This window comes from Aegilops tauschii, chromosome 3 (genome assembly GCF_002575655.3).
Source record: "Aegilops tauschii subsp. strangulata cultivar AL8/78 chromosome 3, Aet v6.0, whole genome shotgun sequence".
In the NCBI taxonomy this organism is placed as follows: Eukaryota; Viridiplantae; Streptophyta; class Magnoliopsida; order Poales; family Poaceae; genus Aegilops; species Aegilops tauschii.
In genome coordinates this window covers 565,604,307-565,675,806 of record NC_053037.3, presented here as the reverse complement: position 1 = coordinate 565,675,806, position 71,500 = coordinate 565,604,307, and the positions used below count along the sequence as shown (strand labels likewise).

General features: G+C 48.0%; 4 protein-coding genes across 4 annotated transcripts; 2 read left to right on the top strand and 2 right to left on the bottom strand.

Moving 5' to 3' along the window:
- Positions 1-16,341: 16,341 nt before the first annotated feature.
- Positions 16,342-18,018, bottom strand: LOC141020675 (uncharacterized). The gene has a single exon (XM_073495603.1). It carries the CDS (start codon positions 18,016-18,018, stop codon positions 16,342-16,344), a length of 1,677 nt encoding a protein of 558 aa, XP_073351704.1.
- A 13,941-nt stretch (positions 18,019-31,959) lies between these two features.
- LOC109764844 (probable esterase PIR7A) lies at positions 31,960-32,954 on the top strand. Its single transcript, XM_020323627.4, has 2 exons — positions 31,960-32,441; positions 32,544-32,954. Exons 1-2 carry the CDS (start codon positions 32,064-32,066, stop codon positions 32,952-32,954), a joined length of 789 nt encoding a protein of 262 aa, XP_020179216.1. The 5' UTR covers positions 31,960-32,063.
- On the top strand, positions 32,544-34,271 carry LOC109764842 (probable esterase PIR7A). Its single transcript, XM_020323626.4, has 2 exons — positions 32,544-33,605; positions 33,687-34,271. The coding sequence occupies exons 1-2, from the start codon at positions 33,216-33,218 to the stop codon at positions 34,116-34,118; spliced, it is 822 nt and encodes a 273-aa protein (XP_020179215.1). The 5' UTR covers positions 32,544-33,215; the 3' UTR covers positions 34,119-34,271.
- On the bottom strand, positions 34,270-37,049 carry LOC109764841 (psbP domain-containing protein 7, chloroplastic). Its single transcript, XM_020323625.4, has 3 exons — positions 36,534-37,049; positions 34,878-35,100; positions 34,270-34,716 (listed from the first exon to the last, which is right to left on the bottom strand). Exons 1-3 carry the CDS (start codon positions 36,841-36,843, stop codon positions 34,398-34,400), a joined length of 852 nt encoding a protein of 283 aa, XP_020179214.1. The 5' UTR covers positions 36,844-37,049; the 3' UTR covers positions 34,270-34,397.
- Between the last annotated feature and the right edge of the window lie 34,451 nt (positions 37,050-71,500).

Sequence of the window (71,500 nt, the reverse complement as noted above, 5' to 3'; positions counted from 1 at the left end):
CAATGTACAGTATGCAGTCCAATGATATTTGGCAACGTATTTTCCTGCTTCTGTCATCTAAGAGCTCATTACTAAGTGTTAGAAACAACAAAGATGATCAAATGTGCTCTAAGTCGTTTAATAAGTGTTCGAAACAGCCGCCCTTCCCTTCCACACCGATAACGTTTGACTAACTTCTCAACAAATTTCAATCAAAAGTATTGAAAATTTAACGAGTTTCAAGGCACACCTTTGATTTATTTTATTTTAGTATTTCTAAATCATCACTAACTGCTTGCAATGATGGGTCAACAACCTGCAACCAATTTACACAAGATTTCAGAGGATAGAGAAAAAACGAGATTTACAATTTTACAACATGCAACACACATGTTTATTGAACACCAACTTGAAGCAGGCTAAGTGGTTCCCAGATATTATCAAGTAGCATTGAAGTTGCAGCATCGTCACATAAAAATAGCAAAGTCACTTCTCTTACTGGGAGCTATTTGTACTTTATCTAAGAATGATATGTAAAACCATGTAGGTGGATTAGCTATTGGGGGCTCTAGTTAATGAATGGAGCAGCACTACCATCATTCATTTCATTGAGATAAAATGAACATATTTTTTTTTTCCCGAAACATGAACATATTTGACTGAACTTGATTCCAGCAAGAAGAAATAAAGAGCATATAGTAGAGTTTGTCAATGCGTAGTCATCATTTATGCCTTTTTTAGATTATACCTACAGCTCCATTTCCTTACACATGCCTTCATGCAGACGTTGAGTTGTTACTTTAAGCATTAAATGACAACGTTTGTTCTTGGATTCAAACATCAATGGAATTTGCATCAGCAATAATAGGACGACAAAGAAGAAAATATACTTATGTACAGGAAAAACTAAAGAAAGAAATAAGCACCTTGGTATACTCACACAAATAAGCATCTTTCATTTTTTAGACTCACAAACCGGTATTTTCCAAGGTCTTGATTTCACAATAACATAACTCAAATTAGCAAGATATTAGCCTCAAATGTAAAAGAGTTTGTCTTTACCAATAAATCTCTTCTGTTTAAAAGGGGATACAACGTAACTATATAAATATTAGACAACAAGATAAGAAAAGGCAAAACACATCATAAATTATTGTACCTGTCAATGAAGGTTGTTAAGTTTGACATCATAACCTTAACAGTCCCCAAGACCCCTAGCAGGTTAAAGAAAAAAACAATACAACTAGAAGTTGAATTAACCTGCCTAAAGTGAAATGTACAGGTTCATAACAGCCTAAATGCTTCACATGATGAAACTGCAAAACAATCAAGTGTACATCTCACAAAACGTTAACACTCGACAAGCTGATATATACAATGCCACCAGCTAGCCCAATCCTCTGGAATTGACCAGCTCCGGTCGGATGATTAACATTGGCTCTGAACAGAGAAAGGGAGGTGAATTTGCATTACCTGATTGTGGTTGCGTGGAGGTTGCTACCCCGGTGGCATCAGTCCAGGATGATGCTTCCATGCAAAGTCGTTCGTCGGCGCGCTGGCGCCGTATGTCGTTCAGCACGGTTGCCAGCGAGGATTGGGGTGTAGACGTCGATTGCCGCCTCCAGGCTGTCTCGTCCGTCAACAATGGTGCGGCGTCGGCCCTGGCAGCCATAAACACAACTTCTACATGCTTGCAAAACGATTTTTCTTATCGAAAAATGGCAAAAGCCTGAAAATCACACCATACTGAAATGATTCTTATTATTGTTGTTATTATTATTATTATTTATCATAACAGAGTAATTGTCCAAAGTAAGAACAAGTCCAACAAACATATTACCTCATCAAAGACATCCAGGAATCCAGTTGCTGCAACATTTCCATATAAGCGTGAAGGTATTTCTGAAATTGATAGCAAATGGGTTGTAACATGAAAGATGATGTCGTAACAAAGAAATGGCTACCAAGAGAAAAAATCAAGTGATGAACCTCCAAGATGCTCAAAATCTAGAAATAAAAAAGAAACATACTTCCATATCAATGAGATCCTGGAGCGCATGAAGCATACATCTTAGTGACTCTGTACATAATAACTTACCTTTACCAGATAAACATAGAAGTCTTCGCAAATAAGAAGCAGTTCTTCGTCCGCATTACCAGTTGTACTTGGCCTCGATTGGTGTATTAGGCAGTGGCGGAGGACAGAGGAAAATCAAGGTGGGGCTGATGTCCTTCCTGTAGAAGACATGAGTACAGGCTCCGGCATGTAGGCTGGAGCAGAGCCGTCTTGTTGCGTGGTTGATGCCTACCATCACACTATTTGCTGGGATACATGTCTGCCGGAGTACCAGTTGATGCTAACGATCACTTCCTCAGCCAACGCACGATGATTCAGCAACCAAACGACCGACCAAGCCACACCTACAACGCGCCCTAGTGCCTCGACCCACACTAAAACGGACATGTTTCGCTACAGCACGCCGGCCAAGACCATGATAGTTTCTTGTCCAATCCCCCTTCTTGCTCTCAGCAATGAATAACGCAGCTGCAGCCGCCACGAACTCACTATGGCCAGCGATTGATGCGAGGTAGGGCGGCCACCCCACCTTGCCCTACGGGCGGGGTCCTCCGTCACTGGTATTTGGAACTGGCCGGGTAGCACAATGGATCAGATTGTCTACACATAGAATTAGACACGGGAGTAGATCATCTACTATCCAAAGTCAAGGCAGGCAACAGCGAAACTGAAGAGCAATATTTACCTTTGAATGGCACGCATCCTCTCTTGAAAAAGCTGATCCAAGTTCAGGTGGCCCAGGAATCCACAGGCGCCGGGTTGAATCGAAGGTAGACTGGCAGCCCCATCTCCTTGGGCACGTGCACTGCGGATCCCATGGCACCGTCGGCGACAAGCCGACAACACGGATCACCGCCGGGACTCCCTTCGTCCTCAACGGGAACAGCGCCGGATCTGGGGGATTGGCGTCCTCCTGAAGGGGACCGTCGCCGGATCCCTCGTGCGAGGGCGGCGGCTCTGACGTGCGAGGGCGGCGGATCCTCAACGCGATCGGCTCCGTCTCCTGAAGTGGAGGGCGGCGGCGAAGGGATGGAGCGGCGGCGGCGCCGAACGAGTAGGAGGCCTCGCTGGTACGTGCGAGCGATCGCTGGTTTTTTTCGTAGGTTTTTTTTTCGTCCCTTTTTCTCTCGTGCGACGGGAGGTCTGTCCTTGGATCGACAGACGTGGAGGGATGGCCGGTTTTTTTTTTTGTCGACGTGTCTACCTGCGAGGCGGGAGGAAGGACGAAAATAAACCAAGAGAGGTGGGATGAAAATTAACCGACGAAGACTACCAACTGAAACACATTAGGAGTAGAGATTCGGTAGTGTCATTCGGCCTGGGGATTAATCCGCAGATTAATCATCTGACAAACGATTAACCGCTGCAGACCGATTAATCGCCGAACTCACAGGGGGCATTCTGTAAAAAATTACCCTCCCTCATCTCTCTCCTCAATCCTCGCCCGTGGCCCGTGGGTTAGGTTTGGCAGAGGCAAAGCTCAACCCACCCCGCGCCACCGCCATTCCCCCGCCGCCCGATTACACTACCCACCCCACGCCGCCGTTGTTCCCCCGCTGCCGGCCAACGACGGCCCTCCCTCTCACGCCTCTCCTCGCCGCCTCGCCCTCCTCCTGCATCTACCCCGTCCCCCTCCGCACCGTGGCCGTGTCTGCGTTTTGATTTTCAGCCGAAAAAAACAATTTTCGGCCGAATTTCGGCCGTCTCGCCTAGGCCCGACATATGGGCCTTTCGGCCGAACAATTCAGCCCAATTTGAATTTATCTGGCCCGACCCAGCTTCCAGAGCCTTCCTGTTATGCTTCTGCTCACATAAAACAACGAAACCAATCGCCCTAACCCTAGTTCGCGATTTCCTCTGGCTCCTCCCGTGTGCGGCGCCGCCGCTGCACATCGAGCAGACACATCTCACTCCAGCGCTGCTTCTCCCGCGTCCTCCGCATCTCGCCGGCGCTCACTAGCCTCCTGCCGCCCTCCACGACTCCTCGCATCCACCCCATCCACTCCCTGTCCATTGCTTCTTCAAGACGGCGGCATGGTGCTCGGCGGCTGCGGCAACGGAGGTGATGGTGCGCGAGCCGACCAGTTCAACGGAGGCAGGAGCACGGGGCAGCGGCAGCAGTATGGAGGGCGTCCTCTTGGTTGGGAAGGTACAGATGTTCTTGATGCCTTTATATCTTCCTACTTCACTACCAGAAAAACTTCGTTTGCCGACGGCCAAATCTATGCCGACGGCACCCGTCGGCATAAATGCCGCTATGCCGACGGCCAAGGGCAGGCCGTAGGCGTAGAAAAGCCGTCAGCATAAATACATATATGCCGACGGGGCCGTCGGCATATACGAGGCCGTCGGGACCGCTTTGTTTGTCAGAAATTTAATGTTAGGTCATGTTGATACACATAATGATGTTGATAAAATAACTGAAGACAAAATTGTTCATAATGATTTTTTTGACTAAGTTGTTCTTTCGGTGGAATTTGCAGGCTTTGTGGTGTTGCATTTCACCAAAGTGACCGTCGTCCGACGCGTTGGTCTGTGAGCATCCCTCTGTTGTTCGACTCCTTCCCCTACAGCCGAGGGTGAGCTACAAGTCCATCTCCTCCATGTTTTCATGTCACTAGATTTCATTCTCAAGTCAAGTGGCGTAACTTAGGCGTCTCCCGTCTGAAAGGGTTGCATCGATAAATATGCATTCAATTGCATATTTATCACCGCAGCTCTTTCGGATTGTCCAGCGTTTTCCACGGACAGCCCGAGGATGTGTAGATTGGGTATGTTCTCCATGTTCTACCCCATTCCGAGACAGGATTTCGGCGGCGCCTCCCCATTGTTCTCCGGAGCACATTCTCTCGGCTATTTGCCGAGACGTGTATCTGGAGAACAGCGGGGAGGTGCTGCCAAAATTTTGTCTCGGAACGGGGTAGAATGGAGAACGTACTCAATCTACACATCCTCGGGTGGGATTAGGACCCATCTTTACCTATTAGAGATGTAGGTGGATTAAACGCGGTAGAAACTGAAAATTTGATGTGATTAATTTAAATGAATCCTTAATTATGTTGTGTGGCTTGCAAAAAAGCAGAGGATGGCAGATAATCAGTGGATGTACAGTGGTTTTATCCGTCGGAATCGAGTAACATCAGAGTGGATCGCGAAAACCGATGTCTATTTGAAGGAGATATTCCGTCGTCCAATGAGAATTATCCCACCATGCCCCTGTGCGAGATGTGCCAGACGTCACCGTAGAAATCAGACGGACATGAGTGAGCACCTTCGCACGCACGGATATATGCCAAACTTTGACATGCCGCCGATAAACATAGCCGAGCAGGACCGTGGTAGAGAGGAGGTGATGCGACAACGCATCGATGGATATGAGGACGACGGGGTCAGGGACATGCTAGATGATGTCATTGTTGCAGAAACAGGAAATGCGACACCTTCAGAGAATGAACCGGAGGAGCCGGAGGCAACCGCAAAGGCCTTCTTGGAGGTCTTGGCCTCGTCGAAGAAACCTCTTTATGCGGGGGCGAAAATATCTCAGCTGGATGCCATCTCGCAACTGATTGCAGTCAAGGCTGAGTACGGCTATAGCCAGAAATGCTTCGAAGCATTCTTGGGAGTATGGGCTAACAGCCTCCCTGAGGGTCATGAACTGCCGAAAAGCATGTACGATACAAAGAAAATCATGAAGGCACTCTCTATGGATTATGAGAAAATAGATGTTTGCCTGAAGAATTGCCTTTTGTTTAGGCACGAGTATGCGGATGACAAGTACTGTAGGCAGTGCGGTTCGTCTCGGTACATTGAGGTGGTCGGTGAGGATGGTGAGAAAAAGCAGCTAACCATCCCCGTTAAGGTTCTTCGGTATCTTGATTTTATAAAAAGATTGCAGCGCCTTTTCATCACGAAGGAGTCTGCCAAAATGATGAAGTGGCACAAGGAAGGTATAAGGTACAATCCAAAAAAAATCGTACATCCATCGGAAGGGGAAGCATGGAAGTCGTTCGATGAAGAATACCCCGAGGAAGCAGCCGAGGCTGGGAATGTCAGAATAGCCATATCAGGTGATGGGTTGAATCCATATGGTATGTCGTCCAATCCATACAGCCGCTGGCCCGTGTTTGTAATTCCGCTCAATCTTCCTCCCGGTGCCCTAATGCAACGCAAGACCATATTCTTGTCGCTCATCATTCCGGGGCCTGATTATCCGGGGAAGCAATTGGGTGTGTTTATGCAGCCGCTGGTGGATGCTTTGCACCATTCTTGGTACTTTCCGACGTTGACATACGACCGGGATCTGCAGAGAAATTTCTTGATGAAAGTTTGGTTGCACTATTGCATGCATGACTTTCCCGGCTATGCTCTATTCTGCGGATGGTGTACAAGTGGGAAGATGCCATGCCCAGTGTGCATGCAGGCTCTGCGAATGATTTGGCTGAGTAAGGGTGGCAAGTATGTAGCCTTTGACCTGCATCGACAGTTCCTCCCTCCAGACCATCCAGACAGGGAAGACAAGAAGAACTTCACGAAAGGCCGGGTTGTTCATGAAGTAACCGATATTCCAACATTTTTGGGGGCAGATGTTCTTGCTCAGCTAAAAGCTCTCCAGCCTAAAGTCAAAGGCAAAGGCAAAGCCAAAGCCAAAGGCTTCGAGGAATATGGTGAGACACACAACTGGACTCACATTACCCCCTTCTCACAGCTTCCCTATTTCAAGGACCTCAAACTTCCTTACAATATCGATGTGATGCACACCGAAAAGAATGTGGCGGAGTCCCTTTTCCACACGATCCTCAGTATTCCTGATAAGACGAAGGATAACGTTAAAGCTAGAGCCGATCAACAGAGAATTTGTGATAGACCACGTCTGAACATGAAGCCTCCCACAGGCGGTCGAAAAAACTGGTTCAAGCCAGATGCTGACTTTGTCCTTAAACCGCCAGAAAAAAGGAAGTACTTATCTGGCTGAAACACATTTTGAAGTTCACCGATGGTTATGCATCGAATATAAGTAAGGGAGTCAATCTTTCAACGGGCAAAGTGACCGGCCTGAAGAGTCATGACTACCATGTATGGATTGAGCGGATAATGCCGGTGATGGTTCGAGGCTATGTCCCCGAGCATGTCTGGCGAGTGCTTGCCGAGGTAAGCCATTTCTTCCGCACGCTCTGTGCTAAAGAAGTAAGTAAAGACGTGATTGAAAAATTGCATAAGAAGGCACCGGAGTTGATAGTCAAGCTAGAGAAGATCTTTCCGCCAGGCTTCTTTACACCGACGACACATCTCATTCTGCACCTCGCGAACGAGGTATTGTTGGGGGGGCCTGTGCAGAATCGCTGGCAGTACGGCCCTGAGAGACAGAACAAGCATCTCCGACAGAAATGTGGAAACAAAGCTAAGATTGAAGCTTCCATAGCTGAGGCAGTTATCCTAGAGGAGGTGTCAGACCTCAGGACATCATACTATCCAGACCACGTTCCCCATCTGCATAACAAGGTGCCTCGATACAATATAGAAGAGCCGAATTATCAACCCAAGCTCTATCTATTCAACGCGCAAGGTGGGAGGGCTGGGGCCTCGAAACCTTATAACATGCCACGACAAGAGTGGGAGGACCTCATGTTCTATATCTTGCACAACATCAGGGAAGTTGAGGAAGTGTGGATGAGGTAATACCACTACACCATTCCTTTATGTCTTCCACATCATCATGTTTTATGTTCACTTAGTCCCGGTTTAACACCGGTTTTCTTTTTTTTAGTGATTTTGTTCAAGAGGAATGGACGGGAATGAATCCTCCTACTGAGGCGGAGGCACTTACTCTTCTCCGTCATGGAAACCCTGGACGTAAAAAATTTGTTGCTTGGTTCATGGAGAAAGTAATTGTCCACACTCCCCTATTAAATACCTAGTTCAACATTTATTAGTTAACTAATGCACGCAACAATTTCAATTATACTTGTAGGGAAAAGATCTGAACATATCTATGGATGATGAATTGAGATGGGTTTCCATGGGTTTTGACCCTGCCGTCATGACATGTAAAAAGTATGATGTGAATGGGTATCGTTTCCATACAGAGGATCACCAGAACAGCCGGCCTGATCCCAAAACTATAAATACCGGAGTGTACACCCCCGGTCAAAATTCAGTAGACTACTACGGAAGGGTACAAAATATATACGAGATTAAATTCCACCAGGGGCGCGAGACCCTAAGTCTGCCTATGTTCAAATGTCGATGGTTCGATCCGCGGGAGGGGGTAAAACATACGCCTTCCATTGGTTTGGTCGAAGTTAAACCATCAACCGTCTATGCCGGAGCCGATCTCTTCATTGCGGCTACCCAAGCTACACAAGTATATTATCTGCCTTACCCATGCCAGAAAGAGTACCTAAAGGGTTGGGAAGTTGTGTTCAAGGTGTCGCCACATGGTAAGCTACCGAACCCGAATGAAGACGATTACTACAACATTAACCCTATGACATACGAGGGAGTGTTCTATCAAGAGCAACCTGATGATGATGATGTGGTTAGAAACGATGACGCTAGACCATTGGGTGATGATGATGTGGATCCAAACGACGACGAAGCACGGAATGATGGTGAGACCATTGTCAATGAAAATGACATACTTATGCTAGAAAAGTTAAACTTAGACGCTGACGACGAGGAAGAGCCTCCACCTCCGTCAGACAACGAAGATGATATGATTGATAGTGATGATGAGACGGACCGAGAAAGAGGTTACAACAGTGATGATTCATATGGTTTCTAGCAGATGTACGTGTCAAGTCTTTTTTTCTATAGTTTAGGAATATGCCTTTTATGCCTTTTTATTAATGTGTTTATTTTCATGCCTTTTCCTTCATTTCATTAATTTACTAATTGCTTATTCTCTTTTCAATGCAGGTTCGTGGAACATGGGCAAGGGGAAGGCCGACGGCGTGGGTTTCCTACGCAAGGTCGTTGGCCTGCCTAGTCGGAGTGGTCGAGCACGTAATCCTCCCCCCCCGGCTACTTGACGATGACTCCTCACAGGGAGGTCGAGGGAGAGGTGCCCCTAGAGGAGGAGGCGGCGGGGGGAGAGCCCCTAGAGGGCGAGGTGGGGGAGAGCCACTACAGGGGGTCGCGGCCAGAAAGAGCGCACCCTCACCGACTTAGGGGTGTTGTCTTCGAGGCCATCCTCTAGTGAGGTAACCTCCTCTGGTGAGGAGGAGGAGGAGGACGAGGCAGGCGAGGAGGAGGAGGTTCGGGATGGGGCCGAGGAGGAGGTGGAGGAGGAGGACGAGGAGGAGGAGGATGAGGAGGAGGTTGGGGAGGGGAAGGCAGGCGAGGAGGAGGGTGGTGGCGGGGATGATGGTGCTAGCGGGGAGGGGGTTGACAACAAGGGGTGGCTGCGTGGTAACGCAAAGCTACCAAAGCAGGTTCCTGCTACTGAGGAGCAGAAGTGGCTCATTGAGCCCACGGGGAAAGAGTAAGTGCCACTTTATAATAATTTCATTATTTTGCTTGTCACATGCTCATTCCGGTTGTTATTTATTTTGCTTGTCACATGCTAATAGTTCATTCTTTTGCAGCAACTGGATATATTCTAAAGGGGTCCGTATTCCCAACGGCCTCATCACCGTCCTGCTGAAGTTACACTGGCCGGGGTTGTACTGTCCGGATCCAGTCAGGCACCCGGACCATCGGGTCTTGGCCACGAGCTGGGAGCACTGGGAAGCGGCCCTCCACGCGGAGCATGGGACCCATGCCAAGGCCGTGATCACCACTTTCTGGGTGAGTTCTCTTCAGAAGCACAAGTCCATTCTAGTTTCATGAATGATTTAACTCATGGCTTCTTCCATTCTTGTTTCGTGCATGATTGTAGAAATTCTATCGAGTTCTCCCGGAGCACAGGGGCAGAGCGGACCAGATCGTGCTACGCCAATGCAAGAAGAAGGCCCGCCAGATGCAGTACGAGGTGCGCTATGTGGCCATCTCGACATACTACCACGACTATCTTGGTGTGAAGATGACCAAGGAAGAAGCGCGGAGGATGGGCATTACCTTGGAGAGGGATGAGTTCTTGGCGGTAAGTATAAAAGATTTTTCATTATGCTTTCATTACCTTGTGGTACATTTCACCGTTTCGTGTTGACATGCCATTATGCTTTTATTATGTAGGTGTGTCCAAATTGGTGTTATGGAAAAGACGAGTCCTGGGCGGCATTGGTGGATCTTTGGTGTGATGAGGCTGGAGCCTGGGCGGCTATGAGAGTCAAAAACAAGGCTAACCGAGGGAAGGAGGGAGTACATGCTCAGGGAAACCGAAACCACTATCTCCACAAGGCAGTTAATGTATGACTAGCTAACCCCATTAAACATTCTTCTTCTTCTATTTACCATCACTTTCTTATGTATGACTAACCTCTGTTTGGTGGTGCAGGAGGAGAAACTGAAGCGGCCGCTCTCACACATGCAGGCGTGGGAGATCGCCCATACGCGGAAGGACCCCAAGCCTGGCGAGCCCAAGTACTACCGCAAGAAGACCGCGGGGAGGAAGAAGGCCTACTCCGAAGGGTATCTGGCGTTACATCCTGACACACCTGACCCCATTGCGGCGGATCTGTACGAAAGGGTGGTGGTGGGCATGGGGCCGAAGGAGCACGGTCGGGAGGCGGTTCTCGATGCTGTGATCACTCCGTCTATCTCCTACACACAGCTCCGTCGGATCAACCCGACCCTGAGCCGGCGCACGAGCTCGCGCATGAGCAGTGCACCGTCACTGTCCCTCTTTCCGGAGCAGCAAACTGTAAGTATTTTCCCTTTTATCTTCATTGTTCCCTTTATTTTCCGCATTTAGTAGTTTTATGAGTCTCATCATGTCATACTGTAGGCCTACATGGAGTACACACACCATGAGACCATGGCGTGGCACGACCGCCTTCATGCATACCATCAGCAGAGGGATCGCGAGATGCAGCACGCTTTTCAGGAAATGGCGGCCGGCAGGTGTCTTCAATGGCCATCAGCAGAGGGTCCTCCAGCACAACCAGTGCTGCTGACCTTTGAGGAGTTTGTGGCACAGAACGCTGGCCCCTCGCCGGTTAGTTCATCCCCAATCAATTCACCCAAAGCATGTCATGCCTTTCAACACAGTCTTATATCTCGTTAATATATCTTTTCAACATCCAGGGAACAGGTGCATCTACCGTTGGCGGTGGTCTTCGCAACACTCCCGAGACACGGAGCCCGACCACTCCGATCCACGGAGACGGAGGCGGAGGCGGTCTTGGCGGTAGCGCTGCCGCTAGCAGTGACGACCTGGGCTTCGGCGGTCTTGGCGGTGACGACCTCCGCGGTGCTCGACGTCCTGGCGCTTAAGCCTTTCTCGATGCTATGATACTTGCTTGTTCTCGATGCTATGATACTTGTATGCTTGTGATGATACTTATCTTATTGTTGTTTGTGAGATTCTTATATGCTTTGTGGTGATGATACTTATATGTGTGATGCTTTGCGATGCTTCTTAGCGATGCCAATTTGTTGTGTGATGCTGTGTATATGCTGTTTGTTCTATATGCTGTTTGTTATATATTCAAATGAATTGAGCTGAAAAGAAACAGAAAAAAGAAAAAAAAACTGGACAGAATCTATGCCGACGGCCTGGCCGTCGGCATAGGCCTGGCGTGAGCTCCCAGTGGCCGACACGTGGCACGTCTATGCCGACGGCCAGGCCGTCGGCATAGACCTGCCCCAGGAGCGCCCAGTATCTGACACGTGGCGTGTCTATGCCGACGGCCTAGCCGTCGGCATAATTTCAAACTAAGCCGACGGCTGGGCCGTCGGCATAGACACGCCCATGCTGAACGGCGTCTCGCCACGTGGCGAGAAGCCATTGGGCAGCACTTGACGGCGGCCGCCGTTAGGCGATGACGTTGCCGACGGCCAAGGCCGTCGGCATAGATGTACGGCCACCGTCGGCATAGGGTCTATGCCGACGGTCATCCTGGCTACGCCGACGGATATGTTGCCGACGGCCCTATGCCGACGGGGGCCGTCGGCATAGGCCTGACCCGACGGCTAGTCATGGCCTGGCCGTCGGCATAGGGTGCGATTCCGGTAGTGCTTGAAGCAGCAATCTATACAAAGCTATATAGCTATTACAAGCAGCTTGATTAATTGTACGTACACAGCTAGCTAGCTATTACAAGCAGCTTGATCGATTGTTGTACGAGTAGCTTCCTGCTTGTTGCTGCATCGGACTGCTTGCTTGCTAGTTGGGTTCGCCCTCTACTTGTTGCATCTGCTGGCATTAGAAAGATTTTCCGTCTACTTGCTACTGCATATGCATGGAATACGACGAGTTGGCAACTAACAATTAATGAGCCTGACTGCCAAAGGATGGAAGAAGCAAGATGTGCTCTATTACCATGTAATTTTGTATGATTCACATCTGTTTTCATGCATATTTTGCTTCTAGTCACCAAGGATGCTCACGATCTGGTAATATTTATTTTGGTCCAAAAGAAAAGTGGGTTACAAACCTTGTTATTAACATCCTCAAATATACAATCGTTCCATAAATCTGGGTTGTGTGCTTGCGTTTTGAGCTGTTGAGATGATTCTTGTGCGCAATGTTATAGTGTCTTTTATCACATCCAACCACTGGCTTGTATATTTGAAGAAGCATCAGATGTTTGAATCGATCATTTATTTAGATCTACAGCACGTCCAATAAAAAAGCAGTTGTGTTACGTGTGTATTTAAGTAAGTAGATGTTGACCCAATGATTAATTTCAATGGTCAGCAATACCATTAAGTAAGCAAGTGACACCCTAGTAGATCGGGTTGTACTGTTTTTGTTTATCATTCATATGGGGACACCCTAGTAAGCAAGTGTGGCTTTCTTAGTTACCTACTCTTCATAGCTGACCGTTGTTCTTTTGTCATGTGATTTTCAGGTAATGGAAATGCAAATAGGAGTGGTAGTGGCAACCATGATGCAAATGCAAGTGGAAACTGAGAGTGAGGATGACGATGAAGAGAATGAGTATGTTGATAATGAGAGTGAGGATGATGATGGGGTGAGTGAGGATGATGAGGATGATCAACAAGATCTGCAAGAGACACAAATGCAAGTGGAAGAAGAGACACAAGTACAAGCTGAAAAGGAGACAGCAGCAAGTGTTGGCAATTTGGAGACTCGTAGATCTGGACGACTAGTTAGGAAGAAGACCAAGGAAGTGAACAGCCTCTACTCGTAGATTTGGTAAGTCTCTTATTTTCGGCGTCTCCGCTTCAAAAATTTAGCTTGATGTTTTTTATGTTTGAAGCAAATAGCTTGATGTGCATTTCTTTCTTTAAGTAGGTTGATATTTAATTGTTATGGTGCTCTAATGTTTATTCTCACTGTGTATGATCAGTATTGTTGCTCTAATTGCTACTTGTCAATTATCACCTAGTAGTGTTATAATTGCCACTTATCTTCTTGTATTGATGTTGTAGTTGCTATACTTATCAGTGTTGCCACTTATCTTCTTGTATTGCTGTTGTAATTGCCACCTATCAGTGTTGTTCTAATTGCTACCAATCACCTAGTAGTGATGTTCTCTGTTAGTCCATTTTATTTGATTATGCACAAAGTGGAAGAAGAAAATTTTGATGTTGAACTACATCCCTCCTGATCCTTTCTCTGTTTTCTCTAAACCAAAAATGCCACATGAAGAACTAAGGGTATCAAGAAGCTTTTGGATGTATGCAAGCTTGGAGCTGCTGTTTTATAGGTATGTTACCACTATATTTATCCTGCAATACCTTGAGCTTATGCCTGATTTTTTATTCACATTTTTCACCGTGGATTTTCCTTCTATGTGACAATTGACAAATGGCTAGTCCAAGCCAACAGCGGGCTGTTTGTGTCTATGTTGCTTTCTTTGTATCCTTAGAGTTTTGTTGTGCTGGAGTACAAACTATAAACTAAAATTCGTCATTCTAGTATATGGAGCCATAACCTTTGCTCCTGAAGCTTTTTGGTGAATAAAAACTATATTGATGTAGTAGATTTGTTATTTCATTCATGAGCATGCATAACATTTGAATATTGTTCTACTAGCTACTTCTCCTGATAATCCATTTTATTTTTTGTTGCACAAAGTGGCAGAAGATAATTCCAATGCAGACTACCTCCATCCTGACCCTTCCTCTATTTTCTCTAAACCAGTAATGGCATGTGAAGAATATCCTGGGATATCAAGAAGCTTTTGGATGTAGGCAAGCTTGGAGCTGCTGTTTCAGTGTCATGCTTTGATGGTTGTCTTTTGGAGCTGTTGTTTCTATGTGTAATCCTTTAAGTCTATTGGCTGTACCGGACTATTTAAACTCTGAACTACGCTGTGATGGTTGAACTGATGTTGGACTGAGGCAACTTTATAACTAATGTGTGCCTGTTATGTTGGACAGATGCAGTTTTATTAATCCCTAGAGCTTATTTGCTGAAGTTTATTCGATCCATCCTGATGGTTGTTGCACTGATATGTTTATGCTTTGTTTTATTTCAAATTTTGTTTGAATTTCGGCCAAATTTCGGTTGAATTTTGGACAATTTTTCAAATTTTGATTTTGCAATTTCGTCCGAGATTTTGCCGAAAAATTTGAAATTCCCGAAATTCGGCCATTTCGCCCAAGGACGAAAAAAAACATAAACCGAAAATCAAAACGCAGGGCCGTGTCGCATGTCCTCGCCGCCGTTCCCCCACCGGCGGCCAATGGCGGCCCTTCCTCTCCGGCATCTCCTCGCCGCCTCCCGCTCCCCCTCATCCCGCATCTACCCCGTCCCCCTCCTCACTGTGGCTGTGTCGCCTCTCCTCGCCGCCTTCAGCCTCTGTTCCCCTGCCGCCGGCCAACGGCGGTCCTTCCTCTCCGGCCCCTCCTCGCTGCCTCGCCCTCCCCTCTCCTCCCGCATCTACCCCGTCCCCACCTCACCCGTGGTTGTGGCAAGCAAGCAGGTGGTCGCCCTCCCCCTTCGGCCTGTCCTTGCTGCCTCCTCATGCCGGCGACCAGGGCAACAACAAGCAGGTGGACGCGCCTAGCTCTTCGGCCCCTCCTTGCTGCCTCTTCACGCCGGAGACCAGGTTGAGAGAGAAGGGGCAATAGAACAGCGGCATAGCAACAAGCATAGGTTGTTGCATTTCATCTTTTGTATTTTGTATTTTGTATAACTACATGTTTGATGAATGATGACAGCAGCATAGCAGCAAGCATAGGTTGCTGAATTTCATACTTGTGGACCATGTTATATTATGCAAATGCAAGAACTATTATTATTTGATATTAATTAGAGATAGAGCACATAATGATTGTTGCCGTACTTGTTGAATATATCATATTTTAGAGCATTGTTGTCATACACTCATATAACAGTTTTTTTTTTGAACTCACATGTCACATATGACCACGAATCAAAATAATCGAAACATAAAAGTTGTTCGCCTTGCCTATATGAATAATCTTCATGGTGAACATTCCTTCATATTGGTTACTTATTCATTTAAATTACATTTTTGTGTGGCCAAAATCTGGTCTCAACACCAGGATTCTGAGATTTATAAAAAACCTGGCCGATTAATTCCGATTAAGCAGTCGATTCACGATTAATCCCTACTCCATAGCTGACCAAGCAGTTACCGAATAACGATTTCCTGAACATTGTCAAACATATAAAATGATTTTTTTGGCAAGAGCAATAAGATGATGTTATTTATGATTGTTTAATTCATGTACTTTGATACTCCTTCAATTCCTTTTTACTCCACATATAAGATTTGTGTCAAGTCAAACTTCACCAACTTTGACCAACTTTGTATAAAAAAATATCAACATCTACAACATCAAATATACATAATATGAAAACTACATTCCATAATGAATCTATAGATATCCCTTTGGCTTTGTAAATGTTGATACTTTTTTCTATAACTTTGGTCAAAGTAAAGATACTTGACTTCGGACAGAAGTTATATGCAGACTAAAAAGAAACGAAGAGAGTATATATTGATGGTCAAAGTTGTGCATCAATGTCGGTGCAAAATCACTCGTGCCTTATATTTTGAGAAGAAGTGGAATTCGTACAACTTTTTAGTAAATCTAGCAACGAGCGAATAGTGGTAATCGGAGGCAGCGCGTTAGGCAATCAAACTAAACTGTGCTTGAACACTCCGGCCTGTTTAAATTCATTATAGAGTCTACTAATTAAATCATCATGAATCCACAAGAAGGTGTTCGCAATTGCAAATCCATCAATGGAACTCCTTGCTTGCTGTCTCATTCACCACCCAGCCTTCCATCTCGCGCATCAATTCCCTCTGAACCCACTCCGGCCCCTCCGCGAGTCCACAGTAGAGCTGCTCAAGAACCGGCGCGTTGCGGAGCAAGAACCTGGCCAGCGTCCTCTGCGCTCTGCCGCCCTGGTACTGCAGCAACTCCATCTTCCTCACCCGGCTCCCGAGGCACGCCGGGACCATCGCCGGCGCGTAGTCGAGGGTGTCGTACCGGGAGTAGTGGAGATGGTGCGCGTCCAGGAGCTCCCCTATGCTGTGCCCACCGTCGACGAAGTGGCCGTCGGCGCGAGGCGCTGCTTCGAAAAAAAGTGACAGGAACTCCAGGTTTGGGGCCTGCCGAAGAATGCTGCTCATCCACGCGGCGACGACGACGGGGTCATCGGTGCGCGGCACACTTCCGTTCAGCTCGAGGTGGCGGAGGGAAGGGAACGCCGGGAGTTTCACGAAGCAGGAGCCCATGCGAGCGGAGCATAGGTGGAGGTGTTTCGTGGTCAAGGCCGACTGTTGCAGGAACGAGCCGAGATTGGCGAGCTCCTCCTCCGACGTGGCCTCCTCGAGGATGTCGATCTTGCACGATGTGACGGCCGGGAAGCCGCCGCCGCCGCCACGCACGGTGAGGAATGAGTCGTCGGGGACTGGGCCGCGGTACTCCAAGCAGTGGAGCTCTGGTGCGTCGACGGCGAGCCTGGCCAGCCTGTGGCAGCACCGGAGGGCCAGCCTACGGAGTCGCATGTTGTCCAAGAGGGAGAGCGCGGTCATGGTGCCGCAGGCCTCGAGCGTCAGGTCCGCAAGCCGCGGGCAGGAGGAGATGAGCCTCTGCAAATGCTCCTCCTCGTCGGGGACGTGGGTGAGGTGGAGCGTCTCGAGCGACGGTAGCCTGATGGCCACCGGCGGGGAGAGCCTGCAGTAGCCGAGGCGGAGGGATCGCAACGTGGCACAGGAGAAGAGCCCACTCAGTACGGTGTACTCCAGGGACGGCCGATTCCACGGTCGAGCAACCCTCTCGTCGTCGTCGCTGGACGAGACATCGTCTTCGTCTTCGGGGCGCACCCTGTGGGAATAATGGTCGTTGGACTCGGGAGACTTCCTCGGCGGATTCACAGCGACGGCTCGAACCTCGATTGGGCTATAGACGGCGACATTGCCATCGTCATCCGCATCGGCGGCGTCCAAGCGGTCGTAGCGACCGCAGGCGGACTCGCGGCCGAAGCGGAGGTCGAGGTCAAACTCGGGGGCGGCATGCCTCAGGGCGTAGGAGAGGTACAGGTCCACCCTGGACTTGTCGTCGGGGTCGTACTCGTACCCTTCCAGTGACACGCGGAGCGCTCGCAGGGGCACCGCAGCGGCGGCAGGGTAGGGGCGCCGGTCGCGCGAAAAGAGGGCGGCATTGACGGCGGCGATGAGGCGCCGCGCCACGCCGCGGTCGTGCAGGCTGTCGCGGTCGTAGATGAAGTAGGGCCGCTCCGGCTGCTCCAGGGAGACGGTGTGGACGCTGCCCAAGACGTCGCGCCACCGCGACGAGAGCGCCGCGGCGCGGCCGGCCTCCTTGGCGTCGAGGAAGGAGAGGATGTGGCCGAGCACGTCGTCGCGGAGGTTGCTCAGGCGGTCGCGTCCGGCGTCGGCGGCGTGACCCATCTCGCGCGGCGCCGATCTGCGGGATGCGAAAGTGCACCTGTGGTGTAGTCCTGTTGAGAAATAACCGACGTACGTTACCTCCTTCCAAACACGTACAAGGATATATATACGGAGTCTAAATTCATTACGGTCACTAGTTCTTTTCCGCGTCGATATCGTGTCTCAGCTTTTGTAGTTAGAGGGAAGAAAATCCTATCGGACCTCCTCTGGATTAAGACAAGTGGCTTGCTAATCTCAAATTTGTTTCTATAGGATTTTTTGACACGTCCGTTCGCAGAGGGTCGTGCCTTGTGTTCTTTTTTTATTCGAGAAAAACTTGTGATCTATTCATCAACTTTCAAATTTGAGATTGCTTGGTTGAGAACTCATGATTACATGCAAAGCATGAAAAAGGCCTGGACCGAGAACTCATGAATACCACCAAGCAAAGCAGGAGTAGGGTATTTCCTCGATCATAGGGACCGAATTTGTGTAAACTCCGCGTGCGCTCTTCATCGTATGGAGGGCACTATCGGTTTTCGGTACTGTCAAAAAGTCCTTCACCTTTTAGAGCATCTCCAACAGCCGCGCTATATAAGTGTCGCGCTGAAAAATCAGGGTTTTTTGCGCGCACGCTACCGCTCCAGGCGCTCCACGGGAGGCGCAAAAACCGCGCGCGCGGCATATCTAGTTCAGCGCGCAGGCCGAAACGCCATCGCGTGCCGCTTATTTGTTGCGCCCGCTCCCGCGCGCTGGACTCAGAGTGCTCGCTCGCAACTCCACCTACCCCATCCAGCCGCGGCGCCGCCGCCGCCCGCGCCACGGCGCTTATTACGGCGACCGTTCCGGCGCTTCACCGGCCTATCCCCGCGCCGCGGCAGCTTCCTCCGACTCCCTCTAGTCACCGCCGCCCCTCGTGCGCGGCAGTCCTCCGACGAACAACGCCTGGCCGCTCACTGCCGCTCGGCGCCCGCAAGGTGTTCGACAAAACGCCCGCAAGGTATGTATTGCTCAAACTTCATGAATTTGATGCATGTTGATTGTAGTTTTTATAGCCTAGTATTGAACATTGCAGATGAGTTCGTCGTATGATTCTTCCGAAGAAGAATTTTATATGGAAGAGGAGGAGGATCTTGCAATGATCCTAGCTATGCACATCAATAAAAAAACCCAAGCACGGTGGTTCGTTTATGGGTCGGCAGAAAATTTGGAGGGATAGGATCTATCAGCAGAAACCACCTGGTCTGCCCACGTAGTTTAGTCAGGTCGTGCTCTAGCGCACGATCCCCACTCTTTGGCGCACGTCGCCCTTTGTACACTGCGCCATCGCATGCGCCTGTAACCTATTTATACACGGTCAATACAGAAGCAGCACCTAAGGTGCCAAGCTCATTCCCTCTCTCCCGTTCACATGGTATCAGAGGTCGGTTCCGCCCTTCGTCTGTAACCTCCACCTTCCGCTGCCCAACCCCAAGCTCGCACCAATGGCGGCTCCATCCCCTCCGCCGCCCCCACCTCCCCCACCTCCTCCCCGTCCCGGCTTCACTGGCCATGGCGCCTCCCTAGCGACGCCGGCCCGCCCTCGGCTGTCTCTTCTGACGCCATCTGCACTCACCCGTGGCGGCCCGCTCCTTCTGCCTGATCCTGCCGCGTCCTCCTCGGCGGCCAACACCTTCTCCCTTCTCGCCGGCATCTACATCAACCAACACGTTCCTATCACCCTCACCCTCCATCCACCCAACTTTTCTCAGTGGCGCACCCTCTTCGAGGTCATGTTCCAGAAGTACGCGGTCGTCGCTCACATCACCGGCGCGGCGCGTCCCGACGCCGCCGCCTGGGTCCAGGATGACGCTCACATCCTCTCCTGGCTGTACACACGTGTGAGCCCGGAGATCTTCCGCCTCGTCGACCAGCGCGGCGCCACGGCCGCTGAGATATGGGCTGCGATCCTCTCGCTATTCATGGAGAACGCCGAGCACCAGGCCGTCTTCCTCGCCACAGAGTTCCGGCGCATCGAGCAGGGTGGCTCGTCCATCATCGACTACTTCGGCCGCCTTAAGGAGTGCACCGACCGTCTCGCTGACCTTGGCGAGGTCGTGCAGGATCGCGAGCAGGTCCTTAACATGTTTCGCGGCCTTCACCCTCGTCTCCGGTACGCCATCCCCATCCTCACGATGCAAACGCCGTTTCCCTCCTTCCTCCGCTGTCGTGCCTTCTTGCTACTTGAAGAGAGTCGCCTGACCCTCGACATCACCCACGAGACGGCGCTCCACGCCACCCGCGCTCCCCGACCACCGAGCCCCAACAACGGCACCACCGCCCGGCGCAACGGCTCCGGCGGGGGCGGCGGTCGCAACCGCGGCAAAGGCAAGGCGGTGGACGCCTCCGGCAGATCGCAGCACGGCGGGGCGTCTTCATCACGCGGGCCCGCGCCGGCTCCCCTATCATCACCACGCCCTGGACAGGCATGGTGCACGCTGGCCTATGCCCTGGCGCCGGTGTCCTTGGCCCGCGCCCAGGTGCGGCTGCCCCATTTGCCGGCACTGCTACGCACTACGGCGCGCCCTACTACGTCCTGACCGGCGCCCCTCCTCCACAGTGGCATCCTGGCGCCGCGCCCACTCCGCCACCGTACGGCGCCGCGCCCGGACCGGCCGCGAGCTCGTCCAACCCTGCCCGGGATCAGTCTGCGCTGGTCCACGCCCTCAACAACATGCACGTGCAGCAGTACCAGCCGCCGCCGTCCGCTGAGTGGTACTTGGACTCCGGCGCGTCCACACACATGGCTTCCTCCTCTGGTATGCTCTCCACCTCTCGTCCCTACACTTCTTCTGGCATTTTAGTTGGCGATGGGACCGCGGTCGCAGTTACACACACTGGCCAAGCCATCATTCCCACTAATGCAGCCCCTCTCACCCTCAACGACGTCCTCGTTTCCCCCCACCTCATCAAAAACCTTATCTCAGTTAAGAAACTTGCACGAGAAAATCCTATTAACGTCGAATTTGACGACTTTGGTTGTTCTGTCAAGGATCGAAGGATGAGCCAGGTGATCCTCCGATGTAACGACTCCGGCGACGAGCTCTACCCTGTAGCCAAGCTAGTCCAGCACCACGCGCTCCTCGCCGTCACCGCCGACGTGTGGCACCAGCGGCTTGGTCATCCCGGGCCCGACTCCCTCGTCCACCTGCTTCACTCCTCGTCCATCACCGCACACGGCCCGCCGTCGCCCTCGTGTCTAGCTTGTCAGTTAGGGAAGCATGTCCGCCTCCCATTTAGTGATTCAGAACATGTGTCGTACTTTCCGTTTCAACTTGTTCATTGTGATGTATGGACTTCCCCTGTAATCAGCGTATCAGGCTATCAGTATTACCTAGTACTCCTTGACGATTACAGCCACTTCGCCTGGACATTCCCCCTACGACACAAATCTGCCGTGCTACCCACCATTAAGAACTTCCATGCGTTCGTGTGGTGCCACTTCAACCTCAACCTACTCACCATCCAAACCGACAATGGCTGAGAATTCGACAACCACGCCGCGCGCCCATTCTTCTCTTCCGAAGGCATACAACTGCGCATGTCCTGCCCCTACACCTAGCCACAAAATGGGCGGGCCGAGCGCATTCTACGTACACTTAACAACATCACATGCTCCCTCCTAGTGCATGCTTCTATGCCATAAACGCTCTGGGTTGAGGCTCTGAACACCGCCACTTTCCTCCTTAACCGGCGCCCATGCCGTTCTCGCCACAACCACACGCCCTTCTTTCTTCTCTACGGCGTGCAGCCCACATACACTGCCATCCATGTGTTCGGCTGCTTGTGTTACCCTAATCTCACCTCCACCAGTGCACACAAGCTTGCGCCCCGTTCTCACCCCTGTGTGTTTCTTGGGTATTCACCAGAACACAAAGGGTATCGCTGTCTCAATCGCAGCTCTGGTCGCGTCATTATCTCACGTCATGTGGTGTTCGACGAGCACACTTTCCCTTTCGCCGCCGACGGCGTACTCCCCGCGACTAGCTCTTCGGACAGTCATCACGACGCGCACCAACCCTTCCAGCTCCACGTCCTGCGCCAACCCCGCTCCACACGGCCGCCTCCCCGCCCCGCTGTGGTTCCCAACCACCCCCTGATCTCGCCACGCCAGCACCACCAGAGAACGCTTCGGCTACCCCGTCGTCGCCACCTGCTATCTTGGCCGCGCGATCACCCGCCCCGCCGTCTACCCCTCTGTCACCGCCTACACCTTCCCCCTCCACCACAGCAGCTGAGCCCGAAACCTCTCCGCCCCCTACACCAGCTGCCCCAGCTAGTCACCCCTCGCGCAGCCTCGCACCCACACACACCATGGTCACCCCTGTCAAGCTAGGCAAGTTTCATCCAAACCCTAAATACACCAACCTAGCTACCACTACCACCACAGACATCTCCCCCTACCCAAAAGTGTGCACGCTGCGCTGCGCGATCCCCAGTGGCTAACTGCTATGCAGGAGGAATACAGGGCCCTGATGGCGAACCAGACGTGGTCACTCGTACCCCGGCCGCACGGCGCCAACATCGTCTCCGGGAAGTGGCTCTTTCAACACAAGTTCAAAGCTGACGGCTCGCTGGAGAGGTACAAAGCACGCTGGGTGGTTCGCGGGTTCTCGCAGCGCCCCTGCGTCGACTTCGACGGAACATTCTCGCCGGTGGTCAAGTCAGCCACTATCTGCGCCGTGCTCGCCATCGCTGCGCACGGGACTGGCCCGTCCACCAGATGGACGTGAACAACGCGTTCCTCCAGGGCTTCCTCACCGAACGCGTCTACAGCCAGCAACCAGCAGGCTTCGTTGACGCTCGCCGGCCCGACCACGTCTGCCTGCTCGACCGGTCCCTCTATGGACTGCGGCAGGCACCTCGAGCCTGGTTCGACCGCTTCGCGCCTTCCTCCGGTTGATCGGTTTCGTGGCGGCATGGGCGGACCCCTCCTTGTTCGTTCTGCGTCATGGTGATTAGGTGGCCTACCTCCTTATGTACGTGGACGACATCGTCCTCACGGCCTCGACGTCCGCGCTTCTACACCACCTCCAGCGCCAGCTCCTCGCCGAGTTCTCGATGAAAGACCGCGGCCCCTTGCATTTCTTCCTCGGCATCCAGGTCACGCATGATCACACCGGCTTCTTCCTCTCCCAGAGCAAGTATGCCGACGAGCTCTTGGACCGCGCCAACATGACTGGGTGCAAGCCGGTCAGCACGCCCGTGGACACGCACAGCAAGCTCTCCGGCGACGCCGGGGCGCCAGTGGACGACCCCTCGGACTACCGCAGCATTGTCGGCGTGTTGCAGTATCTCACCATGACCAGGCCCGACCTGGCGTATGCCGTCCAGCAGGCGTGCCTCTCCATGCATGACCCGCGCACGCAGCACCTCGCGCTTGTCAAGCGCATTCTGCGCTACGTCCGCGGCTCCTCCACACATGGCTTGCACATCAGCAGGTCGCGCTCCCTCGACCTTGTCGCCTACTCTGACGCAGATTGGGCCGGATGCCCGGACACGAGGAGATCGACGTCGGGCTACGCTGTCTTCCTCGGCGACTGCCTCGTCTCCTGGTCGTCCAAAAGACAACCCACTGTCTCGCGGTCCAGCGCCGAGGCCGAGTACCACGCCGTGGCCAACGCAGTCGCCGAATGCTGCTGGCTTCGCCAACTCCTCGGCAAGCTCCACGCACCGCTGCCCAAGGCAACCGTGGTCTACTGCGACAACATTTCCTCTATCTACGTGGCCGCCAATCCGGTGCATCATCGCCGCACGAAGCACATCGAGCTCGACATCCACTTTGTGCGCGAGAAGGTTGCCCTCGGCGAGCTGCGCGTCCTCCACGTTCCCACGACGCAGCAGTTTGCAGACGTCATGACAAAAGGGCTGCCTACGCTAGCGTTCTAGGAGTTTCGTTCCAGCTTGTGCATCCGCCCTCCGGACGCTTCAGTTGCGGCGGGGTGTCAGCAGAAACCACCTGGTCTGCCCACGTAGTCTAGTCAGGTCGTGCTCTAGCGCACGATCCCCACTCTCTGGCGCACATCGCCTTTTGTACACTGCGCCATCGCATGCGCCTGTAACCTATTTATACACGGTCAATATAGAAGCAGCACCTAAGGTGCCAAGCTCATTCCCTCTCTCCCGTTCATAGGATCGATGCCCATAACAGATTGATGGTGCACTATTTCGTGGAGAATCCCACATACCTGGAGTCGTACTTTCGCCGCCGGTTTAGGATGAGCACCGAGTTGTTCAGGCGCATTGTAGAGAAACTAGCGAGCCATGACCGATGTTTTCAGCAAAGGAGGAATGCCGCCGGAGAGCTCGGGCATAGCACCTTTCAGAAGGTGACAGCCGCTTTGCTTTTGTTGGCATACGGTATCCCGGCTGATCTAGTTGATGATCACTTAGCCATGGGTGAGAGCCAAGCCATCATGTGTGTCAAGGGCTTCGCAGTCGGAATTGTCCAAGTGTTTGGCCAGGAGTATTTGAGAGCTCCCAATGTTGAAGACGCCGCAAGGCTATTGGAGATGAACAAAGCTCGCGGCTTCCCAGCTATGCTTGGCTCGATAGATTGCATGCATTGGAGTTGGAAGAATTGTCCAAAGGCATGTCATAGGCAATTCCACGGCCAAAAAAGGGTTCCACTATAATCCTTGAAGCGGTGGCCGATCAAGAGACTCGGATTTGGCATGCTTTCTTTGGAATGCCTGGATTTTTGAATGACATCAACATTGTCAACCGGTCACCACTGATGAATAAGATTGCAAATGGTGATTTGCCACCGGTGTAGTTTGTAGCAAATGGTCGTACATACAACTATGGCTACTATCTTGCGGATGGCATCTACCCAAAGTGGCAAACATTTGTGAAGCCGTTGAAAAAACCGAAAGGTAAGAAAAATCTTGATTTCCACAATGCTCAGGCGGCAGCTAGAAAAGATGTGGAGAGAGCTTTTGGGATTTTGCAAGCCCAATTTGCTATTGTGAGAGGACCGGCTAGATTTTGGGATCAAAAGATGCTTTGGTACATCATGCACGCTTGTGTGATCATGCACAACATGGTCATCGAGAATGAGCGTAGCCAAAATGTAGACTACTCTCAGTATGAGCTCTTGGGACATCCCGTGCCAGTGCGACGGAGGGCTGAAAGGGTGGCCCGTTTTGTTGCCTCCTATCATGCCATTCAACGTCCCGCAGCGTATGATGATCTTCAGAAGGATCTTATTGAGGAGTGGTGGGCTTGGAATGGCCGGCAAAGAGCATCCTGATTTGTGCGTTTGATGTTGTATTGTTGAACTATTTGTTGTATTGAACGATAAACTATTTGTTTGAGTTGTAATAAGAAAGTGAACTAATTGTTGATTTATTTTGTTTGTGTTTGATCTTTTGGCTTGTGTTTGGAATGCATATGTTGTTTGTGCGAGAGTCGCGCGCGCTGTATTTTTGCGCGCTGCTGGAGCTACACGCGCGCTGCATTTTAGCGCGGCTGCTGGAGTCAGCGCTGCCCGCCGTGCCAAACCAGACGATGGACGCGCGGCAAAATAGTTTTAAGGCACGGCGCGTTGGGCGGCCGTTGAAGATACTCTTACAGGGCAAAATATAATAGAAAATTTATGAAATGTTCTGCGTCAAAGAAGGAGCCCATACTCGCTCGTGGCTTCTTTGATTCACAACCATTCCAAAACGTAGAAATAGAAAAATACGAGACTAAAGTGGTATGGCACCTTCAATCCTATAGGTCAGGAAACCACAAGAATTTGGATCGAAGAGTGCTTGATGTAGAGGAAATGCTAAGGAATTATACAAAGATGCTAAAGCGGATGAAATTTTTAGTGCAAAACAATCATTAAGAACTTTTTCTAATGATTCTAATCCTATGAATGAAACAATCTAGAAAAGTTGTCTCTTTCCCTCTCGCAAAGAAACTAGCGAAAGCCTTCCCCCTTGATCTTCATCAGCGAGCCCGTGGATTTGCCTCCCTCCATCTGCCGCCCCAACAGCCGGTGGCGGGAAGGGGATTTCTGGTGCTTTGATTTTGACTAGTAAACAGGTAAAGATTTAGTCCTTGCAAGGGCACTGCTCAGTCGGACAGCGACGTTTCTTTTTCGAATCAATTTTCCGGGCTCCGATCCTTCTCAAGTTCGTTCGTCAGGACGAATTAGATGGAGCCCCAACATAGATTTCTGCCACCTCCTCAGGGAGGTGAGAATAGGGATTCTCATCATGCATAAGCAATGACAAATTTTGGTGTCAGATTCTTCAGATCGATTTAAAGATTCAACGGCGGTGACTACGGCTCCATATTGCTGGTTCTTAGGGGCATGTTCAGAAGACATCTCGGCTATTATTGACAAGGCTAAGCCGGCTCTGGTATTGGAGCGGCGATAGCGGTGCGTCGGCGGCTCATTCTGACCGTGGCAATGATCAATGATCTTTCGGAAGTCCATGGACCTCGATGTAATTTTGAATATTTATAGTATATCTGATCTTTTTCAAAAGAAAAAAATCCACATCGTAGGATTTTTTTTTAGAGGAATGACGTTGGGCACGCTTTATTAAAATCAAATGACGGTTACATCGAAAACAATGTCTGGGATAATGAAAATCGGCGGATCACCCTCCCAATTTAGTACTTCCATCGTAAAGAAAATAAAGGTGTTTAGATCGTTAAAATAATGTTCTAAACGTTATTATATTTGTTTACAGAGGAAGTACAATTTCAGAAATTCATGATTCCGATCTAAAAAAAACTAAAAAAATCCACCCTCAGTTCTGGACGTCGTCTAGTCAGTCTCCGAACCGACTACAAGTACACCGTTCCTAAAAGAGGACTCATACGTATATATACTACAAATCGAAGTCCCAATACCATCGTCCTGAGATCGCAATCGCGTCGATCGCTCTTGCCGCACGATGGCCGGTGGCGTCGACCGCCTATCTGATCTCCCCGACGAGCTCCTCCTGCGCGTTCTCCGCTTCGTCCCAGCCAAGCAGGCCGCCGCCACGGCCGCGCTCTCGCGGCGATGGCGCTCGCCGCTCTGCCGCTCCTCCGGCGCCCTGAACCTCGAGACGTTCGTCGAGGGCTACGAGTACGACGACGACTACAGCTCCCGGTACGGACGAGACGAGCGCAAAGAAGCCGCCAAGGCCCTCTTCTTCTCCCGCCGCGACGTCTTCGTGTCCGCGGCCGTGGCGGCGCTCGACGCCGCCGACGTCCCCGTCACGAGGCTCGCCCTGCGCCTAGGGTACAAATACCTCGACTCGATCTGGATGTTCCTGGACCTGGACCCTGACAGGGTCCACGGGTCGCCGCCGCGGGACGGCTACGTGCTCGCCAGCCTGCTCTCCCACCAGGCGGCGCGCCGCGTGGAGGAGCTCCGTCTCGTCGACGTCGAATACGACGGCAGCCGCGGCCGCATCCACGACCGCCAGGAGGGCGAGGTCGATGTCGCTCTCTCCTTTGGTGGTCTGGTGGGCGTCTTCGTGCTCAGCATCGGCGCCCTGCCGTCCGAGAACCTCCGCGTGCTGGACCTCGCCAACTGTTGCGAACTCGTCCCGCCGGCCGCTCCCGTCGTGTTCCCGCGGCTCTCGTCGCTACGGATGCGCCATTGCACCACGCGGCTCGACACCCTCCAGAGCCTCATCGACGCCGCGCCGGCGCTCGCCGACGTCTGCCTGGAGTCCGTCGTCGTCGCCCAACATGACGACCGATGCCGGCCACCTCAAAAAGCCCAGCTCCGCTTCCCGGCGGCCACCGTGCTCGTCCTGGAGAGGTGCAACTGGGCGCACAAAGATGGCTCGTACTATAAGTACACCGAAGCCGAGAAGGCCGCAGCTGCCGCCGTCCCCGTGGAGATCCACGCGCCGAGGCTGCGGCGCTTCAGGTACAAGGGGCTCCTCCGGCCATTCTCGCTGAGCCCGCGGCCGCCGGACTTGGCGCATGCCGACCTGCATTTCGTCCCGCGCGGCCGCGATGAACGAGGGAACAAAATTGAAATTCTAACCGGCGACAGGTTCAACTTCAACATGATGAGTCTCGGCCATGGCCGTGGCAACAAAACTGGCTCGCGCGACCTCCAGCCCTTGTGGCGATTCCTTCACAACTTCACCGGCGCCAAGGAGCTGAAGCTAAGCATAAACCCCCTCGAGGACATGGCCGTGCTCAGCGAGGCGAGGCGGGCCGAGCTCCTGCCCGCCTTCTCCATCCTGGAGCGCGTCGAGCTGCACGGAGTGCACCGGCCGAAAGGCAAGACGGCGGCGGTGGCCATCGCCAACCTGCTCCGCTGCTGCCCCGCGCTCCGTGACCTCCGGATCAACCTCACCCCGGAGCACCACTACCCAAACTATCTGAACGACCAAGACCTCTTCCTGGAAAGCAAGTTCCGAGCCGATGGCGACAAGAGCGTCCATCTTCGCAACCGCTGCCGTGTCTCGCCGAACCCCGCGGCGGTTTCGCCCGGAGGAGACGACGATGGCGCAAACTACGACGAGGTATCCGAGCTCCCTGGCTTGAGCCAGCGCTCGTTCGATTGCTTACGGAGCTCTTTGACGAGAGTGGGCTTGCAGTTCCGGATGGAGGAAGAGGTGGACTGTCTTGGCGCCAGGCTGATCAAATTCTTCGCCGAGAACGCCATGGTTCTTCAAGAGATGTTTATCGACGCCGGAAACAGGAAGCCGGGCGAGCACATCACCGGCAAAGTTGAGAGATGGATTGCTGATGCATCGTCCATCAGGAGGAAGCCCGGAGCGTCCAGCTTTGTGGTGTTGCCCCTCATCAGGTGATTGTACTACTAATAAGAGTGGGATTTTTTATGCAAGTATTTCCCCCCATATTGTGTGTGCAGTGTGCTTGAGCCGGCTATAGCTTTCGCTTCTAACAGTTCGAATACAATATTTTAAATGGGTAATTTTGCATTTCAGTTAAAATATTTCAGCTAATTTGAGCCAGCTTCAAGCTTTTGTTTAGTTTCCTTGAATTGATGGTGGGCTTAAGTCAAGTTCATTATAAAGGAAAGTCGGAAATGTTATACAACTGACATCAGAATTCTCATCATTTCGCACGAACGCACTCCCCGTCATTGGATGGCTCGCACGCATCTTGGCGCGCTTAGGCTTGCCACATCACGCGCGGACAACTATTTGCTATAACTGTGCCACATCACCCTTCTTGAATAGATCTACAGCACCTGATACGAAATCTTGCCACAAGACATGAAATCATGACCTCACTGCCCAAGGAGCCGACAAAAATCTACGTCAGAGCTCCGACTACGTGTGGATGGACGAACTAAAGAGGATATGAGTTCGGAAGACAAGCTCGAAGAAGAAGCGCCGCCATCCGCCCGAACACCGCACCTGCGAGGACTAAAAATACCCTAACCGAAAGTACTAACCAGAGTGAAGGCACCGGGATTCGCCTCCCCATCATCGGCCATCAGAGGGGCAAACAATGGGGAGACGATCCACGAGCTCGCCGTCGAAGCCTTTAGTGGAGAATTTTCCCTAATCGTCAAGGGATAAGGTAGGGAAAGTGTTCATGAGAACATTTCATGTTTCTATTTTTCTTATTTCATCTGTTTTTTTATTGAAATGCTTTGAATTTTTTCTAAAAATATTCAAGATTTTTTTAATTTTAGAATATGTTCACAAATTTTATTTAACATTCATGAATTCAAAATATTTTCATGAGAATGAATATATATTCAAATTCTAAAAAATATGACTTTTAAAGAAAATCAGGAATTTTTGATATTGTAAAAGTTATATTTCCAGATAAAAAATGCTTGCAATTTTCACATTTCACAAATATGAAAAAATAGCAACGAATTTTAAATTTTCACAAATTAGAAAAAATATTTGATTATTTATAGTATGTTCCCAAATTTAAAGAAGTATTCATAAATTTTATAGATATTCATGAATTATAAAATGGAAAAATGAAAATGAAAATAAAATACAAATACAAATACAAATAGGAAAAGAAAAATGAAGGTAAAAGACATATGAAGTAAAAAAGAGAAAGAAACCTAGTAGAGAAAAAAGAAAAAAAGAAAAGGGAAGAAACCTAGTAGAGAAAAAAAGGAAAATAAGAAAAGAAATAAACCGAATGGAACTTCCCAATACCAGAAGGATCATCGTACATGACCGACCAATCTCGTCTATCGGTTTCCGCGTTTGCTTGATCGCCTCAGCAAAAAATGTTCATGAATTTTAAGTATGTTCCCAAATGGGAAAAAAGGTATTCATAAAATTTAAAAATATTCAATTATTTAAAAATTGAAAAATAGATAATTAAACAAATTCGAAATCAAACATTAAAATGAAAATAAAAAATAAAAAAAGTGATAGAAGAAGAGAAAAATATAAAAGAAAGAAACCAAAAAGAACCTCCGCAAAACAAAAAGGATCATCCTAGATGACTGGCCCAAATTCCGTGGGTTTCATTGTTTGCTCGACCATCCTTGCGGTATGCGCGGAATATGAATCACGGCGCGGTAAAATATAGTATGAATCACAGTGCAGAATATGGATCCGTGTTCGAAGAAAACATAGAATTATTTTCACAAGTTAAAATGCCGCGGTAAACTGCACGTTACTATCTAGTTGAGATAGTAAGATCCCTAGAATTGGAGCTCTCTTATGTGTCACTGGTTATGGTAGAAAGAAGGGATAATTAATTTTATGTCCCTGTCCCACTCGACTATTTTGCCCATAGTTTTCAGAAACACACTGTTCTGCCCAAGCCGCTTCGCTTCGCTTATGCTTTTGCTCTTTGACCGTCATTTTCAAAATTTTATCACAAATTCATATTAACTCATGAAGATGCAAATAAGATATCAAATGTTCAGAAATACATCGCCTATACGTGCATGCCATTTTATATTCACGACAGAAGTGTTGTTTAAACCACACAAGGTTATTAATACTACTAATGTTATTAAACCTAAAAATGTTTGACCAACAATTATGTCATGGATGAAAATGACATGCACATATAACGATAGGTGATGTTTTTTTTTGAACATTTTCATATCTAACTCACATGCTTCTAAGTTAATATGAATTTGTTATGAAGTTTTGAAAGTGACAGTCAAACGGTCAAAGGACGGTCAAATGAAAAAAAAGCATAAGAGGAGGGAAGTAGCTTGGGCAGAACCATGGGTTTTTGAAATTAGGGGCAAAACAGACGAGTGGGGCACAACTACAGGCATAAAATTAATTATCCTAAAAAAGAACAATTCTATAAAACACAACATTCGACTCCATGCCAACAATACCAACTACTACATACATAACAGAAATAAAAAATCACACACATAATGGCATGGCAGATTTTGCACTAAACAAAGAACGGAATAGCATGGCACAAAAACTGTATCACACACATATGATCCAAGGAAAAAACAACCTGGCCAAGACACTGAAAGAATGGCAAATATGACCCCTCACATACACAAAGATGCCATGACAAAAATCTACATTACACGACCATCAGGGAAGAGTCATGGCAAAAATCCAAAATCAGACACATATAGATACACTGTAATTGTACATCAAAACCAATATCAAAGAGTATGGCAACAATCTCTGTTCACACGCAGAATGGACCAATGAAAAATATATACTCGTATTAAGCACATGATGTAATGCTTAAATCTTTTAAGTAATAACAGCGTCCTTTTTCGAGAAAGAAGGACACGTTCAACTATGAAAAATGTGGCTCCAGGGCTCTGGTCTTTAGGGGCACATGCACGAAGGCTTCTCATTTTTCACCGACAAGGTCAAGCCAGCTCCAGTAAGGGAGCGGCTACAGCTGCGCGTCGGCGGCTCATTCTGACGGCCATAGTGGTCGTTCGGTGATTTCGGAATCTTGATATAATGTTTATTATGTTTGAGGTGCTTTGTACTTCCCGTGAACTTTTTAATACTATATCTTGATCATTTTTTAAAAGAAAAAAACATGTTGCACCGACGTATATCTTACCGTTCTATGCACAAGTGGAGGTTCCACCAGTCGCAAAAAAAAAAGTGGAGGTTCCACAGATGGAGACCGTCGTGAAGAAACCGGAGAGCCACTTCGTGCTGGTCCACGGCCTCTGCCACGGCGCGTGGTGCTGGTACAGGCTGGCCACCATCCTGCGTTCCGCCGGCCACCGCGTCACGGCGCCCGACCTGGCCGCGTGCGGCGCCAGCCCGGTGCGCGTCGACGAGGTGCGCTCGTTCGCCGAGTACAGCCGGCCACTGACCGACGCCGTCGACGCGGTCCCGCCAGGCGAGAAGGTGGTCCTCGTCGGCCACAGCTACGGCGGCTACAGCCTTGCGCTGGCCATGCACGCTCACCCGGACAAGGTGGACGTCGCCGTCTTCGTCGCCGCGGCCATGCCGGCCGCCGGGTGCTCCATGTCACATCTACTGTCGCAGGCACTGGCTGAACTACTACTGATCTGATCTTCCACTCAATTGCTGTGATCCATCCACACGATCGATGACAATCTTTGAATCTTCTTTGCCATTTCCTTCCAGATCATGGAGGAAACGGCGCCGGACGCCGCCACGGACAGCGTGCCCGCGGTGACCGGCGGGGCGGAAACGTTTCTCCTGGGCCCCGAACGCCTGTCGCGGCGTCTGTACCAGCGAAGCCCGCCCGAGGACCTGGCGCTGGCGACGGCGCTGGTGAGGCCGGCGCGGTGGTTCCTCGACGACGCGGCGATGACGGAGAGCGTCCTGACCGCCGACAGGTACGGCGCGGTGAGGCGCGCGTGCGTGGTCACCGAGGAGGACGCGACGTGGGCGGCGGAGTCGCAGCGCCGGATGGCGTCGCGGTGCCCCGGCGTGGAGGTGGTGGCCGTCGAGGGGGCCGACCACATGCCCATGTTCTCCACGCCCCACCGACTCGCCGCGATCCTCATGGAGATCGCCGACAAGTACATCTGAGCTAGCCATCAACTCATCGCCAGTACAGGCTGCCGTTCGCCGGAAACAGCGAAAAAAAGCAGAGCATCTCGCTGTCATAAGTAAACAATCCAAAGTGTACTTTTCATTCAGCACAACCACCACTCAGAAAAAGTGGAGAAATTGAGGTGATCATGTCGCGTGGACTACCACCACACTTGTCCACCTTGTGTCGCAATCCAGCCCAGGGGATTTGTACCAGCAAGAAAGAGCTCGGCGGACCGTGAACGGAGGGACAAACCGATGGAGAGCGCCGGCGCCGGCGAGGAGCGGCCGCGGGGCCACCGGTTCGTGCTCGTGCACGGCGTCTGCCACGGCGCGTGGAGCTGGTACAGGGTGGCCACGGCCCTGCGGTCGGCCGGCCACCGCGTCGACGCGCTCGACATGGCCGCGTGCGGCGCCAGGCCGGGGCGCGCCGAGGAGGTGGGCTCGTTCCAGGAGTACAGCCGGCCGCTGCTGGACGCGCTGGGGGCGCTGCCGCCGGGGGAGAAGGCGGTGCTGGTGGGCCACAGCTACGGCGGCCAGAGCCTGGCGCTGGCCATGCAGGCGCACCCGGACAGGGTCGCCGTCGCCGTCTTCGCCTCCGCCGCCATGCCGGCCGCCGGGAAGCCCCTCAAGTTCGTCTCCGAACAGGTCAGCGCGCGCGCCCACCCTCTCGATCCACACCCCACGCCCCCACCATGAACGAACCTAACACAACACTCGATATTACAGTTTGCGCAAGAAAGGGGCCCGGGTTTCTTCATGGACAGCGTGATCGAGACCACCGGCGGCGACGACCTGGAGCGCGCTTGCAAGACGTTCCTGCTGGGGCCGGAGTACATGGCGCAGCGACTGTATCAGCTCAGCCCAGCGGAGGACCTGACGCTGGCGACGATGCTGGTGAGGCCGTCGCGGCGGTTCGTGGACGACGCCGTGATGAACGGGGAGGAGGTGCTCACGGCGGAGAGGTACGGCGCGGTGAGCCGCGTGTACGTCGTCGCCGAGGAGGACGCCTCGTGGTCGCCCGAGTTCCAGCGGCGGATGGCGTCGTGGAACCCCGGCGCGGAGGTGCGGGGGCTCCAGGGGGCCGATCACATGCCCATGTTCTCCAAGCCCAGGGAGCTCTCAGATCTCCTCGTGGAGATAGCCGACAAGTACACGTGAAATTCTGAATCAGCAAACTTCATCTTCAGTTATGAATTCTGAATAATTCCTTGAGAGGAATCGAGATGGATTGCTTGGGTCAAAATTCAAACTTCAGACATGGATGTCACAAAGAACATTATGGTACAGAAATATTTACCACTTCCGCTTCAACATTTATTTATGTTACGTTTTACTCCTCGGCTAAACGAAACTATGACATTCGCAAGCAAAGTTACAAGCTAATGGATAGAAACTCCCAAGGGTCATGGATACAAAACTGTGTGTGTATCTACAAGATCAAGCATCGATCACTAGGCTGAAGGAATCCGCCATCGCAAAGAACTCTTCCTTAACCGACCTCCACGCCGACTCGGGCGCCTGGGCATTCAAGGTGTACAGTTTGCCGTCTCTCGCGCAGCACACCGCCACATTGTGCCGTCGGAAGGAAGGGCTTTCGACCCGGAACTCTAGCTTGTAGTATTTCACATTGTTCACGGTGTCTTCTCTCAATGCGGCATCGATCAGAGTGGCGCTGATGTCCGGGTTTCGCTTTGTCCTTGCGATCCTCCTCAGCACCACTTCCCCGACATCTTTAGGACCGCCGAAAGACTCAATCCTGTTCCAAGCAGTTCAACAATGCTTTAGAGGATACTGAAAAAATGTCAATTTTCACACAGGAACTCAAGTGTACTAGCACTAGGAAGATCTCTTTCGGTGGGATAGAAGTGGCAATACTCATTTCATTTAGGAACTGAAATGAAATATAAGCATACTTACGAGAAGTCTTGTGGAACGGTCGACACAATGACACTGACATTGAGCTCCCCGTTGGATCCCGGGGGGCCAAAAGCCGCCACCGGTCCACTGACATTCCGAGGTCGAGATGGAGAACTCCCACTTGTCAATGGCGGAGGGTCTAGTGATCTTTGCAGCTCTGCCTTCTTAATTTGATTGTATAGTATCGTCTGGTCTCCAACCCAGTTTGCTGGATAGATGAACTCTGCAGAAGAGTTAAGAGACTTTAAAGTTAATAATCTGGCATAAATCGGCATATGTACACTACTTCACAGAAGATATTGCAGATGATAAATGTAAATGATACATCTAAAACAAAGATGAAGGATCCACACTTGTGGTATCCTATTAACATGTTCTCAGCCAGGGGAAAACATTTGACAGAACAAACCACCAAAACTTGTTATCTTGTTGAGAACCAGATGACATAAATGATCAGTCAAGATGACATGGAGCACAGGTGGCAGGCCCTAAATGCAGCACCAGATAGCTCATAATCTACCCATACAATCCCATTGGAGGCATGATATAGCAGATGGATGTAGTGGGCTGTAGCAGCAAGGACCACATTTTTTGTAGCCACTCATGCTTGTGGCACAAAGGACAAAAATCATTTTTCAGTAGAAAAAATATAGAGAAATGTCTAACTGAAGGTGCCCCTCTGCCCCTCAATGTCATATTCCAGAACCAACCAGAAGAAGAAGATGGCTAATTTGTGGCACAAAGGACAAGGTTCGATCTTTGGAAGAAAATACTACAGGGAAATGTCTGAATTGAAGGTGCCTCTCTGCCCTTCGATGTCATATTCCAGAACCAACCGGAACAAAAAGGCTGCCTGATCTAATCTGTCTTTCTTCTCCAAGTGAGCATGGAATATGCCGATGTACTAATTCCGAATTCACACACTTCTCTTATTTTTCTGTGGGTGGGATGTGAACACAACACAACTACTTGGGATCACTAGTTTCTGTACTTTTTTGGTGGGGGCACAAAGTTGCAATTTGATAGCAACATGCACAAGCAGGGTTGCCTTCAATTTGTGTTTCGTGGCTGATGGCAGGAGCATCAACCTGGACCGAACACCAATTTGCCAGAATGCCAGTCAAATCAGCTTTTCTCAAATCGACACATTTATTTTTCCTCTTTCGTGGCTGGTTACTACTAACTTTATTCTGAGAAATGCTTGAGTTGCTAATGCTATCAGTGTCAAGCATTGTAAACGTGCGCCCAGAGAAGTCTCGGTGTGAATAGCTGAGCACTATAAACCGGTCAATGTGAATGACTAAACGTGCGTTCAGAGAAGTCTCTGTGTGAAGTGTGTAACTACTAATCTCATTCTGAACAAAACTTGCGTTGCCAATGCTGTCAGCAAGCACTCTAAAACGTGCGCTCAGTCAGAGAGCATGAAGGCATGAATGATTGTTGCCGTGAACCCTGTTGACCCGAATCGAATGGGTTACAGTGTATGGCCTACAGGCCTAGCATCGGGAAGCTTTGAGCTCGGAAGAATTAGCAAAATGGCGCGATGGATGAGAAGGAGCGGCTCAACCCATTGAGGAGAAGAGAATTCATGGCAGCAGCTCAATTTGCTCAACCAAGAATTGATAAGCAGGAGAGGAAGCAAGTTGTTAGTAGTACCGAATCCGCTGTCGGAGTCGAGGCAGCGGGTGAATCCGCCGACGGGGTAGAGCACGTCGAGCCGGAGCGAGCGGCCGAGCTCCGGGGAGAGGCCGAGGAGGAAGCTGGTGACGCCCCCGAAGTTGGCCCCCACGGCCGCCGCCGCCGCCGTGCTCGCCCCCACCACCAGCCGCCGCCGGAACACAGACGCCAGCGCCGCGAACTCCTGCGCGGGCGAGCCGGAGCACCGCACCGGCGCCACGCCCCCGCGCCCCCTACGCCGCCTCCCGCCCAGCGCCGGGTGCCGCCTCGCCGCGGCCGCCGTGTCCATCGCGACTGGCTGGAGGGATGATGGCCTCGGGGCGCGCGCGGTGGCCGGAGCCACGCGACGGGGAGAGGGGAGGAAGGATGTTCGGTGAGCTGCCGAACTGCTGCTGGTGCGCGTGTTTTATTCTGGCGAGACGTTTTCACCGGGCGGGCGGGCGTGGCCGGCTGGCGGCCGATGGAGCGAGCGCTTCCGGGTTCTCCGTCCAGCACACGCACGCACGCACGCAGCTATCCGATGAGATCGGATCCGGGTGGCGTTGGACCGACACGCGCACGGGACGCGGGCGGTGGTGAAGTGCGGAATGAGTTTCGCCTCCATTTGTCGCGCTCCGCGTTCGACAAGGCGAGTTTTACGACGCACCGACCGACTTTTCCTCAAACTTCCAGTACATCTCCATCCAAGGTCTTTTTCTAAGCTCGTTTCTGCCCGGAAGAAAAACTGTAGTGCTTTTTTTTAAAGAGAAAAACTGTAGTGCTAGTCAATCTATTATGGGCGATGGGCGCGTTCTGTTGCCCGCATGCAGCCCAACCAGGCACGCGCGGGATGTGCGTGACCCTGTTTGATGAGAGAATTCCTTATTTGGCCCTTTCTTAAATTTTGCTTTTTTTTGCCAAAAAACTTTTTTCTTCCATTCTTGACACTTAAACTTTATTTTGTTTTTTTTTTGCGGGGAAAACTTTCAATCTATTCATCTTCAATCATGGTAGTACAATGAACACTAGAAATAATAAAAGTTACATCCAGATCCGTAGACCACCTAGCGACGACTACAAGCACTGAAGCGAGCCGAAGGCGCGCCGCTGTCATCGCCCCTCCCTTGCCGGAGCCGGGCAAACCTTGTAGACAGTCGGGAAGTCGTCGTGCTAAGGCCCCGTAGAACCAACGCACCAGAACAGCAACCGTCGTGGATGAAGAGTGTAGATCAAAAGGATCCAACCTGAAAACACACGAACGGCGAACAGATCTGAGCAAATCCACCAAAGGCAGATCCGCCGGAGACACAACTCCACACGCCCACCGACGATGCAAGACGCATCACCGGAACGGAGGCTAGGCGGGGAGACCTTTATTCCATCTTCAGGGAGCCGCCACCCGTCTCGCCTTCCTGAGCAGGACACAAACCCTAACAAAGCTCGAAAAAAGATCTAAAAATAGAGCCCTCCCACCGGCAAGGGCCGAGATCCACTCCGCCTCCATGGCCATAGGGCCACCGGAGACGGGATGGACCGGCGCCGGCGCCGGTGGGAGGCAGAAAGCTAGGGTTTTTGGTGGCGGCGGCTAGGTGTGCGTCCTACTTCTAACACTTTCATCTATTTTTCCATCCGGCCTTGTTAAATGGCATGTAGAAAGACAATGCTACCTCTGGTGGTAATATGTCAGAAAAAAAGATTGGATCAAGTATTTGAGCTCGACTGTGCGAGCGTGCCCCCGGCTATTGCTGCCACCGCGGCCGCCGCGTACTTGCTGCCTTGCTGGTACCGTGCTGCGTGCGTGATGGCTGCGCGCTTGCTGCCGCTTGCATGCGTCAGTGCGTGCGTGCTTACTGAGTGTGTGTGCATGCTTGTCGTGTAGTACTTGTGTGCGGATCGGTGCTTCAAAGGAGCTAACACACTACGTGCAAAGCAAGCACAGTAAGCAAGGATGCTAGCAGCTTAATCGATTTTTGCCTGGAACAGTGCACGCTCATCTATTACCTCACGCCACAGGTAGAAGCTAGCTCTTGATAGATTGGATCTCATTGGCGGCAACCCATCGGATGCCTCGGCTGATCCGTGTGGCGGCTGGCCACGGATGCCTTGGCCGGATCTGCGGGAGACGGTAGTGGGGCTGCGGCGCTCACCGGCGGGCGGCGGCATGGCGTCGACGCTGGGAGGCCCAGATGCATGGCGGTGGCTGGATGGCGTGCACAAGGGGATGACGCTCCGGTGATCTGGCCTGGTGTCTTCTTTGGGCGGTGTGGTCCCTGATCTGATTCATATCTCATCGGCCTGCCTCGGGACTTTCCGGCTTAGAAGGATCCAGTCCTCCGGCCATGGTGGTCCTGTGGTGAAGAAGGTGGACGTGGTGGAGCAGCTAGGCTCATTTTTCTGGAGGAGATGGAGATTGCGGGCGAAAGCCAGACTTTGACTACGGTCGAAGCGAACGACGACGGCGCCTATGGGCGTCGCTACCTTGATGAAGGCGTCGACATGTAATCTTCGGCTTCCCTCCCAGAACACTTGAGGGGAAACCCTAGGGCCGGGTTTTCCCGGATCGTATGATGGCGACACTTGGGGTCATGTTCCCCGTTGGGGGTATCATCTTGGAGTTGGGCCTAGCTAGCGAGACTAGTGGCTGTTGGCGGTTTGCCGGTTGCTTTTGTGCCATCAAGCAGGGACGATCCGTTGCTGCAGTGTGGCCTTGCGAACATGATGTACAGTGGTAGTCCAGGGATGTGATAGCGGTACAGATAGCCAAGTCATGTTCGATGATATTGACGACTTGTTGCAGCCAAGGCGGTGCAGTGTAGGCTCGTGGTGTATTGTCTGGGGCCCATGGTCATGCTAAGATTTACCATCGACAAACACTTGCATCGGAAGAATGGGATTGCCGGAGCGTCTCCATGAGATTTTGGCGGTACCATCTCTTCTTGCCATTTGAGCTGCGACCGATGTCACTTGAACATCGACGAAGGTTCTGGTTCCGCGGATGGTCTTTGGCAAGCCGCTTTCATAGTGCGTGCGCGTTTAGTCTACGTGGCTGTGTCCACGTTCGGATCACGTGCGCTTGCACCATTTTCTTTTGGATCAACACCTGCTCGGCCTGGATTATCATTGCTTTTTTTTTTCACTTTCTTTTTGTTTTCTATCTGCCTTGGCATAGCTTTGGTCATATGACTTTGCTAGTTGCCGGTGTGATTTGTGTGTGTGTGCGTTCGTGCTGGCTGTGTGCATCTTAGCTATGCAGAGGCCGGGTGTGTGCTTTTTGTGTTTGTATCTCCTTGATGCTCCATATTGAGCTAATAAAATCCACCCTTTGTCGAAAAAAAAGACTCCCGCAGAGACTCACATCATGATAACTAAAAAGACATCGAGGAAAGACACTTTTTTTTTGTTTTCTATCTGCCTTGGCATAGCTTTGGTCATATGACTTTGCTAGTTGCCGGTGTGATTTTTGTGTGTGTGCGTTCGTGCTGGCTGTGTGCATCTTAGCTATGCAGAGGCCGGGTGTGTGCTTTTTGTGTTTGTATCTCCTTGATGCTCCATATTGAGCTAATAAAATCCACCCTTTGTCGAAAAAAAAGACTCCCGCAGAGACTCACATCATGATAACTAAAAAGACATCGAGGAAAGACATGAGAGAGAGAAAAAAGGCAGTACAAATATTTCAGAACTTCGGGGCAATATTTATTATCTTAAAAAATCTCAATGCATTCTGGCCAGTAATACAAGTATACATTGTGGTCTAAGGGACAAATATTTTGCATTGCGTCAGGATAGATGACTGAATGTGTCACTACTAGGGAAAATCCTAGTAGTAGCGCGGGTTTAATGCCCACTAATAGCGCGGGACACCGCGCTACTAGTAAGGCGCTACAACTATTCCTTAGCAGTAGCGCCTGTTACACGCGTTACTGCTAATACATATAGCCGCATCGTTTGTTCACACCCGCGCTACTGCTAATATAGATAGTAGTAGCGTGTTTACACTCCATCGCTACTAGTATTCTTTTTCTCATTTTTTTAATTTTTTGTGTATTTATACGCCATTATACAAATTTTGGTACAATACCAATTATAAGGTTGTTATATCAATATGTCCATAACAGTGTGTCAAATGAAGGTGGATTAGGTTCAAGTGGAAGCAACATGTGGTGCATGTCAAAAGTATACTACTAATCCAAACTTGATCTAGTTTGGACTAGTAGTACTTTCGATGTGCACCACATGTTGCCTCCACTTGAATCTAATCCGCCAACACAAGCTATTTAATCATCATCATAGTCATTACCACCAACAGTAGCTATTTAATCATCATAGTAATAGTGTAGCACACATCATCATCTTCAAGCTCATTCTAGCTAGCTAATCACCACCAACACTAGCTGCGGTAGCTATCTAATCACCATCAACACTAGCTAATAATAATTATCATAGTCATTACCACCAACACTAGCTATTTAATCATCATAACTCATTTCTAGCTAGCTAATCACTGCTGCTACTCTCTCTCAGGTAAAATAGCATAAAACATGTGTAGCACTCCTGCTTCATCAAGTTGGAGCATGCAGATGAACCTGTCTCCTAATCGTGGGTTGCGCTTCTCATTGCTGCCCCCTAGTACTTCTCTACGATCGTTCACAATTTTGCTCCAGTCTTTCACTATTAAGCATTCCTCGCTATTAGAAATCCTGTATGCACTAAAGTGCATTGTAGGATATCTTGGCCGTAAGCTAACAATTCTCATGCGACCTTTAGTCTCGATCCAATGAGGCACAACATTCATCGGGAGTCCCTGTTGAAGAACATCGTATAGTAACATACTTAGCAATGAAGTTTAGCTTAAAAAATAATGTATGCAAAAGATGCACTGAGGACAAATAGTAAAAATCTTACCATCTTTCCTAAATAGATGTTACCATAGTTCAGTACGAACACTATTGGTCACACGTTTTGAGTACTAAGATTTCTAAGTCCAGGAAAATAATTTGTCTTGACAGCATCAAGATCCTCAAGCCATGAAACATAATGACCTATCTCATTGCAATTTAGTTCAGCCTCGGGACAATGGACGGTCATGTCTACCAAGCGCCGGACATGTTTGCTTGAATGGAAATAAGCTGTCAATAGAAATTAGTTATCAACTATTTTGAATAAACAATATCGAAGACATAAATATGGTTGAGAAACTCACATAATGGTATAACTGGAGGTGTCTGCACATCGACCCAAATGTCTCTATTACCTTCAATATCATCTTCGGGACGAATATCAAAGGTGATAAACATATCTGGCTCAAATGCATAAGCCTTGCATAGTGCTTGCTAAGTTTTGCATTCAAAATAGGTGTAGGTGTCTGCGGTGTATAATTTTGCGTGGAAAGTATAACCATGCTCGGTCTTCAAGTTAACTCTCTTTACCTCCGTAGTAGTTCATAGAACTGAAACCTATCTTATCCAAGACAAAAACTCTTGCATGGCAGGGGATACGCTAGTAGAATAGTAAAAAATTTAAATTATAAGTTGAAGCAAATGAAGCAGAAGTCATGATTAATTACGAAAAAGACTTGTCGTTGTGACTTACTGTATCCACTTCGAAGTTCTCGTCCAGCTTGATGCTGAAGCGCCTATCATCATCTAGGAAGATTCTGTCGCACAAGCCGCGCTCGCCTTCGCAGTATTCGCAAATACCAAAATCCTTTTCATCGTCAGACATGTCCTATGTTCATAGTTGAAACATTAATTGAAAATCGATCGAAGGCAACTACCAGGATACTCAACACATAAATCCGGTGCACTCAATATTTCCTATTTGAGCAACACAAGATATACATTTCAAAATATCTTATAGGACTCATATTGACATGAGCATTCAATAAGCAAAACCAAATCGTAAAATAAATAAGTATTCAAATTAGCATGCATTCAATAAGCAAAAATAAATCATCTCATGCGTCCGTACATCGTCGAATATTATCACTAATACATCCCGAATAGTATCATACATATAACATCACTAATACAACTAAAACCCTAGCGCACGACGGGTATCCGCGCGGGCGGTGGACACCCAAAGAGAAGGAACCATCACAGGATCATATCTCCGGTCTTCTGCCCAAAGAACCTGCCAGGTATTGGAGAACCCGTGCTCCAACTCAAACAAGTAGCGACGGTCGTGCGCGTTCTCCTCCCTGACATGGTGACGTACCACCTCCGCGGGGTCCTCGAGCCTCTAGACCGTCACTGGCCCACGTGACTGCCACCAAAGAAGGTTCGGGTCAACGACGGGCTGACTCCTCACCAACCTGCGCCCCCCGATAGGTAGCGCCTCCTAGTACCAGCCCAGCGGAGCCCAGTCCCGGATATGGCCCATCTCGTCAAGCAGGTGTCCTCCGCCGAGTCGACGACGACGAGGATGCGAGATAGGCATCATCGACGTCGATGCGGGAATAATTGCTTTAACTAAAAAAATAACAACAAATGTGACATGTTCAACTAGTTCTTACAATTAAATCTAGTCAATTAATTCTATACCTAATAAAATGAATAATGACATTAAAAAGGCCTATGCTTTGCAGGAATGTTGACTCCTTCCCGGTGCGGCAAATCGCGGGCACTCGATATGTCCTAGTTTGTAGCACAAGTCATGCCGATTCATGGAAAATTTCGGCATGACTTTTGCTAAAAAGTGGACAAATTAAGAACCTGAAATTTGCCGGAACGAAAATGAATCAACATTCTGGCAAAACATAGGCCACTCGACTTCATTCCCTGGAAACAACAAAGCCACTTGGGCACAATCGAACCACTTCAACAATGGAATATGCAAATGAACATCAATGACATATATCATATAACAACAATCTTGTTTTTGTTTACATAGCAACAATTAGTTTAACCAAGTTTTTGAAAGAAAAACAATTCTGTTTTTTGTTTTTTGAATGAAATTACTGTTTAGGCATTTTCATAAAAAAATTCCCTAGCTATTTCCTAAAAAAATTGCTAATCATTTTTCCTAAATGCTAAAAAATGCCTACTGCCCTAAACAAATCTAGGGTTCATATGGACATCAACACAACATCAACACATATATGAATTACCCTAGCAGAGAGAGAGGAGGGTAGGGGAGAGGAGAGGCAGAGCCTTACGGTGACTGCGGCGAGGGAGGGGCAGGTGGCGTCGAGGTCGGGGTCGGGGCTCGGGCGCGCGGCGTAGGGCGGCGTCGAGGTCGGGATCGGGGGCGGCGTCGAGGTCGGGGGCGGCGTCGAGGTCGGGGTCGGGGGCGGCGTCGAGGGTGTGCGGCGGGCAGCAGCGGTGGTGAGGTTGAGGGCGGCGGCGGGCGGCGGCGGTGAGGTCGAGAGCGGCAGGGCGACGGCAGCGATGGAGCAGTTGGGGGAGAGGGGGAAGTGGAGGGGAAGGACTTAGCGAAATTTTGAGCCCGCGCGGCCAGGGGTTAAGTCAAACTAGCAGCAGCGCGTTTGGCCGGAACGCGCTATACCTAAGTTAGCTATAGCGTGTCCAGCAAAATGCGCTACAGCTATTCCTTTCTGTTTTATAATATCAGTAGCGCTTTGCCCTGAAAAAACGCAACTGCTAAGTCTAAGCATGTAAAAACTTCAAAAATATATTGGTCATCATTGATCTTTTTGTGTAGAATTTAAATAGTCAACATGAATCCTCACAGTTCATGTATAGGCACTGGTGAAGATTCATATTGCAGCCACAAATCCTACACATATAGTTCAATGAAGACCAAGTGCTCGAGATAGTTTGAGAAGTAACATATTTAAGATGGTAAACACCTTGTTCGCTTAGCAGTATGGGACTAAACTTAATTAGGTGCAATACTTAGCAGCAACGTGTTTTGAAGAAAAACGTTGGTACTAAGTACTTTAGCAGTAGCGCGTCCTTGGAAGGGCGCTACTACTATATCTAGCCTGGAGGCAACGCCGTGGCAATTATAGTAGTAGCGCTTGTTTCACCTAGACCGCTACTGCTACCGTGCTATTAGTAGCGCGGTTTCCTGAAGCTCGCTACTGCTAATTAGCAGTAGCGTCTGTTTTTAAACCGCGCTGCTGCTAAGATTTTGTGTATAAGATTTTCCCTAGTAGTGTGTACTTGCTCAGATTTGAGGTTGTAGATCTGATCTACAATAATAATAAAAATTCTGAAACTCAATATCAAATGCCAGTGAGTTGTTGCGAAACAATGGCTCAAGTTGTGTTACATCTTAACCAACTTACAATTGCTTACACTGAAGTACAAACAAAATACTTGTTAGCAAGGAAAATCAATTGAGGAAATAACTACATAAGTAGTGTGCCAAGGAGAAGTGCACAACAGTTATAATTGCTCCGTAAATAACATGGCGTATGATGATGAAAGAAACAATAATAACAACATTACCTACAGAACATTTTTGCTAGTATCTGTAAGAGAACATTTTTGCTAGTATCATGTGTTCCACGGATCTGACCTTGTTTTCTGTGCAGGTCTTGAGGGCATTGTTAAGTAATAAGATGGAGACTGCAGGTCTGAATATATTGCTCACTAATTAGACTTGCTAGCTAGTACCTCCGTCCAGGTTTATTAGGCCCCCCACTATTTTGAGCCAAACTTTGACCATCCATATTCCCAGTAAAATATAAAATATATGGTACAAAAAGTACACGGTTGGATTTGTATTTGAAAGAGCTTTCCGATGATATAATTTTTGTGACATACTTAAATTTATTGGTCGGCCTAATAAACCTAGATGGAGGGAGTTGCTAGCTATGAGAAAACTTGGGAATCAATCCGAGGTCCTAATGAAGAAACTCATTGATCTCATGAGTTAGCCGATCGATGCAGCCTTGATTCACACGTTGGCAAAAGGTAGAGCTAGCCGCTAGCATGTCGTCTTTGTTGGGCTAAGTCCCTCCACATGGAGGTGTGTTGGCAGCCCAACATCAGCCCACAAGTCCAACACATATGAACCGTTGATCTGCTCTGCATCCAACGGTTGTGAGTGTTCCCTGGTGAAGGGAGCAAGGAGAAAACCCTAGCCACTCCACCCCTGCTGGTGGTGGATGCCATTCATGAGAGTGCGAGAGAGAACACACAAGAGAAAACACAACCTGAGCGAGAGGAAGAAGAAGAAGCAGAGGTTCTGTCCAGATTTCCTGCATCTGACTAGACAGTGTTCAAGCTGGCGATTGGAGGCTCAAACGTGCTTGGATCGACCCCAAACTTGGTGAGATCATTCCTTACTTTGAGTACTTCGATCTGGTTAGCTGGTTTGAGGATTGGGTCAGTGGAGCATCAGATTTGAGAGTGGTTTTGTCAGCTTTGATTGCTGCAGTTTTAGAACAGAGTAGTTTTGGGAGACGAACAGTTTGGGTAGGCAAATGATGTCCGATTGAGCTGAAATTTGGAGGGGATGTCAAGAACTCATGTGTCTACTTGTCTGCCAAATTTGGTGATGTTTGGTTCAGCGGTTTAAGAGCAGTTTGCAAAACACTGAAGGGTACAGAAGCTATGTAAACTCTGCTTTGCTGAAATCTTGCCTCTTGTGGTTGTTGTTGCTGTTGCCGGTTGGCAACGTGGAGAGTGTGTTGTAATTCTCTAGAGGTTCTAGAGAAGACTTTGTACTCATCATTCTCATAGTGAAGTTGCGTGGACCGGTCGGTCCACAGCCGTGGTTTTTACTCCTCAAGTTGAGGAGGTTTTTCCACGTTAAATCCCGTGTCACTTGTGCATGTTGTTTGTGTTATTCCGCTGCTTACTTTTTGGTTAAAGCTGTCCTCAAAGTTCATCACAAGTGGAGGGGGCTGTGTAGTGTGCATATTTGCTGTGTCGGTGGATTTGTGCAGGGCATTGTTGCCGTCCAGCCCCAACAAAGTGGTATCAGAGCCTTGGTTTGCTTGTGCAAATTGCTGAGTTTCTTGTGGTGAAAGATGGAAGTGAATACCAGCAGGATGATATCTTTGAATGGTACAAATTATCAAGCATGGAAGGGCAATATGAAGGACTTGTTGTATGTGAAAGAATACTGGAAGCCAGTGTTCTCCACTGAGATGCTGGAGGGCATTGAGGAAGGTCAGTGGAAGGTACTTCATCGCCAAGCTTGTGGGTTTATTCAGCAATGGGTCGATGACAATGTTTTGAACCATACAATTGATGAGACACATGCACGCACCTTATGGCAGAAATTGGAAGAGTTGTTTGCCCGAAAAGAAGGTACAAATAAGATGTTCTTGATCAAACAATTGATGTGCTTGAGGTACAAAGAGGGCACTCTAATTGCGGATCATGTGAATACATTCCAAGGCATTATAAATCAGCTTTCTTCAACGGGAATAACATTTGAAGATGAAGTAAGAGCTTTGCTGCTACTAGGCTCATTACCGGATAGCTGGGAGACCTTTAAGGTCACAGTTTGCAATTCAGCACCTAATGGAGTTGTCACTTGGAATCTTGTGAAAACCAGGGGTACTAAATGAAGAGTCCAGAAAGGTGGCTGAAGCTAGTTCTTCCTCATATTCAGAGGTGTTAGTCACTCAGTCTAGGAGGAGAAGTAAGAGCAAAGGTCCAGGTAACACTACTAGGGAAAACCTTATACACAGCATCTTAGCAGTAGTGCTGGACAAAATCGTGGGCTACTGCTACTTGGTAGCAGCGCGCGTAAATAAACCGCGCTACTGCTATAACTTTAGCAGTAGCGCGTACAAGCAAAAAGCGCTGCTGCTATGTTTGAACTTGGCACCCATGTCTAGCCCAACTTAGCAGTAGCGCGTATCCTCGCACAGCGCTACTGCTATTGTCCTTAGCTGTAGCGCTTTTCTCGCACACGCGCTACTACTAACCCTACCTTATCCTCCCCACGCGGCCGACCCTCTCTCACTCACTTACTCACTCACTCTCGCCCGCGCCGATACCCGTCGTCCACCGCCGCCGCCGTCGTCCGTCCTCCACCGAGGTACTCCCTCCTCCTCCCACCGCGCCCTCCTCCCTCCTCCTCCCACCGTGCCCTCCTCCCTCCGCCTTCGACCGCCCCCTCCTCCCTCATTCTCCGGCCGCCCCCTCCTCCCTCCTCCGCCGGCAGCCCTCCTCCCACTGCCCCTCCCTCCTCCTCCTCTGGCCGCCCCCCTCCTCCTCCGGCCGCCCCTCCTTCCTCCCCCTCCTCTGTCGGCAGCCCTCCCCCCACCGCCCCTCCCTCCTCCTCCTCCGGCCGGCCCCTTCCCCTCCTCCTCCGGACGCCCCCTCCCCCTCCTCTCTCCTCCCTCCCTCCCTTGTCTCTGTTCTTTCAAATTGTAGGTAATTTAAATGTAGATTTTAGAATGTAGACATTGTAGAATGTAAGTAAATTAATAAACTAGTTGAACTAGTTTCGTTTTAGTTGAACTAGTTTAGTTTTAGTTGAACTAGTTTAGTAAGTAAATTAATAAACTAGTTGAACTAGTTGAATTAATAGAACTAATGTATTTTTAGTAAGAAAATTAATATAACTAGTTGAACTACTTTATTTTTAGAAAGAACTAGTTTTTTTTCTATTTATAGTAAGTTTATATTTAGTAAGAACTAGTTGAATTAATAGAACTAGTTGAACATGTCATATTTGTTGTTATTTTTTTATTTTAAGCAATTATTCGGGATGTATTAGTGATAACTTATAGGGTTTTAGCTTTTGCAGAAATCAAGGAGTCCCTCCTCCCTCCTCCACCGACCCCCTCCGACCTCGAGGTGAGACCAGCCAAATCTCCATGTCAATATGAGTCCTATAAGATATATATGATGTAGATAAAAACATGTATATCCTGTGTTGCTCAAATAGGATATGTGGTTGCCCAAGTGGTCGGTCATGTTCAGGTTACACCTCCGAGTGGCCTATGTTTTGCCGGAGTGTTGATTAATTTTCGTTCCGGCAAATTTCAGGTGCTCAATATGTCCTTTTTTAGCAAAGGTCATGCCGGATTTTTCCGTGAGTTCTGGCATGACTTGTGCTAGAATATGTAGGAAATATCGAGTGGCCTGGATTTTCTCAAAAAATAATGATCTAATTTAGGTTTTTTAGTACATATGTTTAATTGGGAAGCACTTTGAATTATGAATGTAGGCAATGTCGTACTCGGATGACGAAAGTCTCCTGGGGGAGTGCAGCTGGTGCCACGACGATCGAGGTCTGTGCGACAGGTGCCCTCAGCTGGACGATGATCGGTGCTTCAGCATTAAGCTCGAGGAGACCTTCGACGTTGAAACGGTACGCAACGAGGACAAGTGTTTTTTCATAATTAAGCACGACTTCAACTATTTCAACGTCTAATTTTCATCTTTTACAATTCGACTAGCTTATCCCATGCCATGCAAGACGCTATGTCTTGGAGAGGATGGGTTTTGAAGACCATGAAAATTTTGAAACAAAGAAAATACACCTAAGGACCCATCATGATATGGATTTGGAAGTAAATCTGTACAATTCTCAGAGCGTAACCTATTTTGGTTGCCAAAATTGGGAAGCACTTTGCAAAATGTATGGTTTTTATGAGGGTATGATTGTCACCATGGATCTTGGTGATCCTGATATCGAGCAAAACAATATGGACATTTGGGTCCTTGTTGATACGCTTCCGATTCTACCGCTATGTGAGTTTCTCAAACATAGTTATTAAATAATTTATATTGTTTATTTCAAAATAGTTGACAGCTTATTTCCATTGACAGCTTATTTTCATTCTTCAAGGAATGTGCGGAAGATGGTAGACAAAACCCACTACACCGATGGCTCCGAATTAACTTATAAGGAGAAAAATCATCTAATCGCATTTTGTACTTTCTTTGAGAATTACAATACCTATTATCGAACTCCTCCAAATTATGGTGAATACGTGCCACTAGTGCATGTGTTGAACCACGATAACTTCTATGGAGATACCGTGGTAAGATTTTTTACTATTATGACATCCGTGCATCTTTTGCATACTTCTAAAACCAATACATCATTGCTAACTACGAAGTTATTACTATGTTTTTCAACAGAAAATCCCGATTGATTGTGTGCCTCATCTGATGTATTACAATGGTCGCCTTGAAGTTCTGAACATGCAGCCAGGTCATCCTACGGATCTCACCTGTGCATATCGGATTTCTGAAACCGGTGAACACATGCTAATCAAAGAGTGGAAAAAATGTTTGGACATTCGTAAGGAGGTTCTTGGAAGCAACATTAAGCGAATGGCAAGAACTGGAGACAGGATAATCTGCATTCTCCATAATGGAGAGCCAGGGGCTATCTTGTTTTTTTTGCTATTTTACCTTAGAGAATATAGTAGGTCCTAAGAGAATGTAGTAGGTCCTATGAGGTACAATATGTTTATTATGTGGTACAATGTGTTAGAGTTGATGATGAGGAGTAGCTGTGATTATGACTAGTGACCAACTTGCTATGTGATGTCTCTTCGATGAAAACGATGATCATGAGGAGGTGTTATATGACAATGATGTATTATGATGATAAGTTGTTAATGATATGATGATGATATTTATTATATCATTGAGTGAAAGAACCGCGGATTAGTTTCAAGTGGATGTCCATCCACTTGAAACTAGTCCACGGTTCTTTCACCCAATGATGTAATAACTCATTATGATGTAAAAAAAATCTCTAAATTGCTGCTGTATGAAAACTTGTATAGAGGTGTATGAATACAACATGAAATAAAAAAGAAATAAAATATGGAATAATAGTAGTAGCGCGGGCTGGGAGAAGCGCTACTAGTAATTACCAGTAGCGCGGCAACGAGAAAGCGCTACTACTAAGTCGGCCAACGCTACTGCTAACCTTTAGCTGTAGCGCCGTACCAGTAGCGCTCCTGCCCGCGCTACTGATAGTCCTAAAACCCGCGCTGCTGCTAGGCTTTTCCCTAGTAGTGTAAAGGGGCGGAAAGAGGTAGGAGCAAATCAAAAAGTAAGTATGCTGATTATGAGTGCCATCACTGCCATCAGAAGGGCCACATTAAGTGGCAATGTGACAAGTGGAAGAAAGACAAAAAGAAAAAGAAGAAGCAAGATCAGAAGCAAGTTGACAGTGATAGTGACACAGAGGGCAACCGAGTTACTGCAGTAGAAGAGGACATCATGCTTGTTATGCATGAAGAAAATGAGGGCAGATTTGGTTCCACTGTTGAGGAGAGGATCACTGTTGTTTCTGATGAAACCGTCAACCTTGTGGATGGTGACGATATGATTTGGATACCGGACAACGGTGCTACCATTCATGCTACATCTCGCAGAGAGCTCTTCACTAACTATATATCAGGTGATTTTGGTGTTGTGAAGATGGGGAACAATGATAGAGCAGCCATCATTGGAAAAGGAGATGTGCATTTGGATACCGCAAATGGTACAAGGTTAGTCCTCAAATCTGTGAGGCATGTTGAGGCACTTCGTCAATATTATTTCAGTTGGTTTGCTTGATGGAGATGATTACTTGAGCAGTTTTGGAAAAGGGCAGTACAAGCTCAGCAAAGGCAACATGATTGTTGCAAGAGGTAAAATGGTCTCAGTGTTGTATCATGTTCATGCTAAGCTCTTTAGTGCTTCTGTCAATGCATAGATAAGGATGATCATTGTGCTCTATGGCACAAGACTTGGGCACATGAGTGAGAAGGGAATGACAGTGCTAGTGAGGAAAAAATTGTTGAAGGGTGTGAAAGGCGTTCACATCAAGAAATGTTCAGATTGTCTAGCAGGGAAGCAACACCGAGTTGTCTTCAAGAATCTACCTCCTCACAAGAAGCCCGAGAAGCTGGACATGATACACTCCGATGTTTGCAAAATGTCAGTAAGATCTCTTGGTGGTGCTATGTACTTTGTGACTTTTATTGATGACTTTTCCAGAAAAGTTTGGGCCTTCACTTTGAGGACCAAAGATCAAGTACTAGGTGTATTCAAGCAATTCCAAGACTCGGTTGAGAGAGAAACTGAGAAGAAGATCAAGTGCATTCGCATTGATAATGGAGGAGAGTACATTGGGCCATTTGATGCATATTGCAAGCAACAAGGTATTAGGCATCAATTTACTCCTTCAAAGACACCACAGCTGAATGGTCTTGCTAAGAGGATCGATAGGACAATTGTGGAGAGAGTTAGATGCTTGTTGTCAAGTGCAAAGCTACATAAACACTTTTGGGGTGAGGCTTTGATGACTGCAATTTATCTTATTAATCTCTCACCAAGTTATCCTTTGCAGGGAGATGTTCCTAACAGGGTCTGGTGTGACAAGGACGTCTCATATGATCACCTGAAGGTTTTTGGGTGCAAGGCATTTGTTCATATTCCTCAAGATGAAAGGTCAAAGCTTGATTCGAAGACACGACAGTGTGTTTTTCTTGGCTATGGTGGTGACGAGTTTGGCTACAAGCTGTTTGACCCTATAGCAAGGAAAGTTGTGAGAAGCTGTGATGTTGTGTTTGTTGAAGACCAAACAATTGAGGATATTGTGAAGACAAAGGGGTGATATTGTGAAGAGAAAGGGGCAGGTTCCTCCTCAGCAGCAGCGAGACATGATTGATTTTGACCCAGTTCCTGCAGCTCCAGCTCCTGTGCAAGTTGAAGCAGATGCAGAAGATGTATAAGATGATGTACATGGTGGTGCAGGTGAAGAAGATGCTCCCCAGCAGCAGCAACAAGAGTATGATGCTGAAGTTGATGATCCGGATCAGCAGGAAGCACCAGCACTAGAAAGTCCACCAGCTGCTCCACTCAGAAGATCCAACAGGGGTCGAATTCCTTCCAGCAGGTATCCCTCAGATCAATACGTGGTGTTATTATCTGACGGTTCAGAACCTGAATGCTTTGCATATGCAATGGAAGATGAGCACAAGAAGGAGTGTAAAAAGGCTATGCAAGAAGAGATGGATTCCTTGCATAAGAATCATACTTATGAGTTGGTGAAGTTGCCCAAGGGCAAGAAAATTTTGAAGAACAAGTGGGTCTACAGAATCAAGCAAGAAGAGCACACATCACATCCAAGGTACAAGGCCAGGATAGTTGTAAAAGGATTCGGCCAGAGAAAAGGCATTGACTATGATGAGATCTTTTCTCCGATTGTGAAGATGACATCCATAAGAGTAATCCTTGGCATGGCAGCAAGTCTCAACTTGGAGGTTGAGCAAATGGATGTGAAGACTGCATTCCTTCATGGTGAGTTGGAGGAAGAAATATACGTGGAGCAACCTGAGGGGTTTCTTGTGAAAGGCAAAGAAGACTATGTGTGCAAGCTGAAGAAAAGTCTCTATGGCCTGAAACAAGCACCAAGACAATGGTACATGAAGTTTGAAACTGTCATGGGGGAGCAAGGCTACAAGAAGTGTAGCTCAGACCATTGTGTGTTTATTCAGAGGTTCTCAGGTGATGATTTAATCATATTATTGCTCTATGTTGATGATATCCTGATTGTTGGCAAGAATGTCTCTAGGATTGCTAAGTTGAAGAAGGAGTTGAGCAAATTTTTGCTATGAAAGACTTAGGTCCAGCAAAGAACATTCTCGGAATGAGAATTGAGCGAGACAGAAATTGCAACAAGTTGTACTTGTCTCAAGATAAGTATATTGAGAAGGTACTTCAGAAGTTCAGGATGGAAAATGCTAAAGTTGTGAGTTGTCCACTAGCAGCCCATTTCAAGTTGAGCAGAAAGCAATGTCCTACCACTAATGAGCAGAAAAAGGAAATGCATCATGTTCCTTATGCTTCAACGGTTAGGAGTTTGATGTATGCTATGGTGTGTACAAGGCCTGACATTGCTCATGCGGTTAGTACTGTGAGCAGATTTATGTCCAATCCAGGAAGACCACATTGGGAAGCCGTGAAGTGGATTTTGAGATATCTCCGGGGCAGCACAAATCTGAAACTTTGCTTTGGTGATGGTGAGGCAAAGCTGATTGCTTTTTCAGAATCTGACATGGCTGGAGATGTTGACAGAAGGAAGTCTACTTCAGGTTACTTGGTTACCTATGCAGGGGGAGCAATGTCATGGCAAAGCAGGCTGCAGAAGTGTGTGGCATTGAATACAACTGAAGCTGAATTCATTGCTGTATTAGAGGCGAGCAAAGAGCTATTGTGGCTGAAACGGTTGGCTTGTGAGCTTGGTTTTAAGCAAGACAGGTATGTGTTGTTTTGTGACAACCAAAGTGCTATCCACTTGAGTAAGAATGCAAGCTTTCATTCAAGGTCTAAGCATATAGAAGTCCGTTATCATTGGATTCGAGATGTGTTGTATTTCAAGCAAATGCAACTTGAGAAGGTTCACACCGATGACAATGGGGCTGATATGTTGACTAAAGTGGTGACAAGGAAGAAGCTCGAAGTATGCCGTAGGCTCGCTGGCATGGCTGCCGGAAGGCAGTGAGACCCTCCATGATGTCGGGAGGGGGAGTTTGTTGGGCTAAGTCCCTCCACATTGAGGTGTGTTGGAGCCCAACATCAGCCCACAAGTCCAACACGTATGAACCCTTGATCTGCTCTGCATCCAACGGTTGTGAGTGTTCCCTGGTGAAGGGAGCAAGGAGAAAACCCTAGCCACTCCACCCCTGGTGGTGGTGGCTGCCATTCGTGAGAGTGTGAGAGAGAACACACAAGAGAAAACACAACCTGAGAGAGAGGAAGAAGAAGCACATGTTCTATCCAGATTTGCTGCATCTGACTAGACAGTGTTCAAGCTGGTGATTGGAGGCTCAAACATGCTTGGATCGACCCCAAACTTGGTGAGCTCGTTCCTTACTTTGAGTACTTTGATCTGGTTAGCTGGTTTGAGGATTGGGTCAGTGGAGCATCAGATTTGTGAGTGGTTTTGTCAGCTCTGACTGCTGCAGTTTCAGAACAGAGTAGTTTGGGAGACGAATAGTTTGGGTAGGCAAATGATGTCCGATTGAGCTGAAATTTGGAGGGGATGTCAAGAACTCATGTGTCTACTTGTCTGCCAAATTTGGTGCTGTTTGGTTCAGCGGTTTAAGAGCAGTTTGCAAAACACTGAAGGGTACAGAAGCTGTGTAAACTCTGCTTTGCTGAAATCTTGCCTCTTGTGGTTGTTGTTGCTGTTGCCGGTTGGCAACGTGGAGAGTGTGTTGTAAATCTCTAGAGGTTCTAGAGAAGACTTTGTACTCACCATTATAATAGTGAAGTTGCATGGACCGGTCGGTCCACAGCCGTGGTTTTTACTCCTCAAGTTGAGGAGGTTTTTTCACGTTAAATCATGTGTCACTTGTGCATGTTGTTTGTGTTATTCCGCTGCTTACTTGTTGGTTGAAGCTGTCCTCAAAGTTCATCACAAGTGGAGGGGGCTGTGTACTGTGCATATTTGTCGTGTCGGTGAATTTGTGCAGGGCATTGTTGCTGTCCAGCCCCAACAGTCTTCTCGTGGGATTTCAACCTTCTCGGTTAGTATATTCCGTTGAGACATATATTTTGCAACTGGAACAGTAAAAAGTTGTCTAGCAGCGAACCCAGCCTACAGATAATGGAAAGGGATTGAGCAATCACAACCGAAACCAGGGGAGTAAATGAGTCTCACCTTTGTTTGAAGACGGCCATTCTACAATGCATGTCGGCAGATTCAGTATTTGACTACAACTTACTGTCGATGAGAAAGTCAAAATAAATGGAGTTAGTAATGAAGTAAACACCTATTCTGGGCCTATTCTACAAATGTGTGGGCTGGGTTGTTCAAGAAGATAGAACACAAGAGCACAAAAAGAAAACAATTTTGAGCATCTTGGATGGATCTGCTTCAGTTTGCGCCTGGTCAACATGTTTGTATGCAATATCAATGGTACTGAAAATGACTTCTCACAAGTGATGACATGCATGTCAATAAAGCGATGAGCCCAATCTCTGTATTATGATGTTTATTAAAGACTTGCGAAGCTAGAGAAGCCAAGTCCTACAACAAGTGGTACACTTGTAAACAAGACTGCTTCAATTCATTAACTAATTGGTGTTTCCATTTGCTAGCTAGATATCGCACCACAGATCCAATGAAATTAATACTCGGCCATTCAATGAAACTGCACCATGCAAAACCATTCTAAAACGGGGGTGAACGAGGAAGGATGCTAACCTTTGTTTTGTTTGAACACCGAGCATTTCAGAATATGTGTATGTGAGGCTAAGGTTGTGGCAAACACAATAATTTTCTTCACGACATTGTATTCCAAGTGCAGTAAAACTATTGCAAGTGGAGACCAAATATTGTAGTTTGCATAGTGAAATATTTTTTGCATATGTACGTAGATTCAGTTTGTTCAACTTACAATCAAGAAACTAAATGAAATTAGTGGTGGGAAGCTATAGTACGTAACATCTACCTAGATGGAGCCTTGCAGGCATGTCTCAACATGATGCATATACATTACTAAAGGAAACTTGGCAGCCATACCTAGGTAGCGATGAAGGTTCAGGTTAGCCGAACGTGGAGCTGGCTTCTAGCACGTTTCTTCAATGGGGTTTTGCTGCATCCATCTTGAGATTAATAAAATCACAAATTTAGTAGTAATCAATAGTCTAGCTAGCAGCTACATAGAGGCGGGTTGAACAATCAAGGCTTTACAAACCACAAGGGTCAATGAGGAAGGATGCCTCACTTTTGTTGAGCGATGACCACTCTAGATCATGGCTTCCTGACATGGTTGTTTTTTGCGAAGTGAAACCATTGTGCATCCAATCCACGGCTGCTGGCGAAAAGAGGAGAAATTAGCATGGAGTACCTGTGGAGAGTGAGGTGATTACTGCACTGGGCAGGAAAGTGTATAGCACCTACGTAGACAGAGCCATTGGGGTCTCCTCCTCGGGCACCTCCCCTCCGCTGTATAAGCATTAGACAGCAGCATATACTGAAAATATACATTGGGCAGCATCATTTTGAGTACACAAATATATGGCCAACAATCAAGAAAATCGGACAGCGTATAGGAGAGAAGAGAGCAACGAAATTTAACAGAGAGGAGACAAAATTTGTCCATTGCTCCTATCTGAATCTCCTATCTGTCTCTGCTAGAACATACACAAGGGGAGGAGGCTAGGATCTATAGCACTTCCGCTGTTGCATTAAGATTATTTCCCACTGCCTCACCTCTAGAAGAAATTTTCTTCACCCGTCAATGATGAGGAGAGAGTCGAGGTCGGAGAGCACGCGATCGAGGGCCAGGGAGAGCGCAACAGTCTTTGTGGAGTCCTCGTGGCCTTGTGCACGGCTTGTGCACCCTCGCCGGCGCCGCCTCCTCCTCAGTGACCAATTCGAACCCCTAGGCTGATTCCCTCGTGCACTTCGGTTGTATCCACCGAGATGAACACGCGCCGCTGGATCGCCTCGATCCCCTCCCGCGCCTCAGCTGGATCCACCAAGAAGAACGCGCACCTCGGCAGGATCTCACTGCAAATGGCCTGCATCAACGTGGGGACGAAGCAGAGTGGGAGGAGCTCCAGGCCGCCATCGCCATGGGATGTGGTGCCTCCGCCGCATCTGGGAAGGTGCCGCGACCCCGCCTCGGATGATGCAATCGCCTTGGAGGGAGGGAGGCGTCACAGAGGCAGCGAAATCAGTGGGGAGCAGCGTCGGCAAGGGAGATAGCGGCCGACGGGGTCGACGTTGCCATTGGAGCGGCCCAGCAGAGCACTAGCCGAGTTGTCTCCTCAGCCGCTAGCTTCATTAGGTTTCTTGAGGGCTAAGAGAGCCCAATACGAGTCCGATCAACCACGCAGCTCCAATTTTGCCATGGGAGCAGCTGCCCAGCTCAGATTGCGGGAAGTGCTGCGCGAGAGTTATATCCAACGGCCGAAAACTTTAAACCTGAAGATCTAGCGGCTATGAATGCTAATGGCCTGAGAGAGCTCCTAAGGTGCACAGTTATATAATGTAAAATTAGGGGTTTATTTCTTAGGCATGTGCTAGTACTTAGTGGATTCAATAGGATTAGATAGGATTCGATGAGATCCGATTGGATGCGATCCAAATCGAATCCAATCGGACCGATCTGTTCTTATTTGCTACAGTGTATGTCCTAGGATAATGTTCTTCTGCTCTTTTGTGCCTTGCTAGTGTGTTGTGTTCATGGTAGGAGTTGTGTTCATACTAGAATCCCCAATGCTAGTGTGCTTTGCTAGGATTTGTGTTCATGTTAGGGTCTTGCTAGGATCTGTGTTCATGCAAATGGCATGTTCATTTTCATGTTCAAGCTAGGATCATGTTCATGTTGCATGCTCAAGATTGCTATACATGTTCAAGCTAGGGTTTGTGTTGCATGCTTTAGATTGTTATACGTGCATGTAGTAGAATCATTTTAGGATGCTGCGAAATGTGCATGAGTGCACATGGGTGCTATTGATGAGTGGCACTTGTTGTTGCTCTTCTTAGATGTTTCCATGCTTAGGATAGTGCACTGATGAGTGATCTTTTTAGATGTTTCCATGCTTAGGATAGTGCATTGATCAATGGCATTTGCTCATGGGCAAGTACCACTGATTAGTGGCACTTGCTGTTGGGCAAGTCTCCTGATCAGTGGCATTTGCTCATGGGCAAGTGCCACTAATCAGTGGCATTTGCTCATGGGCAAGTACCACTGGTCAGTGGCACTTGCTGTTGGGCAAGTCTCATGATCAATGGCACTGATCAGTGGCATTTGCCCAAGAGCAAGTGTCATTGATAAGTGGCATTTGGCAAACAGTTTGTGCACTGATCAGTGGCATTTTCTCCTGGGCAAATGTCTCTGACCAGTGCCATTTGCTGTAGTGCTAGTGCAACTGATAGGTGGGATTTGACAAAGAGTTTGTGCACTTATACTTGTCATCTTACCTGACAAGATATTGAAGAGTGACTGATGTGGCTGGTGGAGGAGCTCAGGTGGTGGCCAGAGCTGAGGGTGTCGAGGATTTCATCTGCACGAACAGGTGGCTCGGGACGGTGGACCTGCCTGGCAGGATCGCCTTCATGAGCTTGCCTCGTTCAAGGGAACGATCTTCGAGGCAGGGCCACAAGGAGGGGGGCCGGGATCCGCTGCGCTTCTACCAGCATATCAAGGACAGTGAGGATCTCGCCATGCTCGTCGTCCCTCGCAAGTTCCTGGAGGTGATGAACACCTGGCTGGTCATCAAGCGGCTCCTGCGTGTGGTCAGGCTGTTGGCGAACAAGCGGTGCGTGTTCTGGGTGCAGGTCCAGAACTTCGAGGGGCACATGGTGCTTGGCCGGGGCTGGAACTACTTCTGCCGCCACCACCGGATTGTCCCCGGCGACCTCATCGTTGTGCACATCTCAGGACTCAGACTGAAGGTTCAGATCTACAACCACGACTCCTCGGTCATGTGCAGGTTTCGTTGCAGCAGGCACAACTGTGTTGGTGACATTGAGCATGCTATGTAGTTAAGTTAAGTAAGGTGTTAGTGTTGAACTTTTATGGTGAGTGGCTAGACGTATGGTACTTGTGCTGGGAACTTGTTCATATTTTGGCCAGGAGCAGCACCCTGGCATGGAGTAGGGAAGGAGGATGCCCCTGCTGTTAATCTTAAGTAGTTTGCTGTCATTTCCTTGCTTGCTTTGTTTGATTTTATTTGGTTGCTTGCTTTATTTGATCTCATATGTGCTTGCTGTTGTGCTGATCATGTGGTGGTAAGGCCACCACATTTGAATGGGGTGAGCAGAACACAAACGCTGTTTGCAACCAAACAGCTGAAGTTTGCATCTGCTCACACCCTAAGCACAAAAACGGCAACCAAACAGCAGGGGGGTAAGTGCACCTTCATGCGATGCAGGCAACCAAACAGGTTGTATCTGCTGCATATGAGGCTGCATTTCCAGAACATGGCTGGCTGGAGATGAACATGCTATGCAGGAACTGTGGCAAATTGGAACCAAACACGCCCTATACTACTCCCTCCCCTACCTATAAATATATAACGTTTTGCTAGGCTATATCTTGCCTTGAGCAAACAATTCTCTTTTATTTGAACCATGCGAGAAAGAGAGAGCCACATGTCCTTTCTTTTATTTTGAATATATAATTCTACTGCAGCAAGGTTTGTCCGGCTCTAGTGGGGGGTGGGGGCGATGATTGCGGTGCACCTTCGTCTTGCTCCAAAATGACTGTAATCCTCACTACATGCTCTATGGACTTTGGTGCAATTTCTATTACTTTTTATGTTTTTTTTTGAATAACATGATGTTTGATAAATAGATCTGAAGCACGGTGTTGCTTTTCATGTTTATACATTACCCCACCTCTTTCACATTTGTTAAAACATGGTAGCCTACTGTTTAGAGTGCAATCAAGTTCGACCTCCTGGTCGGTGGTGAACATAGCTAAGATGGAGCCCTTGATGACACGTAGCGACGGCCAATCAAAGGTTGGCGTGGGAAAGAAACCACACTGGATCGATTAGGATCAAGTTTGGTGTGATTAGGCCCCGGGGTTAAGCGGTTCATCGGAGCCAAGGGAGCTTAGGACGAACGCTTGATCCAGTGCAGGCAGCGGCCGAATAGGATGTGCTGAGGTGGTGACATCAACGAAGGCGAGGATGGTAGGAGATCATAGTTTAAACTTTAAAGGCGAGAGGTAAAAAGAAGCAAGGGAGATAGAAGAAAAAATGAGAAACAAAAGTGAGCAAAGGAAGAAGACAAAGATGGGCCATTAGATCAGTTTACAAAATCCCCTCGCAAAAACAAAAAAAAGGTCAGTGATAACCCACAAGTATAGGGGATCGTTTGTAGCCTTCTTTGAAAAAATAGGAGTGTTGAACCCAACGAGGAGCTAAAGGCAGAACAAATATTCCCACAAGTTCTCTCGACCACTGATACAACTCTACGCACACTTGACGTTTGCTTTACCGAAAACAAGTATGAAACTAGTTTGTAGGAGTGATGCTAGAACTACTTTGCAAGAATAAAACTAAGTACTTTGCAAGATAATAAAAGTTATGTGTTTAGTAAAAGGGTTTGTGTCAACAAGAAAGTTATTTGTCCCTAGGCAATCGATAACAAGTACCGGTAATCATTGTTGCAACTTTATATGAGGGAGAGGCATGAACTAACATACTTTCTCTACTTGGATCATATGCACTTATGATTGGAACTCTAGCAAGAATTCGCAACTACTAAAGATCATTAAGGTCGTGAAACCCAACCATAGCATTAAGTATCAAGTCCTCTTTACTCCCATACGCCATAACCCACCTACTCGGGTTTAAGTTTCTGTCACTCTCGCAGCCCACCGTAAGCAAATCATGAACATATTGCAACACCCTACAGCGGGGGCCCCTGATGTTTGCGCGAGACGGAGAGCACCATAGGACATCACCATAAATAAAATATACAATCATACCAACCACGATCACGATTAACCCACAGGACAAAACAGATCTACTCAAACATCATAGGATAACCATAGATCATTGGGAAATAATATATGGAGTTGAGCACCATGTTTAAGTAGAGATTACAGCGGGGGGAAGAGGTGTTACACTACTGCATAGAGGGGGAGAAAGTTGGTGTTGACGGTAGCAAGATTGTTGATGTAGATCGCCGTCCTGATCGTTGCCCCGGTGGCACTCCCGTGCCACCGGAAGCGAGGAGAGAGCCCCCCCACTTCTTCTTCATCCTTGGCCTCCCCCTTGATGGGGAGGAGAGTTCCCCCTCTGGTCCTTGGTCTCCATGGCCGCGGAGGGGCGGGAGCCCCTCCAAGATTGGATCTCCCTCTCTGTTCTCTTCTGTTTCGTGTTCCCCAGATCTGGCCGAAAATCGATTCTTATATTCCTGGAGATCCGTAACTCCGATTGCGCTGAGATTTTAACATGATTTTTTTCCAGATATAACCTTCCTTGCGCCCGAAGTAGAGGTCCAACCGACTTACGAGGTGGGTACAACCCACCACACCAAGCCTGGCTCCTCTGGCGCGCCCTGGTGGGTTGTGCCCACCACGGGCCTTCGTTTGCGGTGATTCCAACTCCCAAAACTCACATATATTCCAAAATAATTCTCTGTGAAATTTTATTGCATTTGGACTTCGTTTGATATGGATACTCTGCGATACAAAAAACATGCAAAAAACAGGAACTGGCACTTGGCACTGGATCAATAGGTTAGTCCAATAAATCATATAAAAAGTTCACAAAAGTATGTAAAACTTGTATAATATTGGCATGAAACAATAAAAAATTATAGATACGACGGAGACGTACTTAATTCCTGCTCGTCCTTGAGTAGGTAAATGATAAAAAAGATAATTTTTGATGTGGAATGCTACCCAACATAAACTTGATCATATATCTAATCATGGCATGAATATTAAGACATAAGTGATTCAAAACAATAGTCTATAATTTGACATAAAGACATCAATACTCTGGCATCCCAACAAACAATCATGTCTTTCAAAATATCAACGCTAAAGAAAGTTATCCTACAAAATCATATAGTCACTACAAAAAAATACACTTCCGTGATGATACGTGTTTGTCATAGTAGGTCACCTTTTCTGTCATGCATGTACATCCATGACAAATTTATGACAGAATCAAGATAGTCATACCCGTGCTTTTGTAGAAGTGTTCCATGACATTACCAAAATTATCATCATGGAAGTATCCACTTCCATGATGATAAATCGCGCGTCACAGAAGTGCTTTCGTCAAGGGTGACTGACATGTGGCATCCACCGTAACGGAACGCCGTTAAGCTATCGGGTCTGGTTTTGGATCCGATAACCCGTTAACAGCCCCGACCAATGGGGATTTTCCACGTGTAAAATCATCATTGGCTGAAGGAAACACGTGTCGGCTCACCGTTGGGACATATGTCATCCACTCATTGGACCCAAAGCGCCTATGATACGTCGACACGTGGCACGGCCCAACAGAGGCCCATATAGGTTAAAAAGGCCGCCCCAGTCAAAGGCCCGTAGTACTTACTCTGGTACTAGTGGGCCAGCCCAATAACGGCCTGCTTAATAAAGGCCCATTTACGGCCCGAAGCCAGATCTGGCCCGTTAATTGTTCACCGAATATTTAGGCCCATTTACAGCCCAAAGCCAGATCTGGCCCGTTAATTGTTCGTCAAATATTTGGGCCCAATTACAGCCCAGTGAGTTTCGGCCTGTTAGAGGCCCGATGTAGACATGGGCCCATTTCAGCCCGGTGTGACTTTCGGCCTGGGAATGGCCCGTGCTGCCCATGGGCCATATATGCTCCGACAGGACATCGGGCCCACTAACGGCCCGTGATAAAGGTGGCAACAGTTAAGCCCAACGTGACTTTGGGCCTGTTAAAGGCCTGTCGCATAATTCGGCCCGTTGATGTCTGTACTAAGCTTTCGGCCTCTTAAAGGGCCATGATATCAGTGGGCCAACAAAGGCCTGAGATATGTTTCGGCCTGGTAACTGCCCGTGATATAACTAGGCCCAAAAACGCCCGGTCTACATTTCAGCCTGCTGAAGGCCCGTCAACGACTAGTGAAAATTGAGGCTCAATATGCATTTTGGCCAGCTAAAGGCCCATGGTTTCTTCTGGGCCGTAACAGGCCACTACAATATTCAGCCTGTTAATGGCCCAACGCTACTTGGGCCAAACTAAGCGTTGGGTCCACAAAAGGCCCAACTAAAATATAGGTCGGTGTAAGTTGCGGGCCTCGCGCAAAGTGTGAAGGCCCCAATGATTCGGGCCCAAGAAAGATGCAGGCCGGCCCAATTGTGGCCCACTAAACACCAGGCCCGTTAGAGGCGAATGTTTCGGCCCGGTCGACTACATCTGATTTTTTTCAGATAGCGAATGATGGCAGTAACTAGTAGGAATTAAGAACAAACCTACTCTATACAATAAAGAAATTACGACATACTAACTAAGAATAAACCTACACTATACAATAAAGGATTTATGGTATATTACATCCACTAGGCATCGAAGTTCGCCACCAGTGATCATAACGCGCAACGAAGAAGCAGATTAGAAAAACTGGGCACCATTGCAGCGTAACAAAATAATACTGAACCGAGACCACTTCCAAGACAGTTCAAGAAAGGTTAGCCTTGCGCGGGAACTGCTGCGCAAGTTGCTGAGCAAGGCTGTGAGACCGGCCTAGCATGTCGGTCATAGCTTCCATGTGTAGCTGTTTAGCGATGAGGTTCTCATTGGTGTTCTCCGCCATCTTTCTTAGAGATAGGACTTCAAGTAGAAGTTGAGGTGCAGAATGCCTTTCTGCTAGAACTTGGGACTGAAGAAGTCGAACTGATTCAGACAACGAATTCTGTGAGCTTGTCTGACTGCTAGTCTCAAGTAACTTGAACACTGCATCAAGAGAAGACTTTGGGGTTGTCTCGCTATCTTCAAGATGTTTTGCCTTCTTTGCTGCAATATATGTTGGGTTTGTCTCACAGCCTTCAGCAGACTTGTACATGCCATCAGGCATATCACCCTGAAACAAAGCAGAGGGATGACAGGTTTTGCACGTGTATAAACAAAGATGATAACTGTGCTGTCAATTCCATCCAATTTCAAATTAGAAAATAAAGAGTAAGTTCAAAATATCAGTAGCATAATTTGGCATTGTTCATTATGCGGGGAGCTTCACCACACCACTGGATTACCATGTCAACATAACAAGCATAGATGAAGGGCAAAGAAAATCATTGTATCTATTTTGGTTAATGTGCATGGCATGTTGTTCATATCATCAGCCACATCAGTAAGATAAAATAGGAGATGACAAGGTGCAAACGTGGGCTGCTTCACCACACACTGGATTATAGATCCACAAAAACAAGCATACATATAGGGAGTATTGAGTAATGTGCATGGTATGAATAAGGAATTTGGTTTTACAAGTAAAACTTAGAACTTACGGTTCTTGCGAACATGCATTTTGGTAGAAACAGCAAACTAAACAGCAGTAAACGATAGGGAGTATGAGCAAATTAAATAGCAGTTGAGGATAAAGGCTTTAGAAGGACTGACTTACATTAACAGTTAACACCGGCTTTATAATGCCCTTCTCCATGTCAAGGGAAGGATAACTCAAGAATTTCAGCACATAATCTTCTTCATAAGCATTGCCTGTACTCTACATTTTGTAGAGAGTAATTATAGATATGATAATACTGGAAGGGATAGAGGATGATGAAGATAAGATGCAGATTGATGCTACATAATCAACTACCAATCCCTGGAAGTACAAGCATTACAGGGCAAAATGTACTGACAAGAGCAATGGGCTACACTTCTGCACTGGCATTGTCTGTGTATTCTACATTTTGGTAAGATTAAATATAGATCTAATCTTTTTTTGTAAATGGTGGGCGAGGGAGATAAGATGCAGAATGCTACACAATGAACCAATCCCTCTTCCCATAATACAAGAGTGTTTTGAACACTTGTGTACTGTACAAAATGTTCTTATATTATGGGACGAAGGGAGTAGCTGTTAATGTAAGTACAGTGATAGACGACATTCAGTCCTTACAAGAGGACTGCAGAGCTAAACCTCTTCAAAAGCATTGGGTTGATTCTAAATTTATGTAAGAGTCCATACGGATCTTATAATGTCCACCAAATGGATGACAACGAGGCTAACATGTTCAGTGATGCTACATTATCAAACAACTATGAAAGTAAGTATGGTCATAGAGGGCAAGAGGTACTCACAAGAGCAATGCAGTGTGCAGTATAGTTGCGAGATTCTGTGGTCCCTTGAGAATGAATGTTCTTCTGCTAACAGTTTTCGTACAAGTGAGACATTAAGGCAAATGCAGAAATGTAGTTCAAATTGTGATGTGATATCATAGATAGTACCTTACGCTGCAGCCGAGACCAATGTGTAACAAGATTATTCCAGTCACCGTCGGATAAATGTAGCACCGGAGACTTTACAGAAATTTTGTTTAGAGGCTTGCCATCGAAGTGCGCTTGCCTCAGGTAGGAACGATACTTCATCAACGAGTGCTTGAAAAGCGCAACCAACCCTTGCTCGTCTTCACAATCCAGTTTGGTCCTCGCCTATTTAAAGGAATGAAACCTTGTGTCTTCTGTCAGCAGAAATATATGCAGCAATGACCATGAATAACATTAGTACATTACTTACGCATAAGTTGCGGAGGAAGACTGGAAATTGTTCTGTGTCTGCGGTATAATCTTTCCATGAAGGAAAGATGTGCACAAAGTTCCTGACAACAATATAAGCTTTGTCTTCTAAACTGGGAAGAAATGGAACATGGGTCCTATTTGCCGCAATTGGGGCTCTCTCTGGTTCGAAAAGGGATTTGGCAACTGGATTTGGTGTACTCTTTGCTAGAATGGGGGTTTTGCGTCGTAGAGCTGGTGCTATGTCAACTGGCATAATCATAATGTTTGCTGCAGTTGGGGTCTGCTGAGTTGGGGCATCAGAAATGACCAGTGTAGTAGGGCTAGAGTCTGCTAGAGTTGGGGTGTTTTGTGGGTCAGGTGATATTGAAACTACACCTAATGGGCTATTTGATTTATCAGGTGCCACTACCTTTTCCAAATACTTTGCTTCTGCTCCTCCACGATCAGCAATCGCCCTCTTCCTTTTGAACGTCTGATACACAAGAACAACATTTGAATGGATAAATATGGTATGATGACAGATGGAATATGTACTAAAAAAGGATAGGCCGGGCGTATTCACATACACGATGTGTAAACTAAGCTAATGGCAGTTCAACAAAGTAGAATCAATGCAAAGCATCAGTTGCAAGATATGTGTGACAAATATAACCTTGGAAAGTTAGAGCAAGCACCTTGATGGGTGAATAAGATATGGCATCTTCCTCTGACTCCTCCACTAGGGAGCTACATTGACTTAGGTCTCCCTCTAGCTCAGAATCACTGTTAGGATCATATTCTGAGCATGGATCTATAGGTGGAGAGCGTTTGCATTGCATTGCATCTAGACTTGATTTCAGTCTCTTAATGCCAAGTTTGACAGCCATGGCATTGTTCTGCTTTATTCTTTTCATGCGCGCAAGCTCATAATCATTATGATGCTGTTCAGAATCAGAGATTCATGAAAACATAAAAGTAGTCAGATTATCTATGGAATGCATTGCGGATTCAACTTGAAGAGTGTCTACCTATAAACCCCTGCATATGCAAAGTTCACCCCCAACCATGCTGACCAGACCACACACAGAAATACAAACCCCTTATGTCTCTATAACAGGCAGACACACATTTCAAAACTGAAGTAGGAACATTAGAATCATATGAAATTCGTATTTGAACAAATAAACTAAGGAATTATGAGTGGCATAATGTTTAGCTTCAAGGGTGGAGTGTTGGTAGTGCGACACAAAGCAAGTAGGCAGATTGTATTCCATGTAAAAGATCGAAGCCTATGTAAAAGCTAGAAATGACACTTTCTTTCTATACAATGCAGTGTTCGTTGCCCACATATGATGGAAGAGATCACATAGAGAAATACTATTCACTCATGTCTATGGTTGCAGTATTTAGACACAGGGTGGTCCACCCTAAAAGAATATTGACAACAAATATGACAAGGCAAGCATAGATGTAGTGAATCAATCATTTACTTGTGAGCTTACTAGGACAAGTATGCAGAATTGTAACTGCAGTAAGAGACCGTCCAAAATCTGAATCAAGAAGTTTGTCTAGCACTTATTGTTTGCAACTAATCGATGTGAATAATTTGCTATTATATCTAATGAGTAAGAAAGACAAGTAAAATTGTCAACAAACCTGGCTTGCAGTAGTAATCTGGGTCAATGTCACTATGACCAACAATCCAAAATTACTAGTGTCTGTTCCTAGGCCGGAATTTTGAAAACCCTGTGAACTTTACAGGTACTAAAGATTACCGAAATACATCTGAACCGTTAAGTGTAGGTAGCACTAAGCACACAACAAACCCTAATGACAGCCCTGCCTAATGAGTAATGAATCAATTAGAAAATGGGTGATGAGGAGTGGCTGCTAAGTGTTGAGGACTTATCTCAGGATAAATCGGGTTGGCTTAGTGGGTGCTGCACGCCTGAGCCCTGAACGGACTGGGAAGGTAGGCACGGTGGCGCGCCCGGGCAGCGGTGACGCTATTGGGCGAGCGGCTCCTGACCTCCTGGTAGTCCAGCGTCTCCTCCTAGAGTCATGCCGTCCAGGGACGGCAAGTCGCCGGCGAGGCAGGCGGCTGGGGGCGAGTAGAGATCGGAAGCGCGCAGCAGAACAGAGGGGAATCGGGGCCTGTGACGACCCAAAATCCCGGGGTGGGCCGGCCCACCGTGGGCACCCTGTAGAGATACACACCCGAGCGGCGAACATGCATTTTTGAAACTAATTTAGGAACATTCAGCTGACCAATTAAACGAATCTGTTTTAATAATATCAGATTCGTATTTGAACAACTAAGCTTGTTTAGCTTGATAGGTCGAGCAGTGCTATTATGACACGAAGCACGTATTCTGATCGTATAGTGATCATAAAAGGGGGAAACCGGAGAAATGATATTTAGCAGCCATTGTTTGCTTCGAACTAAGAACTAAATTCTAAGAGCTGAAAAGAAAGTAGAGTAACCAAGTTAAGATCTATTTTTTGGTTGAGATCAAAAAGTTGAGGAGATATGAAGTACCACCTCTCTTGCGGCGTCGTGTAGGCATCGGGGGTGCGATGGCTGTCGGTGGCATTGAAGTAGATCTGCGACGGTAGACAGGTGCATCGGGGGATAAGTCCCATTGCGGTGGAAGAGAAGGTCATGTGAGCGGCCCCGGCAAAGAGGACGACGGCGCCGATGAAGCGAGAGGACGTGATGCAAGGCTCTTGGTCCGTCGCCGTGGATGAGAAATGTCCATCTCTAGCAGTGGACGACGCGGTCTTGGTAGGCGCTCCGGCATGGTGGAGGACGGTGGCGATGGATGTGGTGGAGGACGGCGACGATGGCTGTGGTGGAGGACGGCGGCGATGGATGGGGTGGCAGACGGAGGCTGGTGTGGGGATGGTGTTCTAGCGCGGACGGTGTATGAATGGGAAAATGGAGGGAGAGGTACGAGGAACCATGTTTTTGGGACGCGTCTGTCTGAAATATGGGAAAGTTACGAACTTAGCCCCCGTTTAAAATTTGGACGTCTCGTCGGTTGGGGATACGAGGTAATCTCGCATCTCGCCAATATTTGCCCAGAGCGATTTCAGGCGAGGAGAGGGTGGTTGGCGCCCATGGTTGGCGCCCACGGTGTATGAATGGGGCTGATAGGAAGGGCGGTTGTGTCACGTCTGAGTGAAGTTACAAACCTGCCCCTATTGAAAATATTTGCCTACATCAATTCCGGCCGAGTCGAGTTTGTTTTGCCGCCCACCGTGTATGAATGGGGAAATGGAGGGAGAAACAGAGGTCTTTCGGACGAGCTTGAATCAAATGTGTTTTGCCGCCCATGTTTGGCGCCCACCGTGTCGGAATGGGCTCAGAGGCGGTCGTGTCACGTCTAATTGAAGTTACTATCCTACCCCTATTTAGAGCAGTGGAAATCGGGTCGATGGATTGTTCGTGTAATGGGTAGACAGTAATTTCCATCTCCCAAACACTTGACTTCGGGCAGCCGACGTGGGAGTGGACATTTTGCCGCTTCTTTCGAATTTTGGGACAATAAGCATCCACGTTTACCCTGGCAACTAAATTCGAATCCATTTTGTATTCCTATACGAATCTTTATAAATCATTCTATGTGTTTTTATATATCTTCAAAAGGGCGACAGAGATGTATTCCACTGTCATATATGAATATGGTTTACAAATGCCGATACTCAAATTCAGAAGCTAGAATCCAGTTTAAGGTGAATTCGAATATTTGGAACACTTCATGTCCAACTCAAATGTCACACGCAACATAATGTGTACTCCCATTTAGATATGTACACAAGTGATGTATCAAGATTCAAATACCGAGTTAATCAACCAAGAATGTACAGAACCAACAGACATATAAACTCTTATAGAGTACATGGATCAATAATATCAACTAACATACATAAGCCAGGCCGTTGTACTTTTCTTTTCTACAACATCATCCTTTTTTTAGCCAAGCTACTACAGCATCTTGGCCCTTTCCGATGCGTGCCACTTATGGTCCATCTATACTACTATTATTGCTGAATGCACATTCAGACCGATTGGCCTATTTGTAGGTCTGGCGCGGCAATCAAAATGAAATGTCTCCAAGTCTTATCAATTAATACAGATTTGTGCTCAAATAAAATTACAAACCAAAAAACAAAAAACAAAAAACAATTATTACATGATCTCTTAAACAAATGGTTTGATTGATTACATGAACAAACAACACAAAGGTTATTCAACGATGGAAAGAACATTTCACCTATGATTTACCAAGTGGGATTTTAATTTCCTTTTTTCCTTCAGGACCTTAACAATGTGGTCAGTCTCAGCTTGCTTCGTTTTGAAATCCACCAAATATTTAATGGTTGTCTTGAGTACTGCTACTGATTGTGCTGTTTGCTTCCTCAACAAGTCAACTTCATATCTAAGTGCAGAAGCAGAATCTCTTTCTACCACTAGTTTAGCCTCTAGAGCATCAGCAGTTGGCAATTCATAATGCACGATTGGGCCGGTGCCACTGCTGTGGGATGATACAACGTCCATGGGGACCTCGCTCTTTTATCTTGGGCTAACCTGTTTTGCCATTAAAGTTCCGATTGGATTCAGAAAAGTTGAAGTTGGCAAAACATCTCAACTGGGAGTTATAACAACGAACCAGTTAAACAAACAAGGAATTAAAGAGTTTCAATTCGATGCTGAAAAGTAGTTATTAACATCATTGTAACCTATTGTTGCAGCAGCAAAGCAGTTAAACAAACAAGTAGCTATTTAAGTTCAGGCAAACAGGTAATTCTTAACAGTAAGTATCAAACACATAGATAGGCGCAGTCTATAATAGGATTAATAGGCTGTGGCATTATGTAATCAGTAGCAAACTAAATTAAGCCAAGCAATGTAATTGAACAATTTTGCAATAAGTGGCTAACTAAAATTCCGGGAAGCAGGTAACTGAACTTACGCTAGTTCTTTATGCAGGCACACTACAACTTCTTTTTCGCTTACAAGGTTGTACGAAGGATTCCATGGAATCAATTGCTTGGATACGCAGTCCCAATACTTCTTTCTTCCCACACTGCATTGGTAAGTCGAATGGTTAATCTGGTAAGATGGTGCATCCTTGATATGTTATATGAGGACGTGTAGTCAGACTAGTTGTAGCCACACACATCACACTGGCTTTTACTGTATATTTCATGCGATTACTTTTGGCATATCGAGATCTAAGCAATCTACAATAGGATGAAAAGACTAGCATCCTTCACATTAGTGGCGAACTCAGTTCATAGAAACAAGTAATTCAACCATTCTGTGGGTAAATCAAAAGCGCCACTGGAATATTTTTCACTACCCCTATCATACACGCAAAAAGGGGCGACGCCACCATAGGGGCTGGTATGGGCGGCCGCCTCGGGTGGCTCGAAAGTGTGCACCTAGTTTGAGTCGTCCAGGTTGCCCCAGGCTAGTTTTGTTCGTCCCAACGCACGAGCAGGCAATGTAAAAAATGAAGAAAAATGTTTCAATTTGGATAGGCCAATAACATAAGTGCAAGGCAGGCCCTATAGCAGGCTCGCGGCCCAAACGAGCGCCTCCCATATCGATCGACAGCAGGAAAAATCCCAATTCATCTGCTCCAGCCTCCAGTCTGGTTCGCTCCTAACCTAGCCGCCGCTGGACAGACCAACACAGCACTTCCCCGGACCCTCGTTGGAGGGCGGTCGCCAGGCTTCAGGCGAACGGAAGGACAAGAAGATGAAGATCCAACCCTGGGTGTAGCCTGCGTGGGAGGCAGCGGCGGCAGCACGGGCATGGCATCGAGCTTTTGTAAATGGACAGTCGCAGCTTGCAAGAGTAGCATGCGCAACGAGCAGGTACATCACATC

What these genes read in the sequence shown, in the direction of transcription:
- LOC109764844 (XM_020323627.4), top strand. Translation starts at nt 32,064, where the DNA reads ATGGAGACCGTCGTGAAGAAACCGGAGAGCCACTTCGTGCTGGTCCAC. An exon ending in TGTCACATCTACTGTCGCAG is followed by an intron (nt 32,442 to 32,543) that starts GCACTGGCTGAA and finishes ATTTCCTTCCAG; the next exon opens with ATCATGGAGGAAACGGCGCC.
- LOC109764842 (XM_020323626.4), top strand. Translation starts at nt 33,216, where the DNA reads ATGGAGAGCGCCGGCGCCGGCGAGGAGCGGCCGCGGGGCCACCGGTTC. An exon ending in TCAAGTTCGTCTCCGAACAG is followed by an intron (nt 33,606 to 33,686) that starts GTCAGCGCGCGC and finishes TCGATATTACAG; the next exon opens with TTTGCGCAAGAAAGGGGCCC.
- LOC141020675 (XM_073495603.1), bottom strand. Translation starts at nt 18,018, where the DNA reads ATGGGTCACGCCGCCGACGCCGGACGCGACCGCCTGAGCAACCTCCGC.
- LOC109764841 (XM_020323625.4), bottom strand. Translation starts at nt 36,843, where the DNA reads ATGGACACGGCGGCCGCGGCGAGGCGGCACCCGGCGCTGGGCGGGAGG. An exon ending in CGACTCCGACAGCGGATTCG is followed by an intron (nt 35,101 to 36,533) that starts GTACTACTAACA and finishes ACTCTTCTGCAG; the next exon opens with AGTTCATCTATCCAGCAAAC. An exon ending in ACCGTTCCACAAGACTTCTC is followed by an intron (nt 34,717 to 34,877) that starts GTAAGTATGCTT and finishes TGCTTGGAACAG; the next exon opens with GATTGAGTCTTTCGGCGGTC.